Source organism: Zingiber officinale, chromosome 9B, assembly GCF_018446385.1.
Source record: "Zingiber officinale cultivar Zhangliang chromosome 9B, Zo_v1.1, whole genome shotgun sequence".
NCBI classification, from domain to species: domain Eukaryota; kingdom Viridiplantae; phylum Streptophyta; class Magnoliopsida; order Zingiberales; family Zingiberaceae; genus Zingiber; species Zingiber officinale.
In genome coordinates this window covers 33,465,840-33,537,731 of record NC_056003.1, presented here as the reverse complement: position 1 = coordinate 33,537,731, position 71,892 = coordinate 33,465,840, and the positions used below count along the sequence as shown (strand labels likewise).

Here is a 71,892-nt window from a genome sequence, read left to right as displayed (position 1 = left end):
AAAGAGGACATATTTATAGCCCAAATCTATGTAGATGATATAATTTTTGGCTCAACTAATTTAAAAATTTTAGAAGAATTTACAAACTTAATGGAACAAGAATTTGAAATGAGTTTAGTAGGAAAATTAACTTACCTTTTAGGATTGCAAATCAAACAAACAAATGAGGGAAATTATATTTATCAACAAAAATATACCAAAGAATTACTTAAAAAATTTGGGATGGGAAATACTAAAGAAATAAAAATACCCATGGCAGTTAACACTATTCTAGATGACGACCCAAATGGAAAACCAATTGACTTAAAATACTATAGGAGTGTCATAGGTAGCCTATTGTACTTAACTGCAAGTCAACCTGATATTTTATTTGCAGTGAGTATGTGTGTTAGATACCAAACCTGCGCTAAAGAATCTCATTTTACTCAAGTTAAAATAATCTTTAAATACCTTAAAGGAACAACAAATGTAGGAATTTGGTATCCTAGAACTAATAATTTTGAATTAATAGGGTATTCTAACTCAGATTATGCTGGATGCAAATTAGACCGCAAGAGCATAAGTGGTGGATGTCAACTACTAGGTCCATTACTTGTCAGTTGGTTTAGTAGAAAGTAACACTGTATTACTTTGTCTACAACTGAGTCAGAATATTTAGCCATAAGAGAATGTGTTTCCCAACTATTATGGATGATGCACACTTTAAAAGACTTTAACTTAAACCTTACAAATGTAAAAGTATTAATTGTCAATATTAGCTCAATTAACTTAATAAAAAATTCTGTGCATCATTCCAGAACCAAACACATTGAAATTAGGTACCACTTTATCAGGGATCATGTCACTAAATGAGACATTGAACTCAAATACATTGAGTCCAAATCTAATTTAGCTGACATATTTACCAAACTCCTCCCTGAAAGTGAGATTAGCAATCTACTTAGAAAATTAGGAATGTGTTTAATAGACTATGACTCTTAAATTACAGAAATTGTTTTCAAAAATAGTGCTTTCAAATTCTAGGATAAAATTTTTATTTAAAATCTTCCATTTCTAGAATTTTAAATCAGTTTTAGCCTTAGACTAGAACAACTTCTTAGAAAGCATGTTCCCCTAGGGCTAGTACTTGAGCATCTCACTAACACCCTAGGACTCCTTGTTTGTGATTGCCGAACATAGAAAGGGGTGAGATACATAGGTAAATTGCCTGGACTTAAGATGCTTATTTCAGTGCATCAACATAAGTCTGGGCATTAAATACCAAACAGATATTAATCAGGTTAAGTCATTCAGTTTAGTCAAACACTAACTGAATATAATTAGACTTAACTTGACTAACCAAGTGAAAGCTGTTATCCTCTAATAGTCAGTAAGTAGCTAACTAGTTAGACAGATTTTGTAATGTTAGGTTTAGGGGGAGGATTAATTATTTTTATACCTATTTTAAAATTAATTTTTGAAAAATATCTCCTTTTAAATATCTCCTTTTGAGAGTTAGAAAATTGGATTGTTTAAACCTATGTTTGAATATTGGCTTTATTTTCAAACTCTAAACTTTCCAAACTTAATTTTGAAATTCATACTTTTTAAACTTAGTTTTGAAAAATAAACTTTATCCGGATTTGTAACTTATATTTTTCATTTTGAAAATTATATTCTACTTAGTTTTAGAAACATATTTTTGGAAATTTATTTAAAACAAAATTGGGTTTGAAAATAGATTTTACTTAGTTGGATTTTACAAACTAAGTCTTGAGAAATAAAATCTTATTAGTTTTGAAAACTTGACTTGAAAATTGGACTTAACCCTAATATTTTTTGTAAAAAATGCTATATTTGAAAATTATGTTTTCAAATTGCAAAACTCTTTTCGAAAGATTAACTTACAAATTTTAAAGATAACTATCTTTAAGTCATATTCATTGCATTTTTATATATATATAATTTGTTCTGTGATGATTTTTTTTATGAATGTCAAAGGGGGAGGGTTAGGTAGTTTAAGTTAGTTAAACAACAAAATTTAAAATAAAGCTAACTTAACAACCTTTTTAACAACCTTATAAATGATTGTTTTTTCTTGCATATTTTTCACTAACTTAACCAGGTTGTCATTGCATCAAAAAGAGGGAGATTGTTGGTGCGATTAGCACTAACAGTCTAACTCAAGTTTTGATGAATGACAAAATAGGTTAAGTTAGTCTCATTGTTATCTAACACTCTGACCGAGTGTGCAGGAGAAGCCCAGACAGGTCGACAGGCTAACCTGATGTCTGGCACGAAGCCCAACTAGGTCGACGGGCCAACCGGATAGCTGACACAAAGTCCAAACGGGTTGATGGGCTGACCGGACGTTTGGCACAAAGTCCAGCTAGGTTGACGGGCTGATTGGATAGCTGGCACGAAGCCCAGACGGGTCGAAGGACTGACCGGATGTCTGGCAGGTAAGTGAAGGTAAGTCACTGAAGGAGAGTTATTGTGAGGACGCGTTCCTGGGAAGGGAACATTAGGCGTCAATCCGACTTAGATGCATTTCGGATATCTAAGTTGAGATCATGACTAGATTCCGGTCTCGAGGAGACGGGATCTAATTACTATCCTGTTTTGATCATAAACTATGCTAACATTATGTTTTGAATGATATTTTGCATTTGTACTTTGGACTAACATTTTCTTGCAGGGAAATGAAGTTGCTAGAAAATGGAGTCCGGGCGCCCGGAATGCAAGTTTTATCCACAACGTCACTTCGCCACGTGGAGCACCCTGGTTGGCTTTGCTACATCATATTCAGGGCACCCGAAAGGATCCAGGCACCCCAAACCTCCTATATAGAGAGGGTAAAGGCTGGAGCTAAAAACAACGAAACAACTCACGCTCTTTTGCGCTTCTGCGACGTTGCGAAGGCTCTCCGACAAAGCTCTGTTTTTCTGTCTTTTTATCTATTGTCGGTATTTTCTTTCTAGCATTTCTGTACCTAACTTTTTGTAATCAAATATTCGAATTGCTAGTGGATTGCCCAACGAAAGCACTCAACGAGTGCGAGTCTTGGAGTAGGAGTCGACAAAGGCTCCTAACCAAGTAAAAAAATGACTCTTGTTAGCGTTGCTTTATGCTTTTGCCTTTACTTTTTCACTGTGCGCTCTACGTTTTTTTTATCGCTATTCACCCCCCCCCCCTCCAGCGAATCTTTGATCCAACACAATGGTTTTGTCCTCTCCGAATTGCAGGTTGGTGAACTGGTTACGAAGTAAATCCCGTCTCGCGAGCTTGGCTTCGGATGTCCCTTCATGTAGCTCAAGGAACTTCTCCCAAAGTTCCTTTGCTGAGTTGTAAGTGTTGATCCGGTTGACGTCTTGTGGTGGAAGGACGCTGAGCAGATGAAACTCTGCTTTGTTGTTTGCCACGTAGTCGGCTTGTTCCTTTTTCATCCACTGGTATTCCTCCTTACCTTTGGGTGCTACAAAACTGAACTTCATTATTAAAATTAATTCAAAGTTGGTTTTAAAAAATATCTGCATTCGCTTTTTCCAGCTAGCGAATTTCTCTTCGAACTTCGGTGGGTATATGCTTGGTCCGACCATTGATTCGGTGCTTCGATCGGCGGTTAGTCCTCTTGAAGCATCCTTGCTCGGATACCACTTGTTGGGTCGCGTTGGCCGGCTAGAAGGGGGGTTGAATAGCCCTAAAAAAATATAAACACAAAATACCCTTCTCGGACTTATAACTTAAATACTTGCATAAAATTGAAAGCAATAAACTAAAAGAAGAGGCTCACAGACTTGACTTGGTTACAACCGGGGAGGTTGTTAATCCAAAGAATGAATTGCACACTAAAAATATCTCCTTCAGACGGAGAAGCCTCTTACAACAGTGAAAGCGTAAAAAGAAAAGCTAAACTAGAAATGGAAGCTCACAAGTGTTGTATTGCTAATTCTTGTTATGTTGAAAAGCTTCTGAACCAAGGTTGTATTTATAGCCTTAGTCGGGGCACCTGAAGGGTTCTAGGCACCTGGAAGGGGGATACAATTTTATCCCCTTCGCAACAGATCGCGGTTAAATGCGATCCTGTCAAAATCAGGTTCTGGGCGCCCGGAATCGTTCCGAGCGCCCGGACCACTAAAGTCAACTTAGTTGACTTTTGGTCCGGGCCCTCTGCTCCGGTGCTGCTTGTCTCGATCAGAGTCTTCCGCTCCGGCTCTGCTCGCTTGGGTGATTTCAGCCAATCGAAATAAAGACTCACCGGAATCTAATTTTGGCCTTCTCGAGCAACCTTCTGCTCCAGCTTCTTGTCCCTCGGAAACGGCGCGCAATTCCTTCTCATCCGCCCGCGTACTCTTCCGCAGCACCTCATCTCTAGGACGCACCGAGCCCGTCGGCTCTCTCCTGTGCCGTCCTTCTCACTAGCTGTGTTTTTTGCTCGACTCCCTATGCTCCTAAGCTCCTACACACTTAGACACAAGGTTAAAACACCACAGGACATAACTTAACTTTGTTGATCACATCAAAACAACCTTGGGGTTCCAACATGTACAGTAACAAAAATCATTGGGCAATCATTTGTATCATGCCAATCTATACCACAAAGCTGACAATAGAAACTAGAAAATTTTACAACATTAAATTGATTAAACCATTTATTATGAGCACCCATTTTACTTTATTAGAGAAAGATAAGAAAATGCAACAAAAGAGAACAAAAAAAAGAAATCTAGATTAATCACAGTGCTATCCAACTAATATTGATTGGTATAGTTCTCAGTAATAGTGCCAAAAATTTGATGTGGTGGCAAATCCGCAAGTGCACGAAGATATCGCCAAGTAAGAAAGATATCCATCCTGTGAGGACTTGAACTAAGTACTAGTCATAATTGTAAAATAGGTTATCTAGATAATCCAAGGTTTGTGTGTGTCACTAGAACAACGAAGGAAGCTAGAGTTGAGAGAGAGAGAGAGATGTAGAGAAGATCTTAGAAATTAGAGCAAAAATCAGTGAGATCACAGAGAAAAGACAGTAAGATCTTAATGAAAAGGCAGAGATGATCACATAAAGAAGGCAGAGTGATCACAGAAGGAAGATAAAGATATATAAATTAGAAAGCAGACATATCGTAGAAAGAAGTAGTGGTGAAGGCAATTTTAGTACTTCGGTTTCACTCAAATGATTGTAAGCATCTGATATATATCTTGCTTCCTGTCCTATATGGGTATTTATGTAGGTAGATCATCCTATGGTATCCAATGTGAACTTTTACTTCTACAATGGAGTATTAACCCTAATCATTGTCTACTTTCAAAAAAATCGTAATTAGTAATTGTAACCTAGAGGGGGCCCTGTCACTAGATCTCATGGCAGCTAATTAACTACTTTTCCTACTGCGTACAACAAATTAAGTTTGATCCATTAAGATCTATGGCAACCTAACTTCCTCGCGACATATCGGGTTGCACTTTCATATCAGACTCTCTGCGTCTAAATTTTCTATGGGTCGGAGGGTCGGATTCTCCTTTCAGTTCATCCCCAAACCCTCATGGGATATGAATATCATGTTTTTGGCATCGAGATCATGCTAATACGATAGATCCGGACAAAAAATATACATTTCATCAAATAAAAAATATACAAACATATAAATTAATCGAAAAATGTTCATATAACAAAAAGGCTAATCCCTACATCCTAAAATCATGATAACTACTCCATAACAAAAGAATTACAATCTAAAGACACTAATGAAAGCATTCACATATATCAAAACATAGAATAGAGATAAGAAATGTTTAGGGAGGATTCTCGGTATTTTTGGAGTGGTTCCCTTGCACTGGAGGTAGATGGATCGCTAAAGTGGATGAATATGATGCCTCTAGATTTTCCCCAAGAGGGGAAACCTCTCTCCCAAGGAGGGGGACGAAGTCCCCTCGTCTAAGCCTCTGAACCCAATGGGCGGATCCCCTTTTATAGGGGTTGGAATCAGAGATTCAGATCTATGAGGAATGACCTATGTCATTGGGTACGACCCGTGCCGCTGGGCACAGGTCGTGGCGAGGATACAGAGTCGAGCATGACCTGTGCCACTAGGCACAGATCATGGCGAGGCTACAAAGTAGAGCATAACCCCTGCCACTGGGCACGGGCCATCAATGTCGCGATCGCTGAGCAGGGCACAACCTGTACTATTGGGCATAAGTGACCGTGGCAAGGCTACAGAGTTGGGCACGACCTGTGCCGTGTAGGACGGGCCCCCGTGTCCGACTGTGGGGTCTTCTCCTCTTACTTTTTAACTCCCAATTTTACTCCGATTCACATTTCTGTCAATCAAAATAAGCAAAGAGCACTTTTCTGACTAAAAGCAACAAAAAAACACACACGGAGATAAAAGTATGAAATATATGTATATAAAATGGAATAACATATGTGTCAAATTACGACAAAAACTTATATAAAATGTATACATCAGTACTATCCTATGATTGAATTTAAAAGAGAACAAAACAATTCGTATGACTCGGGACATAATATCTATTTACAATGATAATTTTTTCTTACCTATCTTTTAAGTTTTGTTTTTCTAATTAAAGATTCAACATCTACAATATAATAAAAAAAAATCAATCTTTTTTTTATTTAGATTTTTTTATTGACATTAAGTATTTAATTTATACCAACTAATTGATAACCGATACGATTTTATAAAAATTTTATATTGATTATCAGAATAAATTGAGAAATACTTATAATGAATAGTCCATCAATCTAATATTTTTAGATTAACTATTTATTAAAAAAAATTATTTAGAAAGACACCAGGTGCACCATTGGCCCCGGGCAATGTCGTTTATCATAGTCTTGTATAAAAGTTGAAAAATATAGAAACACTTCATCTTCAATTTGATTTGATGAAATACTCATGTCTTACCTTTATTAAATATTGTCCCACCTACGTATACTAAATTGATGCATTTTAAATAAAATTGACATGATAACTTTTTATCCATATATGGACGTTTAATCGAGGATGGTCATTTGTTTAATTCGCCCATCGAATAAATTTAAAAATATAAATGGCTCTTTGTCCAATAGTCAACCTGTCATATTTTTTTATTCCTAACTGAGACGAACGGCCTACTTATCTTTCCTCATGTTTGCACATTGTATATGTCGATAAAATTGATGCTCTCAAATGTATCAATTATGGAACGTAAAACTAGTGTACAATGAAATATAAATTTGAAATGACCATGTCTTTTATAATGTGAGATATTCATTAAAATGTTTGATATACATTTTAATATTTAAATATAACATTTTTGAAAACAAAATATACATTTTAAGAGATATTTTAACATTAATATATTTTTAAATAATAATAATAAAATATTATAAGACATTTGGAAAAATGATGCTCAAGTCTTTGGGCCTGAAGAGGCCCAGATCTGACACTGCAACTATAAAAGGGGTGCATCGGGTTCGGATTACCAATAACAGGGTTTCCTGCCTCTCCTCCCTCTTTCTCGTATTACAATTACTTGCGATCGGAAGGCGGCGAGGGCAGGGCTATGGCGGCAGTGATATCCCTGGACGGCGTCCGCGACAAGAATGTGATGCAGTTGAAGAAGCTCAACACTGTCCTCTTCCCCGTCCACTACAACGATAAATACTACGCCGACGCCATTGCTTCTGCGGATTTCACCAAGCTCGGTTCGTCCTTTCATTCTTCTCCTTTATTTTCTTCAACTCCTCAATAGGATTTCTTTCCTTTCACACAAATCTATCGCATGCTATGAAATTGAAGCGACGAAAGGGATCCCCTCTATCGATAATAAATAGAAAGTTCTGTATCAACACGCACCACTTGTAGCAGTAGGTTAGGGAAATCCGTCATCCTCTATTTCTATTTTTTTATTTATTATTTTATGTTAACATCAGATTGGTTAGAGAAGAGTCTAAGAAGTTCTTGCAAAGCATGTGAGAGTTGTTTATAGATTAAGAATTTAAGATGATGGCATAAATTGAAAGTGTGTGGGTTGGCAACTGAAAGAGTGAGAGTGGATTGGAGCAATAGTGATGCATAGGCTCAGATGCATGAAGGGTTTCCATTCCACTGCGCATCATGTTAGGACACGGAAAGTGTGATTCGTTGAAGTAAGTTGGATTTAATATATTAACATGACTTTACTGAGATAGGAGATAACTCACTATCAGAACCTTTAGGTTGTCTTGGAAGATGGAAATCATGCATAAGAGAGTACTGAATCAATGCTGATGATTGATTAGAAATTAAAATAGCATGGTTGCCCAATTAATCTCTAAGATGCTTGGAAGGTGAACACACAATATCAAATATACACACATGCATTCTGAATGGTTGGTTGGCGAAGAAATTTACTGATTGTCTCATGCAATGGTGCCATTTCTTCTTTAAGGTTTGATTATCTTGAAATTTATTATGTTTTATGGTAATGTATTTTGGCATGTGCATGTACTGTCTTGCAATATGCCATCTAAATTGAAATTTATTATGCTAATCATGATTTAACAGATCTTATTTACTTGTCACTGAGAGCCAATGGAAATATGGGGGAAGAAAAAAATCATGCTAACACGGTAACTATTCACCTAAAATTTGTGAAATTCCAACATATTTATAGAACATTTAGCTTGATGTATTTTTTTCTCAGAAATAGTATCAACAAGTACATTTTTGGACAAGTTTGGGTAAATTCTAATAACTTTTCAAATATCATTTACAGTGACCTGTGTTTAGAAATGACTGTACCTGCTTAATAAGGTGAAATGAGTTTCTCCTGATAGTAAGTGATGAGTTAATATCAAAGGATTCTCAATCAGAAAGAATAGATGTTTGAGTCTTGAATTATTTAATTTGTTTTGGCCTTGCTGATTTATCGGAAATGCATTCTATTTATAAATATGGATCTCTTTAGAATGGTTGTATCAGTTGGGATTTAATTCAAAAAGTTGATACACCATCTTTAGCTATGCATTTGCTATTAGTATACTTATAGTGCATAAATAGGAATGCCAGGTTAAATCTAGTTGAGATTCATGGGTAGGGATGTAATATGTGATTATTCATAAACAGGACATCACTTGTTGACTCTTGACACATTTTTAGTCATAAGGAGATCATGATGTCTTTAATATCTAGATCAAAATTTATAATACAAACATGGCCATTTTGGTAGGTCATGTCTAAAATAGTGTAAGTAATGTAAAAAAGAATTTCTCCAAATCATATTTGACTTGAATCTAAAAAATTGATGCATTTTCAATTGCTTGTTGACATGGACTAAGTAATGCAAATCGATTTGAATATTGGATCTTAGACATATAAGAGGTTTGAATGAAATTTCTTTACAAATATTTTATCTCATTGTAGCATGCTCTTCATGTCATACAAACCAAAATATCATGGTTTAGCCTGTTAAACACATAAACATAATGCAATATAAGCAAAAATAAAATATGTGCATATCCAGAATCAATGAGAACATACCACAGAATCTGTTTAAATGTGGTGGTAGTCTAATTCAACCAAATATCTAGCTACCTGTGTGAACCTCCACTTGCTAAACATTTTACTATCTTCACTATGAGGTACTGCAGTTCCAGAACTTGGTGGTTAGACTTAGAAACAGTAAAAATCCATCTGGTTTGGTGTTGGGTTCTAATATATGGGGAGTTAATTTGGTTAGGTCATATGGCCAGATTTTTTGCCTGGTATCTAACCCATTGCTGTGCTGTGTAGATGAAATTAAGCAAAAATATGATTGAGCTCTTAGGACTTCTCATCAAACCAATTTCTGTTCATTCTTTGTAGATGAAATTAAGCAAAAATATGATTGAGCTCCTAGGACTTCTCATCAAACCTATTTTCTGTTCACTAGTTCACAAACACATGATGTGCTTATAATTCTGTGATTCTGTAGCTTATTTCAGCGATATCTGTGTTGGTTCAATTGCTTGCCGACTTGAGAAAATTGGAGGAGCTATGTCTGTTTACATTATGACCCTGGGTGTTTTGGCACCATACCGTGGACTTGGGATTGGTAAGTCTCGATTGCATATCTAATATCTTATAGTACACAATTTTATTAAAAATGTTCATTGTATTTTCCATCTTTTATTTCATGTTGTGGATATCTCAGCCTTTTTTTTTCATCACTTGCTTTTGAAAGTTGCAAGCAAGTATTGTAGTGGCCCGGTGCCAATTGATAAATAATCATGTGGGAATCAACTATATGAATCTTGTTTTGCTATTGATTTTGATATAGGTTTGTATCATCTGTTGTATTCAAGGTCATTTAAATCTCTTGTAAATGTACAAGTATTAGGTGAAATATAGAGTGACTCTAATACAACATAGAATAAAATGGTATCAAAGTTGAAAATAGTAGTTACGAGTGTGAGTGAACGAGACATGAACCACTAAGGAATCTTGGTAGAATGAGAAAGTACAATAGAAAGTGAAGGAAAAGAACCGTTTATAAGAAATTATATATTTGTAAAAACGAGGAAAACTTAATAAAATATACAATAACTAAAAAAGAGGGTAAGAAAGTAGTGAATGAAGCAAAAAATGAAATTTTGAACGATTGTATCAAAAAATTAGATACAATATAAGGAGAAAGAGACATTATAGAATAGCTAAAGTGAGAGAAGATCTTATCAAAATAAAATGTATTAAAGATGAATGCAATAGAGTACTTGTAAATGATGGAGAAATAAAAGAGAGGTGGAAGCGGTATTTTTATCAACTTTTTAATGAAGGTTTACGTGACCAACTTAGGTAATTTAAGTAGGTCAAATGAGTATAGAAATTTAAATTTTTATCGTATAATTCAAACTTCAGAAATAGAACAAGCCTTAAATGAGATGCACAATGGAAAAGTCGGTAGACCAGATGATCTTCCGATAGAGGTATGAAAGTGTCTAGGAAATAAGGTATTGAATGAGATAAAATTATTTAACAGGATATTATAAACGAAAAAATTGTCTAATCAATGGAAGGTAAGTACTTTATCTCCCTTATATAAGAACAAAGAGACGTATAAAATTGTGCAAACTATAAGGGTATTAAACTAATGAGTCGTATTATGAAACTTTAAAAAAGAATAATAGGAAAAAGATTAAGAAAGGAGATAATGGTGACCGAAAATCAATTTGGGTTCATACTTTGGAAGGTTGACAATAGAATTTATACATCTTCTTGGACAACTAATTGGAAAATATCGGGAGCAAAACAAGATGTATTCATTGACTTAGAAAAAAAGAGAAATTATATGAAGAATTATAGAAAAATGTGGTGTTAGCGTAACATATATTGGACTAATTAAGGATATGTATGAGGATGTAACGACAGAGTAAAAATTTCAGGCGGAGTAACAGAAGCATTTCCAATAAAGATAGGGTTACATCAAAGATCATCTTTAAGTCCCTATCTTTTTACACTAATTATAGACGAACTCACTACATATATTCAAGGCACAGTACCGTGGTGCATGTTGTTTGTAGATGATATTGTTTTGGTAGATGAAACATGTGAAGAAGTAAATGCTAAACTAGAATCTTGACGGGAAATATTAGAATGGAAAGGTTTTAGTATTAGTAGAATAAAGATAGAATATATGGAATTTAAGTTTAGCAAAATTAGATGTAATGAGATAATTGTTAAGATAGGAAATGACGAGTTGAACTTTAAATATTTAGGATCATTTTTGTAAAACGATATAGGGATTGAGAGAGATGTCTTAGCTAAAATACAAGCGAGATGGTTGAAATGGAGAAGAACGTTATGTTTTATGTGATCGTAAGGTACCTCTAAAACTTAAAAAAAATTCTATAAAATTATAGTTAGACCTGTTATATTATATGGAACTGGGCTATTACTCAACCACATGAGTAGAAGATGAGAATTACAGAGATGAAAATGTTAAGAAGGATATGTGAACATACAAGGATGGACAAAATAAAAATGAGAGCATTAGAGAGAAAGTCGGAGTTACATCTGTTGAAGGAAAACTCCTAGAGACACATTTATGACAAATAAATGTTCCAATTAGGCGATGTAAAACTATAACAAACACACGCATTAAACTAGGAATAGGAACACCAAAAAAGACTTGGTTAGCAATGATGAAAAGATAAAACAAGATAAAATTTATTTTAGTATAGATGATGATATAGTAGGGGATAAAGTCCAATGATGAAAAGGATCCATATAGTTGACCTCACTTAGTGGAATAAGGTTTGATTGGTGTTGTTGTTGTCGTAGCTCTTCAGATGGTTTCCTTTTAGTTTACACATTTTCTAATCGATTCTACTTATTTAATTCCAGAATGTCTTTAAATATGTCAATTAAATTGTCGATCTCATCCATGGATATTTCTCTTGAATCTCTACCTTATGGAATCAATCAAAATTAAAGGAAGAATAGACAATTTGCACTTGACCCTTTCGTAGGCATTACGTTTATCATAGTGATTGATAATGTATCAACACTAGCACAAACTCATGGCATATTTTAAACTTGAACATAAAAATTGGAGCCTGAAATTGTCTAACAATTTCTAAAATATTCATAAGCTATTCATGTTGCAATTTTCAAGATAATTTGCCATGTTGATTTGCACTGCATCATGACCAAGGAGCAACTGCAGCTGCTTTGGTGTTTGTCATCACGATATGTATAACTCAGCAATAGCTTTAGCCTGCTGGTCATTATAGATCTGAATATGAAATTCATTGAAGCCCATTATATGACAAATATACCTTTGCATGTATCGGTTTTTTCAGTGTTTTCATGCATCTAAGTGACAAACGTGTACATGTAATATGTCTAAGGTCGAATGATTGTCCTGTCAGATATTACCTTTTATAGTGAAAGGAATGCTCCTAATATATGATTAGTGTGGAGGCTTGACCATTGCTCAACTTATTTCGTTTCTAAACAGGCACAACATTGTTGAAACACGTGCTCGATTTGTCGGAGAAGAAGAACAATATCTCAAAGATATACCTGCATGTTCAGACAAATAACGAAGATGCAATTGCCTTCTATAAGAAATTTGGATTTGAAATTGTAGATACTATATACAATTACTATGCGAACATCAGCCCACCAGATTGTTATGTGCTAAGTAAGGAAGTCCATGCTAAGAAATGATCCTTAACAACTCAGTTATTCTGGACAACAGGACATATCCGCATCTAGACTTATTGAGATACTCAGTTTTTAGGGTTGTCATTTATGGTAGCACCACTCATCTATGTAAGTGTGTTGTTTTGCAAATTGCAAACAGAATTTAATGAGTTTTGCTGGTCAAGCGCAACGGAATGATTGGTAATGAGTATTGCAACTTTCAGATCTGCTCTTGTGAGTCTGATTTGTAGAACATGATATTCCAGTGTAAAATTTTTTTGGTAAAATGTTCAAGTATTTAGGATGGTTCTTTCTGGTTGCTCTACTGATCTATATGTATTTATTGGTGGTAAAATACTTAAATAAGAGAAGCAGACATAATTTCAGTAGGGATGGATGAATATTTTAAAGATTGGTTTTTAAGTGTGCATAAGTTGTATTTTGAACCTAATTGATAGTGAACCAATAGGGTAGACTGTTTATCTACAAAATGATTATTGATGAGTTGTAGATTTCTCTCCCATTGCCTTCAAACTTTAGCTCACCTTATTTTTATATATTATTTTTTCTGTGTTTTGAACCTCTAAAATCTAAAATCATTAAATCAATAGTTTGCTGTTATGTCAACTTTGATTTGATTGTATCCTAATTATTTTTCAGTTTAAATTTATAGCAGTTGGACTTGAGCTGAAGCATTATTATCATTTGTTAATAAAAATAGTTCACAGTTTTGATTTTTTCGGTAATTTACCAAATTACGCACTTAAATATCTTAATTGACCAAAAGGCGTATGTTACTTTGGTTTTTACCAAAGGGCGCATTTTTTCAAGTGCACTTCCCTTTTTATCCTTCTGACAAATTAAACCTTTTTTGTTGTCGTTTTCCTTTTCTCTCTCTTCTCTTTCCTATTATCTCTTTCATCAACGAAATGTAAGATTTAATTATTTTTTTGATAACATTTTAATACATTTAGAGAAGTTAAAATAAACAATGGATAGCATAGTTAAACTCCTTGCAACATCAGGAATCCACAGGAATTGAAATGGGTGTAATCTGAGGTCTCTAGGTCCATCAGTGGGTTTCGGTCAAAATCCACTGATAGACCTAGAGACCTTAGATTACACTCATTTCAGTTCCTGTGGATTCCTGATGTTGCAAGGAGTTTAACTATGCTATCCATTGTTTATTTTGACTTTTAAAAGGTGTTAAAATAGCAGAAGAAAAAATCAGCAAAAAGGCTCCAAATCAGGCCCACGTTGGGCCTGATATGGAACCATATCAGGCCCAACGTGGGCCTGATATGATTCCATATCAGGCCTAACGTGGAGCCTTTTTGCTGATTTTTTCTTCTCCTATTTTAACACCTTATAAAAGTCAAAATAAACAATGAATAGCATAGTTAAACTCCTTGCAACATCAGGAATCCACAGGAACTGAAATGGGTGTAATCTGAGGTCTCTAGGTCCATCAGTGGGTTTCGGTCAAAATCCACTGATGGACCTAGAGAGCTCCGATTGCACCCATTTCAGTTTCTATGGATTCCTGGTGTTGCAAGGAGTTCAAATATGCTATCCATTGTTTATTTTGACTTTTAAAAGATGTTAAAATAGCAGAAGAAAAAATCAGCAAAAAGGCTCCACGTTAGGCCTGATATGGAACCATATCAGGCCCAATGTGGATCTGATATGATTTTTCCTTGAGCTTCATACAATGTAGAGAAATTAATTTGATGATAGAAAACCAAGAGTTCTGTTAGTCCTATGATTTAATTGTCTTTTTCTCAAGCATGTTGTGCAAATTGATTCTCTGTTCCTCTGAACATTGTTTTATCAGTATATTGCAATATCTGCTAATACCTTTGCCTTAATACTGCATCATATCTTCTGTATTCTCAACATTACCCTCATGATTCACATTACAGATCATCCTTGGCTGCAGAATGTCAATAAGGCACCCAATGTAAATCTTGGTGAAACTGTTCGAGCAAGACTCCAGCAATTTTCAGTGATGAATAAATTTAAAAAGAAAGCTCTTAGGGTGAGAATATTTTCTTTCATGATTTCTTTCTGTGTGAATGTTTGACATTTGTCCAGCTGATTATTCCAAGACACACCTAGTATTATTATGTTCATTCTAAAACTGTGTTAATGCAGGTGATAGCTGAACACTTGTCTGTGGAGGAGATTGCCGACATAAAGGAAATGTTTGAGAATATGGATATCAACAAAAAAGGGCAGATAAATTTTGATGAGTTAAAGTATGATTTGCGCAAGCTCGGACACCAGGTTGCTGATTCAGATGTCAAAGCATTATTGGAAGCAGTAAGTTATTGCTGAAGATGCAATCTTTTTTTTTAAAGTAAAAAAAAAATTGACTGTGGGTTATGGCAATCACACCATTTCCATTGGCATTACACAATTATGGGGTGACAAGGGAAAACAAACACAAAGAATTAGGCACAAATTCAAGCCACAACCCTACTAGATCCATCAAGAAATTCATCAAGAGTTGCTGACCAAACAAGATCCAAAGATAGACCTATCAGCAATATACTGATAAAACAATGTTTAGAGGAACAGAGAATCAATTTGCACAACATGCTTGAGAAAAAGACAATTAAATCATAGGACTAACAGAACTTTGATTTTCTATCATCAAATTAATTTCTCTACATTGTATGAAGCTCAAGGAAAAATCATATCAGGTCCACATTGGGCCTGATATGGTTCCATATCAGGCCTAACGTGGACCCTTTTTGCTGATTTTTTCTTCTGCTATTTTAACATCTTTTAAAAGTCAAAATAAACAATGGATAGCATATTTGAACTCCTTGCAACACCAGAAATCCATAGAAACTGAAATGGGTGCAATCGGAGTTCTCTAGGTCCATCAGTGGGTTTTGACCGAAACCCACTAATGGACCTAGAGACCTCAGATTACACCCATTTCAGTTCCTGTGGATTCCTGATGTTGCAAGGAGTTTAACTATGCTATTCATTGTTTATTTTGACTTTTATAAGGTGTTAAAATAGGAAAAGAAAAAATCAGCAAAAAGGCTCCACGTTAGGCCTGATATGGAATCATATCAGGCCCACGTTGGGCCTGATTTGGAGCCTTTTTGCTAATTTTTTCTTCTGCTATTTTAACACCTTTTAAAAGTCAAAATAAACAATGGATAGCATAGTTAAACTCTTTGCAACATCAGGAATCCACAGGAATTGAAATGGGTGTAATCTGAGGTCTCTAGGTCCATTAGTGGGTTTTGACCGAAACCCACTGATGGACCTAGAGACCTTAGATTACACCCATTTCAGTTCCTGTGGATTCCTGATGTTGCAAGGAGTTTAAATATGTTATCCATTGTTTATTTTGACTTTTAAAAGATGTTAAAATAGCAGAAGAAAAAATCAGCAAAAAGGCTCCACGTTATCAAAAAAATGTATTAAAATGTTATCAAAAAAATAACTAAATCTTACATTTTGTTGATGAAAGAGGTAATAGGAAAGAGAAGAGAGAGAAAAGGAAAACGACAAAAAAAAGGTTTAATTTGTCAGAAGGATAAAAAGGGAAGTGCACTTGAAAAAATGCGCCCTTTGGTAAAAACCAAAGTAACATACGCCTTTTGGTCAATTAAGATATTTAAGTGCGTGATTTGGTAAATTGCCGTGATATTTTCAATCAATATACGTGGTACTCCTACCGTTTTCTCAAAAATTTTGTGACCGACTAAAGGAAACAGGGTGAGCTTGATTAGGGCCCGAATAGAAGAAGTACAACTTTGACACCCAAGTAAAAATTAAAAAAAAATATGCCCCGAGTAAGGCAAGTTAGGGGAAATTCAGAGCACCTTAGTTTAATCCCTAGCTGGAGCATGCTGAAGCGCTTAATTTGGAGAAAAAAATTATGTTGATGGATCCCACGGCTGAAGTATCTGGTTCAGAATCCGGACGACTCTACAATGGTAGAAAGAATTGTAGAGATCGGCCTGCCAGCAGACTGCTGTAGTGAAGGATTTAAATCTCTTTTAGATGGGCTAATACGTGATTAACTTACACAATAATTAGATGTAATTAGATGATCTAATGTTTTATACATGAAAGGGAGATATTAGATGTGGACTCAATATATAGATCAATTAATTTATTTCATTAACAATAATGAGTTGTTAATGAGTTATGAGCTGTGAATGGTCCTATAGGATGGACTCGATTATATAAGGAAATAAGTCTCTTAATACAGGTATCTTGAATCTTGGATTTAATTGAGCGTCTTCATCTTTTTTCCTCTCTCTCCCATTGAGAAGGATTATGGATTACCGCAAACTCCTATAGAAGATTATTCTGTACTAGTAGAAATTTTGGTGACAAGTAAAATCAATGACTCTTGTGTTAGATTCAAATTAGCCCATTGTTAACTATTATTTTGATTTTTACTTTTAGCCTTAAGAATGGATAATAATAGCTAGATCTTGTAATTGTTTTTCGACGATTTAGAAAATATGAATCATTTTGTATTTGATTCCATTGTGGAGCCTCGGATTGATGCATATTCGTCGAATTTAGTATGGATAGATTAGGATTCAACTTATAGATTAAGTTTTTCTCATTATCTGTGAAGAACACAATTGATGGCGCGATTTTAGGGTTTTTTGAGCTAAAAATCATGTTAAAAAAATCAAGTTTTCAGCTACCAATCGATTGGTGAGATTGATAAGTGTGAATTTGGGTACAGAATGCTCCCAAGTCGATTAGGAAGATCGATTAGTGTATACCAATCTAATGCTATAAATACCAATCCATTGGGAAGCCCAGAATTATGAACAAAAAGAGTCATAATCGATTAGGCAGATCGATTGGTGTATACCAATCTAATGCAATAAGTACCAATCCATTGGGAAGCCCAGAATTATGAACAAAAAGAGTCATAATCGATTAGGCAGATCGATTGATGTTCACCAATTGATTACTATGAAGACTAATCGATTGTTGAACCTTAGTTGTGTACAAAATAGTCTAAAATTGATTGAGCAATTTGATTGGTTAACACCAATCGATTGTCATGAGTACCAATCGATTGTTATTCGCTAGATTGTCTACATAAGGTTTCTGAATGGATCGATTGGTGTTCATCAATCGATTGTTGTGAGGTGCCAATCGATTGGTGTGGATGAATTCACAAACAGAAATCTTCTAAATCAATCAGGGAACTCAACTGTTGTTGAGCAGTCAATTGCAAAAGGTGGGCAATCAATTGATGTGCTATGAACTTGGCACATAAGGCGTATCAATTGATTGTAGCTTGAAGGCAATTGATTGATAACAGTATCAATCAATTAGTAACTGATTAACTGTGTTCCTAGTAGTTTTCTTGTATCTTTCTTCGCACTTGTTACTTAGTCGAGCTAATACTATTGCCAAAGCGAGAACCATTGGGGAGGCTAAGGGTATTTGTGTAGATTGATGTAAATTCATGCTAAGATGGTTGACTCAAAGGAAAATTATTCTTTATGCCGGATATATATTTAAGAAAGTTCATAAATCTAGTTTGACATCTAAGTTATACGTGTAGTGTGTCGGCCCAAAAGAAGGCGCACTATGTGGTTGATTAGGAGTATTATGAGTGATAATTGGAAGCATAAGAAAACTAAGGAGGCTTATACATAAAGTTAATCATGCGCATGATATGTTAGTCTAAAGGAAGACGTATTGTGTGGCAGATGAAGGAAGCTATAAGTTATTTAGAGAATACCAGTAGCAAATTGCATTTTAGTTCAAAGAATGTAATGTTGCACTAGGTATTTCATTCAATACCCATAAAGTTCATGTTTGTTGCATTTTGTTACTGCATAACTATAAAGATGCATGCTTTGTCTAGAAAATTGAACTATGTTCTTTGCTTTTATTTATGTAGTGTTTTCAATATCTGCTAATTTAAACAAATTCCCATGCTTATTGGCACAAACTTTGGATAATGAAAAAAAAGCATATTACAGTTTTATTAGGCTGCATGGATCTAGATGTTGTATTTAGGTATGATCGCCCTACACCTTTAACTAGTGATTGCACCGTATATCAAAAGGTGATTTATGACAAATGGAAGTAATCAAATCGGATTAGTCTGATGATTATGAAACTATCAATTCTGGAATCCATTAGTAATTTAATTACTGAGCATGAGGATGCTGAAACCTTTATTAAGGAGTTAGCAAACCTATTCATCTCAAATGAAAAGGTTGAGACTACTATACTTTTCATAAAGTTAGTGTTCATATGGTATAATGGAAAGGGTAGTATTATGGAGTACATCATGGAGATGTCAAAAATGATTATAAGGCTTAAGATACTAAAGTTGGAAATGTTTGAAAACGTCAAAATTGGAAATGTTACAATTCACTCCTTTTAAGATAAGTTGCAACACTCAAAATGAAAAGTAGATACTGAATGAGATTATAGCTTAGTGTGCACATGAAGAAAAGAGATTAAGGCACAACACATCTCACATTGCTCATTTTGTATTCTCATCTTAGTATTCGAACAAGAAGAAGAGAAAGGATAAAAGTAAGAGTAAGGATAAACAACTTATAGTGACATGAGCTTTAGGGCATAAGGTGCAAAAATAACAAGATCAGGTCCCAATTTGTTTCTTTTGTAAAAAGAAAGGTCATCTAAAGAATGATTGCCCGAGATATGTCAACTAATGTGTCAAAAAAGGTAAACTCAACTGTGTCAATTCAGAAGTTAATTTAGCTACAATACCTCATGACACTTGGTGAATAAATAAGAGTGCAACTATTCGTATAAGTGTAACTATGTGGAGTTGCCTAAGGAGGTGAATGTCATTAATGCTGAAAGATTCATCTATACGAGAATTGACAAGAAGGCGAAAGTTCAACCAATATGTGTTTTTAGAGTTTGTTTAGGAAACAATGTACTTTTGAATTTGGAAAATATATTTGTAGTATTATCATTTAGACGAAACTTAATTTCTATTTTATGTTTGGGCAAATCTGGATACAATTGTTCATTTGGAAATGAAAATTTTAGTATTTTTTTTGAAATTCTAATTTGTGTGGTACTGGTTCATTGATTGATAAACTATATAGATTAGACAATAAAATCCATACGGATAATATTGTAATATATAGTATAGTGCAAAGTGTAGTTTGACGAGTGAGAATTCATCTATATCATGATGTAAGCGTTTAGGGCACATCTCTAAATAATGCCTAGAAAAGTTAATGCCACTAGAAATTCTTGATTCCTTCAATGTGTCAGATTTTACAATCTATATTGAGTGTAATCAAGGGAAAAAATGATTAACAAAAGTAATAAAGGTTAAGACAAAGTAATGAAGTCTCAGAGCTAATACATACGAATATATGTGGACCATCTTGGATCAAAATAGATGAGAGGGGGAGGTCAATCTCGTTCATTTAGAAACTTCTCTTTTATTTTGTTAAAGCCAAATCAACGTAAAGTTGCAGTAGAATAAAGAAAAGACAAACATACAAAAACACAAGTTTTTTTTTTTACATGGTTCGTAGACAAGTGACTACTACTCCAAGTCTCATGATCCTTGATCCCTTTACGATGGAGAATCCACTAAAGTTCTTCTCTCTAAAAACTTTCAGAGAAGAAACAAACTCGCATAAATGAAAGATGAGAATAGTAACAAGACTACTATCTCCCTAAGTGAATGCAAGTAAAGTAAGAATATACCGACAAAAATATGATAGAAGATAGTGGAGGTTGTCAAAGAGCCTCTTGACATCATAGTATCAAGACTTGCACAAACAGAGCAATAAGAGAAGTATGAGTCAAACAAAGAATTGATAATCAGCCTCAGTCCTTGAAGCTTTTTTGGTCACTTCCAGTCGATTGAAAATCAACCAATCAACTGATCCTTTATCAGGCGATTGGTTCTAATTCTTTCCTTGCTTGCTCGGATATGATTTGATCGATCCCATGGAATCTAGGCTTTTCAGTCGAATAAATCTCATCCAGTCGATGGTCCCCATGGGTTTCTTTAACCGTGATGATTCGATCATATTCGTATCCACTTTCCAAAAGTGGTTCGGTCGGCTGATCCTTCTAATCAGTCAACTGAACCATGATTTCCTTCTTTATAGTGATCTGAATATCTTTGTGCTTATCCACCTAGATTGATTGATTGAACTTCCCTGTTCGGTAGATCGAACCCCTCGATCAATGAAAAATTTACTTTGCTACAAAACAAAGTTAGCACAGTAATTATACAAATATTTATCTTACAAAATAGAGTTAGAAATATATAGTAATACATGAGTCTGACAGTTAGAACTGTCTTGATCTTGACTTAGAAACCATCATTAGTGTCTTCAGTCAGATCAACGCCTATGGTCTGTCCCAACTAGGACACAACCTCACTATTTTTTTTCAGAAGCACCACTCTATTCTAGGAACTTACCTCAACTTACCTGCCAAACATCTAGTCCTCCATACCTATTTGAACTTTATCTGCTCAACATCTAATCGGCCTGTCAGGGTCCTGATTTGATATTTGGTTCTCTCTGATATATCAAATCCATCTTGCCAAATCTCAGGTCTACTGACCCATTTGGACTAACTGCCTGGTGTCAATGATCTGTCGAGACTTCTATTGCCTAGTATTTGGTCCAACTAATTTACTAGGACTTTCCATATATAGCAACCTGAATACTAAACTTTGAACCTTTAATAATATCAAAATATATGTTCGATTTTGATGCTCCCTATTCCAATAATTTTTTCATTTTTTTATATTTGACAATTTGGTTCAAAATTAAGTTATAAATAATCGCTTCCTAAAAACTCCCCTTAACATTTTTGAGGGTTTTAAGAATACTAAAAAAATTTAACACTTAACTTTTAATCTCACTTCTCCCCTTTGACACACATACAGAAAATGGGATGATAGCATAATTTCAAAAATAATTTTGAAATGCATTAAGGTTAATAAAGCATTTTTCAAAATAAAAATCATGCATAATGAAGATTTTTGCACTTAAAAATATTTGGAAGAACCAAAATTCTTTAAAAATATTCTAAGCATAATATTTTTCAATTTCCAAATAGATGGTTTCAAAAATATGATAAGTATTCAAAGAGATAAACAGCTATTTTTTAAAAAAGAATTTTCAAAGTAAACTTACACTATGCTTTAAAAATATTTTTCAAGGTAAGAACAATTTTTGAAAACATTTTTCAAGGTAAGAATAATTCTTAAAAATATTTTCTAAGTAATATAGCATGTAAAACTATTCAAAATGTATTTTTGAAAATGTTTAAAAAGGAATTTTCAAAAATAAATTTTAAAGGAAAAGATTTTTTAAAAATATATGCTCCCCTTAACTTGACATTCTTTTTTAACAAGTATTTAACTTTAAGCACAATGATCGGAAAGTAAATTATTCTAAAAGTCTAAGCATGATATGATAATCAATTAAATATACCAAGCACACATGTATATATCATAAGCAAGTTAAACTCAAATACATAAAACTAAAGCACCAAGTGCCTAATAGTCATATAGGCAAACATAACTAGAAGTCAAATAAAATATCAGCTAAGTCAAAACATCATAAAGCTAATAGTCAAAAATAGATAATAGTAAAGCCTAAGAAAGCAACTCGAGATCTAATCGGACGAATTAAGGTGGGAGCTACTGGCTGATGCGCCAAGCCCGGAGAAAATCAAAGATATCTCAGTGCTCCTATCGCATCTTAAGTTGTGTCTATCGTAACTCTCACTGATCCTACGCAAGTGAATCAAGACATCTGTCGATCAAATCTAGACGTTCATGAATACTCCGAGAGCCTACCTTAAGTGTGAGCGTCTGGCTTGAAAGGTGATGCATGAGTATGCTTTGGTGAATTTAACACTAGATATGGAATAAGATGGAAATCTTCTCCAGAAGGTATTTCTATGCTTATTGGCTTGGACTCCTTGGCCTCTTCGGACTCTTGGTTACATGCACCTCTTTTATGTCGCTCTGTGAAAGCTAAGGTCTAGCTATCAATTTTTATCTCAGGCAGGGATAACTGTCTAATGCCCATTTTATTTTATGTTGAGACAAAGACTTAACATTACCATCAACAGCAGTGTTTATGTCATGATGAAAGAATGGAAGTGATAATGTGATAATAGGTCATGTGGACTGTTTCAGATGAGTTGTATCCAGAATACTGAATAATAGTTTTGAAGACTCATAGATTAATATCAACGTTAAGATGATCTTTAAGGTTAAAAAAAAAAATAGATTCGCTATCTTAACGATCTCTTAGTATCGCTCCATGGATATAGAGGAAGGTAAATATAGGTACGTAGTTGTTAAACGTATAATGGGGTAAATCCTAGGTCATCAGTGTAAGATCGAAGCGCACATGAAAGGGGGAGGTAAATCATGTGATTTTTTAAAAACTATCTTTTTCAAAATTAAAGAAGTACCCAACGGAATTAAAATCAACTAAAACAAGAAAAGCATAGTACGCGAGAAGTTATTTGGTTCGGAATCTTTGACAACTCCTACTCCAAGACTCATGATCCTTCGGACCATATCGACGGAAAATCCACTATAATCGTCTTTTGGAACCGTCGAAAGAGGGAATCGAGTATAATAGAAAAACGAGAATAAGTGTAACAAGCTATACTTCCCTTTATGCAGTAATTAAGTACAAAAATAAACTTTTGTTATCTGATACTTTTGAAGATGATCGGATTGAACTCGGTGTCGGTCGGTTTCTCAGTAGTAGTAGGGTGTAACAGCTTCGCAGCACAGCAAGAGGACGAAGTTGAAATAGCCGGAAGCTCAAAAGATCGCGTGTAGATGTCATGAATGAATTATCTCGGATCACTGATCGAATAGTTCTTTTATAAACTATTGGAGGCACCTATAAAGTTACTGGAGGCGCCTTCAACCCTCAAAAATTTATCCCAAGAAAGCAGCTTCTTATCGTCACCGAGGTCTTCTGCGTTATCCGACCGAAGGTGCCTTCAAGGCTCTTCGAGGCGCCTTCAGCGCCAAGCTTCAAGGCGCCTTCCTTCATATAGAAGGCACCTCCGCACCCTCCTGCATGGAGTCTGCGACCAAGCCTCTGAGGCACCTCCAGCAGCACAGGAGGCGCCTTGAACACTATTCACTTGAGGTTTTTTATTCTTTTTTCTCTTACAAAATATGTTAGTTCAACAAGAAAAATATCTGACTTGTAAAACATAGTTAGTATAATTATAAAATAGTAGTATTAATTAGACCTGTCTTCCCAAGACCAAGATCTAGTCACAGTCTCAATTTAGGTTTTCAAAATGGACCTAAATTGATCTGCGCCTAAAGTCCCTAATTGGGACTCATCCTCACTAAAACTCTCTCCTCTAGTGACTTACCTTACTTACCATGCAGAATGACTTGACTTTCTTATGGTCCACCAAATCTTCCCGCCAGTTGTCAGGTCCGCAAACCCAACTGGACTTCGGCCAGCTGTCAGGTCTTATGGATCCAGCCAGATTTTCTGTCAAATATTGGGTCACTCCTTGACCTATCTAGACTTCTACACCAGTTATCAGGCCTTCAGACCTAGTTGGATTTCAGCCTAATGTCAGACCAGTCAAGTCCTACATAGTTGGTAGAAAGGTTAGATCACAACACATCTAATTTAAATTCACTTATCATTCATCAAAACTTAGGTTTGACTATTGGTACCAACTGTAGCAACAATCTCTCTCTTTTTGATGCAATGACAACCTGGGTTAAAGTTAGCAAAATAATGCAACAAGAAATAGAAAAAATGATTTAATATAAATCATTTTCAGGATTAAGTTTATTGGGACACTCCAAGAGCTAGAAGGGGGGGAGGTGAATAGCTCGTCTCGCTTCATTGATGATGATTTACAACAGAAAACACGAAGCGAAGCCCTACCAATGTTAACACAAGGATTTACTTAGTATCCACTTCAGGAAGAGGTGACTAATCCAAGGATCTACACTCGAGTATACTCTTCACTAGAAAATACTCCTTCTCGGAATAATCTGGAGGTGGAGAAATCTTGTATAAGCTCACATACAACAAGAAGAAAAGGAGAAGCTAATACAAATGAAATCTTACAAGATTTACAATAATAAACCCTAGCTTGCTCTCTTCTTGTTTGGAAGCATCTCCTGATGTTTGGAAATGCAATAACACTTTGCTCCAATAACCTTCAAGAACCGACGGTGAGTGTTGGAGAAGAATCGTGTGTAGAGTGTTGTTGCGCTTGAACCTCGCCAACGACTTTATTCTTTGTGATCTAGGGTTCCCAATCGAATGGTCTTACTCCCAATTGATTGTCACGTCAGATCTAAATGATCCCAACTATCCAAAGCTTACAACCTGTGCAACAGTCATATCCCAATCTATCGGCTGATCGATTGGGGTAGTTAGATCTATCAACTGATCGATCCAGATGTCTTCTGTTCTCTTGCAGAAGATCCCGGAATTGATTGACCAATTGATTCTGCCCGCTTCGCACCATCACTAGAAAACTAGCTCTAATCGATCAATTGATCGATTGGAGTATCCCAATCTATCGATTGGGGAACACACTGTGCTCTTGCGATCCCCCCAATCGATCACTTGATCGATTGAGCTCCTCACATCAAAAAGCACTGCCCAATCGATCCACTGATGATTCAACTCTAGCTCAATTGATCACCCGATCAATTGACCAACACAAACTTGCTCAACTCAAATCTAGGTTTCTCACGTCCAATATTCAATCAACTGTGACTTGTTGGAACTCCTCATTGCCAAGCATCGGGTCTACCTTGACTTGCTGGGACTTAGTCACCAAGTGTCCGGTCAACCCTTTGACGCACTTGGACTTTCTTCCTCATGTCAAGTGTCTGGTCAACCTTGACTCACTTGGACTTATTGTCTTATGCCAAGTGTCCGATCCTCCATGACCCACTTGTACTTCCAAACACCAAATGTCTGGTCAACCTTGACCCACCTGATTTCTACATGCTTGGCTTCACTCACCAGGGCTTTTCACCACCTGGTTTCACTCACCAGGATTTCCCTCTGCCTAGCTTTATTCGCTTGGGCTTTTCACCTGGCTTCACTCACCAGGACTTTTCTCACTATCTAGCTTCACTCACTAAGGCTTTCCAACTATCTGGCTCTACTCACCAAGACTTCTCTCACTGCCTATTTTCACTCTCTAGGGCTTTTCACATGGCTTCACTCACCAGGACTTTTCTCACTGCCTAGCTTCACTCACTAGAACTTTCCAACTATCTAGTTTCACTCACCAGGACTTTCCAGTTGCTTGGTTTCACTCACCAAGACTTTTCAATCTGCATAGATTCACTCACTAGGACTGTCCACACCAAGTGTCTGATCAACACTGACCCATTTAGATTTTCTTCGTCTTCCAACCTTTTTATTGGTCTTGCCCTTGCCTAACCTCTAGTTAGGACTTCCCAGTCAAGTATTCGATCAACCTTGACCCACTTGACTCTTCTGATCAACCTTTGACCGTCAATATCCCATATCGACAATTACGCCTATAATCTCTATACATTATCAAATATCAAAAATCAACCATCAAGACCCAAGTTTGATCCAACTCAAGCTTAGTCAATTTTGACTCAAGGAAAATTGCACCAACAATGTCCTCATTTTTTATGTCTGATAATACATTTAAGTTAGGCTTATACTAACCTTAACTTCTTCTTCATGCCAAAGCATGAATGAGGGTTTCCTTCATTCTCCCCCCTAATAAGAAGGTTTTCTAACTTAAACCCTACATTCTCCCCCTTTAGCACACATCAAAAACTCTCCTCCTGAACAGCTATCCGCATGTTGTTCACAACTTCACTTGTTATTCATAACATCACAATGAAGGTCTGATACCCTTCATTTGTCTCCAAATGCTCATCCTGGAGCATACACTCATCATCAATGTTCATCCTAAAACATTCACAATAATAAATGTTTCCCACCTTCCATTATTTCGTTGTTTGAAAGAAAACTTAAATCATGTCTTTAAGGAGTAGCTCCTCCTCAAAACATGTTCTAATCTTCTGTCATTGCACCAACAATGACTTTGAATTCCTAAACCTTTAGGAAATCCAAATTTTGAAATTTTGAGGTTCAAAATTCAACTTTGAAACTAAACCTCATCCTAAACTTCAAGTTATTATTCTTTAACCATTCCTTGTTTTCATCAAGAAAAATCACCCTTAAATATTCATAAATGAATTTCTTAGGGTTACGGATGGTTATCATGACTAAACATTGCTTAATGGATTGAAATCAGACCATTTCAACCAAAATTAGCTTTTCCAATTGATTGAAGTTAGAATTCAATCGATCAAAGTCATTTAATCGATCAAAGTCATTTAATCGATCAATTGATCGATTCCGCGAGCTTCTATTTGTGAAAAAAACACTTGAATCAATCAACTGATCGATCAGGTCAGGCTAATCGATCACCTGATCGATTTTGAGAGCTTCTGCTCTCAGAAAACTAGTTCAATCGATCAACTGATCGATTAAACATGCTCAATCAATCAGCTAATAGATGGAGTTTCTGATATTTCTTAAATTAACTTTTAGCCAAATTTTAGAAATTCCTAAATAATCCTACATTTATCGAAAATTCATGAAATCTTACGCAAACATTATTTATACCATATACTATTATGGAAAAATAGTTTTCTAAGAAAATAATTCATATTTTCAAAGATTGATACGAAATGTGAAGCCATTGAAAACTTTAATATTTTGCTTTAGTTTGTGTCTAACTATATAATGGTGATTCCTATCAAAAAATAGTCTTCACCAAGATTTTCCAAAAGCATTTTGAAGTGATTTTGAAAATTAATTTCCAACCATGTTCCTTAGGCTAAATGCATATGACTTATACATTAGCTTTTCCAATGATTAGATAATACATAATTATTTATCTTGATGAAATTGAAACTTAAAAAGATATACTTAATCAACATCTTGAGTTTTGTTCATCCTCCTAACATACCATTTGTATTTAATATGTACTAAAACACATACAAGTCAACTTATGGTCTTTGTAAAATGTAAATATTGATTTTACCGTAATCTAAGGGATCATGTATATTTATCTAGGCATTTAAATTGTGATCGTCTACCTACGATGTCATTTGATAACTAATGTCATTGTCCTTAATTATAAGGATTTAAAGTAATGCATGATGATTTATGACATACATCAATGATGAATAATTTTCAAAAGAAAATATACTATAACTACATGATGTATGTATAGCATGACATGTGATATCTTCATAAAAATATGAATGCATAATATGATGTCATGCAATATAATGGGCAAGCAAACATGGCAATTTAGCATAAAGAATATACCTAGATTTTCATCTAAGTTTTTCTATCCTTAAACCATTTGCTAAGCTAAAAATATTCCTAGATTAATATCAAAATCCTAACTTGGCATTTCTTTTGCCCTATCCTTATTATGTTAATTTAATTAAGTTTAAATCTTCAAATTTTGACATGTTTTACTCTTCCAAAGAGTAGCCATTTAAACTTTCATTTTCAAGGTGTAAGACTACTGATCCTGTCCGAATGCCGAATCAACGGACGCTGGGCACGTGGCGCTCCTCGGCTGCTGACGTGAATCTTCGACTAGTTGCACGAACCTCCGGCGAACCTGCACAGAAGCCGGGCCGGGAAGGGGTTCCCGGCGGCGACCCTCCGACGCTCAAGTCAGGCAAGCAAGTAGTGAAAAAAGTGGCTCCAAAGGTGTCTCACGCGTACCTCCGGCGAAGTATGAGGCTCTTTATATAGAGCGGTGAAAGAGCTCCTACACGTCCACCGAGGCGCCTACGTGTCCGCAGCCCATACCTCGGTATGTGTCTGTCAGAAAGCTTACTTGACGCCATACTGCTACAGTCCAAGTACGTCTTCGATGGGATAACAGAACACCTCGTTGTCAGACTTGGAGCATGGCCTAGCCATAGGACTTGACAGCTGTCATAAGATGTTCTTGTCCCTCTCTACCGATCACAGGCCAGGGCGTCCGGCAAGCCGGCTGGACGGGGAGTCCATCCGGCCAGCCCTCATCTTAAGCGCTGGCCGGACGGCACTCACATCCCGTCCGGCCTGCCGTTGGCATCGATATGCTGGGGATATTTTCGGTAGGGTGCCATGTAGGGAATGTTTAGCAGTGTTACCTTCTCTTAAGCCTTCCGCTCGGCTCTTTGCTACTGTTCAATTGAGCGTCGGAACTCCGACTTCTGTCGGGGCGACTTTTGCCATTGGCTATTCACCGGTCGGCCGGCCGGGAGGTTGGCCCCTCCTTCTCCGATCGGCCACCTGGCCTTTTGACTCCCGCGTGGCATTGACCCCTCAGAATGGGGGTCCCTTGTTCTAACCGCTGGATCACTTGTCTCCCCCTCAAGTCTAGTCGAGGGAGGCGAAGTCCGACTGACTGGACTGCCGATCTGACTGGATAACGGCCGCTATACTAGTCCGCTCGGCGGTGTCTTGCTCGTGCCTTGTATTCCCTTGAAATTCCTATCAAATCTTTTCCCTGACTGCCAATCACGTGCGCCGCGCACGGTAAGGTGCGCTCATTAAATGCGACCTGTGTCCTGTTGACACGTGGTGACCCTGCTCTTGTCAGCGTATGGCGGTGGCGTTACCTCCAATGGGACAGCAGCCGTTTGAAATGAATGGCTGGATGATGACCTCGTTCTTCGTGACCTGAATTGGACGGCGACGGTTGTTCGACGCTAACGTTATAAATCTCGCGGCCAATTCTCTCCGTCGCCTTCTTGTTTCATCGACTTCGCCCTCACGCTGCTCTATCTGCTCCGGCGATCCTCATTCCCTGCCTGTTTGGTGCGCTCGCCATCTTCTTCCTTTCCTCGATCTTTCTAACACTCGTAAGCCCTCCTTTTCAGCTCCTCACCTTCTGTATTGCTTGCTTTTTCATTCTGTTGGCATTTTCCTTTAGTTTTTCTGTCAATATCTCTCCTGTTTCAGCCATGGCGAGTACTTCTACGCCTACAGTCGGCGCTCCTGGTCTCTGGTATACGACTATGGAGAGCCGATTCGATGAAGAAGATGCACTGCGTCTTATTCGAACGTATGAAGTTCCGGCCGACCACGAAATAGTTGTAGCCACTCCTTCCGATCGGCCTAATGATCCGCCGCCCGGCACCATTTGCTTCTTCCGTGATCAATTTTTGGCCCAGCTGCGCTTTCCTCCACATCCGTTCATTGTCAACATATGCAACCACTTTCGCCTCCCGCTCGGCCAATTAGTCCCGAACTCGATTAGGTTGCTGAGCGGGTGATAATCCTTTTCAAATTGAACGATATCCCCTTGGACCCCCAAATCTTCCACTATTTCTTCTACCCAAAATAATCCGAGTGGGGGACCTTCATATTTCAATCTAGGTCAGGTTTCATTCTATTTACCAACATGCTGAGCTCCAATAAGCATTGGAAGGAGCATTTCTTTTATATGCGTCTCCCCGAGCAGCCGGCCTTCCGAACAAAGTGGCAGACGGCGGTGCCGACTCAACCGGGTCTTGGCAAATTCAAGAGTCATTCGGCGTATCTTCATGCGGCCAACCAGCTGGTCGGCCAACGTTACGATATCGACAAGTTGCTCCTTCCTGGAGTAATGTATATATTCGGCTTGTCTCCCATTCAAGCCGATCTGCCTTACAGCATGAGTAAGCAATTCTTATCTCCCCCTTTTCTTTTGTTCTAACTGATTTATTCTTTGTTTCTGCAGCTGAAGTTATGTGGCGTGCTAAGGCAACCGAAAAGCTCAAGTTGAAAGCCGCCCATATTGAGGCGGTGAAGGACAAGGAAGCAGCCGAACGGGGGCTGGTCCTGACCGGCAATACAACTGAAGGGAGCGAGGGAACTCAAGTTGCTCCCGAGGCTTCGGCCGCCCGCGTCTCCACTGACGAGGCCGCGGCCCATATCACATCTGTCCAGGCCGAGGAGGAGGGCCGATCGGCTGACGAGGCACCTTTGGTGACTCGTAAACGCCGTCGGCTAGAGCGAGCCGATCAACAACCTCCATCAGGGGAGCAGCTTTCCGAGCGGAGCGATGATGCTCATGTGGTTTCTGAGGCGATCTCCTCGGAGCACACTCCGACTCAACTTGACTTGCCGCCGACCATCGCTGAGGCTCAACCTTCCACCTCTCAGACTCTACGTCGTCTTAGGCGACTGGGCGACCGTCCGGTCCCGATCGGCGAGCCCTCTGGCCATGCTGCTGCGTCTCAAGATGACTCGAGCGGCCCGAGGGTGATTAAAACTGTCCTCAGATTTCCCTCGGAGGAATACTTACTAGCCGCCGATCGGCCATCAGTTCCCGAACAGCAAATCACCCTCACCGGTCCGCTTGCCAAAGTTTGGGAGGACGTGCGCGTACGCGTCGCGCTTATGTCCCCCAGTCAGCTAGGGGACAGTAACCTGCAGCAGGCGACCGGGGTATGCCTTTCTGCTTTACTGATATTTTCTATTTTAGTTTTTAACTTAACTGCCTTCATTCGCAGAGTTGGGTAGAGCAGATCGCAGTCAGCAATCGACTGGCTGAGCTGGAGGAAGAATTGAAAAAACTTAAACTTTCGGAGGCAAACCAAGGGCAATCCACGGCTGCTTTGGAGAAGAGCAAAAAGCTTTTGGAAACCGAACGGAGACGTGCTTCCGATCTGGCGAGCGAGGTCGCTCGGCTTGAAGCTGTGGTCAAACAACGGGATAAAGAAATCAAGACGGCGACCACTCGGAAGCGCAAGGCCATCGACGACATGGACCTAATGAAGGTGGAGATCAGAGGGCTAGAGCAACGCGTCAAGGATCTGGATGCCCTTCTGGCCACCGAGAAGGAGAGCCGTTCGGCCGATCGGCTTAAATTTGAAGGGGATTTAAAGGATCTCCAGACTGCCCACGATGCTTCCCGAGTCGCGCTCAAAGAGTATCGGGATGGGGAGTCGGCTCGCTTAGACGAAGTGAGGAGGGCATTTGTCCTCTCGGATGACTTCGGAGAGAAATTCACCGACAAGATTTCCCTCACTTTCGAAGAGGCGATTAAGGCGGCGGAGGATTACTTGAAGACTAAAGGCCACCTTCCCGCCGAGCTGACCATCCCCCTAGAGGATCTAGCTACCGTGATGGGCGCCATTCCAGATGCACTTTTTGATTTTGACGCGTGAGGCGTGTTTTTTATCAACCTTTTTGTATCACCGTTCGACAAAACTTATTTTTGTCGTAATTCCTTTTGTTTGCCCAGCGTTTGACGTAAATAGATCATCTTTCCGTTCCTCCAACTTTTGTTTTGGCAAGAAATTTTTCTTTCGTCATGTTTAATGTGTTCTTTAAAACTCCTCCGCTCGGCTTCATATTCTAACACGGACTCAAGCCGATTGTCTTCAAAAAACGTCTCCATGCGACTACGTAGCCGCTCGGCGCGCGAACATCACCCGTTCACATGCTCACCTCTTTACTTCCTATTAACCATCTATTGCTTTGCACCTTACCTCAGAGGGGTTTTCCATTTATTTTTGCTAAGCGAGCCGCTCGGCCGTATGTTGGCCTTAAAGAACAGGCTCTGTCGTCGGTCGGCTCTTACCGTCGAAATGTATCACATGAATGCTATCCGCTCGGACGTTTATAGACGCTGGATCGTCTCTCGATATTTAACGTCGGAGCTCGACGGCCTACCGCTCGGACGTTTATAGATGCCGGCTCGTCTCTCGATATTTAACGTCGGAGCTCGACGGCCTTCCGCTCGGACGTTTATAGACGCCGGCTCGTCTCTCGATATTTAACGTCGGAGCTCGACGGCCTTCCGCTCGGACGTTTATAGACGCCGGCTCATCTCTCGATATTTAACGTCGGAGCTTGATGGCCTTCCGCTCGGACGTTTATAGACGCCGGCTCATCTCTCGATATTTAACGTCGGAGCTCGACGGCCTTCCGCTCAGACGTTTATAGATGCCGGCTCGTCTCTCGATATTTAACGTCGGAGCTCGACGGCCTATTAAGGCTAATTTTTATTATATACTCCCGAACGGCATGGGGTCTTCGTCATTGAGCCTCCGACTTGGCTAACATATTCCCGGCCGAACGGCTCGGGATCTTTGACCTTGATCTTGCTTCGAATAATATACACCCCACCCGAACGGTACGGGGTCTTTGCCATCGAGCCTTCGACTCGTGTAATTTATATGTCATGCCGAACGGCACGGGGTCTTTGCCTTCGAGCATTTGGCTCGCATAATTATACGCCCGGCCGAACGGCACGGGGTCTTCACGCAGTAGGTCGTTCGGCGGATAATGCTCAATGCGTTTTTATCTTTTTGCTTCCTGCATTACAAGGACATAGGCGACTAGCATATACACAAAAATGAGTTACATCGGTGCACCTCTCACCCAGCTCGATAAGGCTGGAGATGATTCGCGCTCCATGGCCGATCCAGCTGCCGTCCGTCTTCGTCCTCCAAATAGTAAGCGCCCGAGCGGAGCTTTTCAATAACCTTGAAGGGGCCCGCCCAGGGAGCTTCCATCTTGCCGACGTCGCCGACCGGCTTGACTTTCTTCCAGACAAGGTCGCCGACCTGGAACGATCTGGGGATTACGCGGCGGTTGTAGTTTTGCTTCATCCGCTGCCGATATGCCATCAGCCGAACGGATGCCTTGGCTCGCTCCTCGTCGACCAAATCCAACTCCATGTTCCTCCGTTCGGCGTTGTCATCATCATAGCTCTGGATCCGGACGGACTCGACGCCGACCTCAACAGGAATGACCGCTTCACCGCCGTACACCAAGTGGAAAGGCGTGACGCCCGTCCCTTCCTTTGGAGTCGTTCGGATGGCCCATAAGACGCCCGACACTTCATCCACCCAACTTCCTCCCAAATGGTCGAGCCGAGCACGCAAAATACGAAGAATTTCCCGATTAGCCACTTCAGCTTGACCATTGCTTTGGGGGTATGCTACGGACGTGAAGTGTTGCTCGATGACATAGCTTTGGCACCAATCTTCGAGCAACTTTCCTATGAATTGCCGCCCATTGTCGGAAATCAGTCGGCGAGGGATGCCAAACCGACAGATGATGTGCTGCCATATGAACTTTTTGACCATTTGTTCAGTGATCCTGGCTAGCGGCTCAGCCTCCACCCACTTGGAAAAATAATCGACCGCCACTAGTAGAAATTTCCGCTGTCCGGTCGCCATAGGAAATGGACCAACGATATCCATTCCCCACTGATCGAACGGACATGAAACTGTTGATGCCTTCATTTCCTCTGTCGGTCTGTGGTAGGAGTTATGGTACTTCTGGCACGAAAGGCACGTCGACACGGTCCGAGCGGCGTTTGCTTGTAAGGTTGGCCAGAAGTACCCGGCCAACAGGATCTTCTTAGCCAGCGATCGTCCGCCCGGATGCCCTCCGCATGATCCTTGATGTACTTCTTGGAGGATGTAAGCCGAGTCCTCCGAGCTCACGCACTTCAACAGCGGGCGTGAGAAAGCCTTCTTGTAAAGCTGATCGCCGATGAGTGTGAACCGACCGGCTCTCCTCCTTAGCAGCTGGGCTTCATTCTGATCGGACGGTGTGGCGCCCGAGCGCAGAAACTTCGTGATGGGTGTCCTCCAGTCGCTCAGAAACGTAAGGCCTTCCATACGGTCGACGTGCGCCACCAACAATATTTGTTCAATTGGCTGCTGAATGGCGATCGGCGTTATTGAGCTTGCGAGTTTGGCTAACTCATCGGCCGCTTGATTTTCTGCTCTAGGTATCTTCTGGACAATGACTTCTATAAAATTGGCTTTAAGCCTCTCAAAGGCTTCAGCGTAGAGCTTGAGCCGAACACTGTTGATCTCGAAGGTACCAGAGAGCTGCTGAGCGGCCAACTGGGAATCCGAATGAAGCGTTACCCGACCGGCACCCACATGCCGTGCTGCCTGCAAGCCGGCTATGAGGGTCTCATACTCTGCTTCGTTGTTTGTAGCTTTATAATCCAGTCGGATGGATAAGTGCATCTTTTCTTCTTGAGGGGAGAGCAACAGTATTCCAATCCCGCTTCCGAGCCGAGTGGATGATCCGTCCACAAATATTTTCCACATAGCTTCTGGCTCTGAATTCTGCACCTCGGTCACAAAATCTGTCAAGGACTGCGCCTTGATTGCCGAGCGGGGTTGGTACTGGATGTCAAATTCACTTAACTCTGTCGTCCATTTGATGAGCCGCCCGGACGCTTCTGGATTTAGTAATACACGTCCGAGCGGGCTATTGGTTTTAACAATGATGGTATGCGCCAGGAAGTATGGACGAAGGCGCCGAGTGGCGAGGACCAGAGCGAAAGCCAGCTTCTCGAGCCCAGTGTAGCGAGATTCAGCATCTTTTAAAATATGACTAAGGAAATACACAGGCTCTTCTCCGCTCGCCCTCACTAGTGCCGAGCCAATTGCTTGCTCGGTTGAAGACAAGTACATATAAAGTGGCTCACCCGCAGTCGGTTTGGCTAATACCGGGAGAGAGCTCAGATATGCCTTCAAATCTTCAAACGTCCGATCACATTCTTCGTCCCAATGAAACTTATTGGCCTTGCGCAAGATTTTGAAAAAAGGAAGGCTCCGGTCGGCGGTTTTGGAGATGAATCTGGACAGAGCAGTTATCCGACTGGTCAAACGCTGCACTTCCCTTGTATTTCTTGGAGGCGGCATGTCTTGTAGAGCTTTCACCTTGCTGGGATTTGCTTCGATGCCCCGCTCGGTCACTATGTATCCCAAGAAACACCCTCCTTTTGCTCCGAACAGGCACTTCTGGGGATTTAGCTTGACTCCATATTTGCGTAGCGTTCGGAAGATTTCCTCCATGTCTTTGAGGAGATCGGCCGCTCGGACGGACTTGATGAGAATGTCGTCCACGTACACTTCCAGATTTCGCCCGATCTGCTCTCTGAATACTTTATTCATCAGGCGCTGATATGTGGCTCCCGCATTCTTCAATCCGAACGGCATCACATTATAGCAATAGGTGTCGTCGGCCGTCACGAAGCTGACTTTTTCTTGATCTTCACGGGCGAGCGGCACTTGGTGATAGCCTTGGTAAGCGTCGAGCATACAGATTAATTCGCAGCCGACCGTAGAGTCCACCAGCTGATCTATCCTGGGCAGAGGATAAAAGTCTTTCGGGCAATCTTTGTTGAGATCCCGAAAATCTATGCATACTCTCCACTTGTTGCCCGGCTTTGAGACTAATACTACGTTCGCCAGCCAGCTGGGGAACTGTACCTCGCGTATATGGCTGGCTTCCAGAAGCTTCTCCACCTCCGCCCGGATGATGGCGTTCTGCTCGGCGCTGAAATCTCTTTTTCTCTGCTTTACCGGTCACGTGGAGCTCATGCTGCGCAATAATTGGTGAAATTCCGGGCAGCTCATGTGTCGACCAGACGAAGACATCATGGTTTCTTCTGAGGCATTGGATCACCTCCTCTTTCTGATTTGCCTCTAGATCGGACGCGATGAATGTCGTGGCCTCCGATCGGGTCGGGTGTATTTGCACTTCCTCTTTTTCTTCGTAAACTAAAGAGGGAGGCTTTTCAGTTATAGCATTCACCTCGATCCGTGGCGACTTCCGAGCGGAATTTGCTTCTGCTCGGACCATTTCGACGTAACATCGCCGAGCTGCCAGTTGATCTCCCCGTACTTCTCCCACTTTGTCTTCGACGGGGAACTTGATCTTCTGGTGGAAGGTAGAGACGGCCGCCTGGAACTCGCTGAGCGCCGGTCGTCCCAAAATGACGTTGTATGATGAGGGAGAGTCGACCACCACGAAGTTTGCTGTACGCGTCCTTCTGAGCGGCTCTTCTCCCAGTGAAATAGCCATCCGAATTTGTCCGACCGGCAGGACTTCATTGCCCGTAAACCCGTAAAGGGGGGTTGTCATAGGCAGCAGCTCGGCACGGTCAACTTGTAGTTGATCGAACGCCTTTTTGAATATTATGTTGACCGAGCTTCCTGTGTCAATAAAAACGTGGTGAATAGTGTAGTTGGCTATTACCGCTTTGATGAGCAGAGCGTCGTCGTGGGGCACTTCAACTCCTTTCAAGTCCCCAGGCCCAAAACTGATTTCGGGTCTACTCGCTCGCTCTCTACTGCAGCCGACTGGATGGATCTGGAGCTGCCGGACGCTTGCCTTTCTTGCTCAGTTGGAGTCTCCTCCGGTCGGCCCACCAGCTATGATGTTGATTTCGCCTCGGGAAGTATTGCTTCTATTTTCTTCTTCCCGAGCGGATGGTCGGGATTGTTCTCTTGACATTCGGCGATTCTCCAGCCTCGGAGAGCGATGCCGATCGGCAGTCTGTTGTTGTCGCCTGTCGGCCTGCGTCCGATCGGCTTCATGAGTTCTCTGTCGTCTGTCGACTGAGGGAGACCGTCGGCCGCCATTCCGGGGAACGGGATGAGCCACGAAGGGAGGACTTCGACAATCCCTTGTGTTGTGTGTATCCGTCCGGTGGAAGTGGGCCGGGCGGCAGCTACTTCTTGCACGTGAGACCTGGCATGGGGGGAGCGGATTGCTTCGGCCCTCGGTCCTCTGGGCGGCTGATGAGCGGCGTGCTGTTTCCGCTCAGCATGAGGAGCCCGCTCGGTTGGAGTTTCTTTTTTCCTAGCCGCTTGCGCTTCCTCCACGTTGATGTATTCGTTGGCCCGGTGTAGCATGTGATCATAGTCTCGGAGCGGCTTCCGAATGAGCGATCGGAAGAAATCCCCATCCACGAGGCCTTGTGTGAAGGCATTCATCATGGTCTCCGAGGTGGCAGTTGGAATATCCATTGCCACCTTGTTGAACCGCTGGATGTAAGCTCGGAGTGATTCACGGGCTTCTTGTTTGATGGTGAACAGACTAACGCTGGTTTTTTGATAGCGCCGACTGCTTACGAAGTGGTGGAGGAAGGCCGTCCGGAAGTCCTTGAAGCTTTTGATGGATCCGTCCGACAGCCTCCGAAACCAACGTTGAGCCGATCCGGATAGGGTGATGAGGAAAACCCGACACTTCACCCCATCTGTATATTGATGCAGGGTTGTCGTGTTATCAAACTTGCCCAAATGATCGTCCGGATCGGTGGTTCCATTGTATTCGCCGATCGTCGGAGGCACGTAGTGCTTGGGCAGAGGGTCTCGTAGAATAGCCTCTGAAAATTGGCGGTTAATCCGCTCGGGCGATGAGTCCGCTCGAGGGGCTTTTCCTTTTCTGTCATCTCGTCTCGGCATTTCATCCGAAGAAGATCCCCGATCTCTATGAGCTGCTGCGGCTTCGGGGGTGCGGAATAGGGCCCGATGAAATGCAACGGTAGCCTGTGGTGCTTCCGCTCGGCCACCAGATGCTGACGTTGGTTGCTGCTCCGGCCGCTCGGTTGTTGCTTTCTGTTTTTGCTCCACAAGCTTGGCGGCCCTCAACTCGATCAGAGTGTCGAGTTCCTCCGTTGAAAGCGTCACCGTGTGTTGTCGTCCAGCCTCGTCCATTGTTTCCGTTCGGATACAGGAGCGTTCCCACAGACGGCGCCAATTTGATCCTGTCCGAATGCCGAATCAACGGACGCTGGGCACGTGGCGCTCCTCGGCTGCTGACATGGATCTTCGACTAGTTGCACGAACCTCCGACGAACCTGCACAGAAGCCGAGCCGGGAAGGGGTTCCCGGCGGCGACCCTCCGACGCTCAAGTCAGGCAAGCAAGTAGTGAAAAAAGTGGCTCCAAAGGTGTCTCACGCGTACCTCCGGCGAAGTATGAGGCTCTTTATATAGAGCGGTGAAAGAGCTCCTACACGTCCACTGAGGCGCCTACGTGTCCGCAGCCCATACCTCGGTATGTGTCTGTCAGAAAGCTTCCCTGATACCATACTGCTACAGTCCAAGTACGTCTTCGATGGGACAACAGAACACCTCGTTGTCAGACTTGGAGCATGGCCTAGCCATAGGACTTGACAGCTGTCATAAGATGTTCTTGTCCCTCTCTACCGATCACAGGCCAGGGCGTCCGGCAAGCCGGCTGGACGGGGAGTCCATTCGGCCAGCCCTCATCTTAAGCGTTGGCCGGACGGCACTCACATCCCGTCCGGCCTGCCGTTGGCATCGATATGCTGGGGATATTTTCAGTAGGGTGCCATGTAGGGGCTGTTTAGCAGTGTTACCTTCTCTTAAGCCTTCCGCTCGGCTCTTTGCTACTGTTCAATTGAGCGTCGGAACTCCGACTTCTGTCGGGGCGACTTTTGCCATTGGCTATTCACCGGTCGGCCGGCCGGGAGGTCGGCCCCTCCTTCTCCGATCGGCCACCTGGCCTTTTGACTCCCGCGTGGCATTGACCCCTCAGAATGGGGGTCCCTTGTTCTAACCGCCAGATCAACTACCTTGAAAATACCCCCAAAGTGTCAACTTTACCAAGGTTGGGTTAACTACCCTTTCAATTTAAGTTGACACTCTCTAAACCCATCTGGGGTGTAGAGAACACACTCCTAGGAATCTAAAATATATTGGTGCTCCTTAGGTGCTCTAGTTACTCACTAGGGATAACTTTCCTTGTTACCTTCCTAATGACCTTCCTAGGCTTCTTAGAAGCCTTGGTCATGTTTGACTCATCTAGGTCAACTCTAGGGATAACTTCCCTTGTGACCTTTTTAATGACTTTCTGAGCCTTCTTAAAAGTTTTCAGAGTTAACATTTTTAAAGTGCTCTTTACCAGAGGAATCAAAATCAGCTATTGATGTACTAGATTATTGAAAAAGATGGATGGTTGTTTTCCAAATGCTCATGTTGCTTACAAAATCTTGCTGACAATACCAGTTACAATAGCAAGTGCAGAAAGAAGTTTCTCAAAGTTGAAGCTCATCAAAACTTTTCTTCAATCGACCATGTCACAAGAAAGATTGAATGTGCTAGCTATGTTATCAATTGAAAAAGAAATTATTGAACAACTTGATTATATAGATGATTAATATTTTTGCCGCCAAAACTATAAAGCGAGTTGTCTTTAATTGACCATTTTCAATATGTTTGTCATTACTATTTAGTTATAATTGAAATATTCATACTATTGTATATTGTATTGTATTGTATTATATTATATATTGTCTTTAAATTGGTTAATTTAATTCAAAAAAATCACTATAAAGTAGCATGATTAATATAGGGGCCCTGTTTTCTAAGTTAGACTCATACAAAAAAAACTAGTAGGATTGGCCATGCCTTGCTCTACCAGTACAAGTGCACGTTACAAAACAGAGTCTGAATCTGAAGCCGGAGCCGAATCAAAAATAGAGTCTGAAAGAAGTCATGGATCCGTATTCGTTTTCAAAGGGCCAAATAATATTGTGAGTTCTCTTATTGCTGATACTCAAGTCGATGATTTATAAAATTTAATTTCATACCTATTAAGGAAGTTGGCTAAATCTAATATCCAGATCAAGCCATTCCAAAAGGAGGTAACATCCCCTAAGGAAATGACTAACCCAAGCTCCTTGACAGAATTTTTTCAGACTAGAACTTCAACTCAAGTCCAATAACTTGAGGAAGAAAATTCCAGCATGAAAAATCAAGGAACTAAAGGATATATTAGAACAGTTACGATTTGGGGCGGCTATTCACACCCCCCTCTCTAGCCGCGATCATCGATCCTAACAAGTGGTATCAGAGCGAGGTCGCTCTTCGCCCGATTAACACCCGAGGGAGCACAAGCTAGAGATGGATCGACTTGGAGAAGACATCACCATTCCACCCTTCTACGATCGCGACAACTTCACGTTTTGGAAGGTAAGAATGAGGTATTTTCTTATGACTAACCTTGAAAATTGGAGTTGTGTTCAATTAGGTTTCAATCCTCCGATGGACAAGAAAGGAGAAACCCTAGAGAAGGAGTGGACCAAGGAACAAGTCCACCAATCCCTAGTCAACGATGAGGTATTAAAAATTTTTGAATTTTCTTTACCTAATGATGTTTTGTGTAGGATAGGTGGATATAACAATGCCAAGGAGTTGTGGAACAATTTGACAAAGTTCCATGAGGGGAACTCCACTTCAAGCCATGAAGAGGAGTCAAGTGAGCCAAGGAGTTCACTTCATGAAGGAATGGATTTAGAAGTTGAGGGTCACTCAACATCTAAAGAAGAAGAGGAGGAGAGTTCTTCTTCAAGAATGGAGCAAGAGGAAGAAGCTTCTACCTCCGGAAGGGATGAAGAAGAAAGTCTTCATCCATCCTCAACCCTAGGTAACTCAAGCATTTCAATTTCAAATAAATTACACATAATGTGCTTTGAGTGTAGGGAGTATGGACACTACAAGATTAAGTGTCCAAAGAGGATTATAAAGCCTCCACCGGCGCCAAAGGTCAAGAAAGCCGGAGTCCCGATACGCAAAGGCAAAGAGCACGTGGTGTGCTTTCAATGCAATCAAAGGGGACACTATAGGAGCCAATGTCCGAGGGGGAGGCAATCTCATAAGGACAAGAGACCGAGCACATCGATAGGGGGAGCTAAGGCAAACCCTAAGGTAATCTCTAAGGCACATTATTGCAATACTAGTAAGATGCATGCTAGTGGTTTGATTGCAATTGACAATAATGATAAGCATGATAATTATAGAAATCGATACACATGCTTAGGTGCCAAACATGTGAGCCTAGATAAGGATAACACTAGGAAAGCCAACCCTAGGACTAACTCATCTAAGGCTAAGGATAACCTAGGTAGAAATCCCAAAACAACTAGACATATGCCTAGGAGTACCTCAAAGAACAATGACAAATTAAAACTTGAGGTATTAGAAAAGGAGAATCAAGTCTTGAGGTCAAGACATGACACTTTAGAAAAGACCCTTAAAAATTTGGAGAAGTCAACTCTAGGGTCTAAGGGTCAACAACCAAAGACAAAGGACAAGAGAGGTTTGGGTCACAAACCGAAGTCCCAAATGGTCAAGCCCACTTATCACAATGTTCCATTCGATTATGGAACAAAATCTAGGGCTAGGAAGACCATCACCAAGGTCACAAGGGGAGTCACCCCTAGAGTTGATCTTGATGAGTCCCAAATGACCAAGGCTTCAAAGCCTAGGAGGGTCATTAGAAGGGTTGCTAGGGAAGTCATCCCTAGTGAATACTTAGTGAACCCAATGAGCTCAAATAGGTATTGGGTTCCTAGGAGCGTGATTTCATCACGCTAGATGAGTTAGGGTGTGCCAACATTACTTGAATAGGTAGTTAACCTAATCATGGCAAAAGGTGGCACTTTAGGAATTTTCAAGGTGCAATCAAGCCTTGAAAATGAAATTAAAAATTATTCCTAAGGTGATTAGGATGTGCCAACCACATTTGAGGAATTTTCTAGAGTCAATCTAGTTGGCACATAGTGATCTAAAAGTCTTGAGGATATGATTTTAGGTCTACTACACTTAGGAATATAGAATTTATGGCAAAATGATCAAAATTATCAAAAATGACAACTAAGGCTAGAATTAGGTATTTTCTATACCTTGACATGTTATTTGCCATATATTGTTTGTCATATGTCATGTCATGACATCATATTTAATCTATGATCATTTAAAATGTCATGATAATGCTTAGGTTAGTTTAAATGTCATGTTTTATTTAAGTTTCACACTTTATGCCATGACATCATGACATTGGCACATGTTTCATTTATGATATCATTTTATGTCATGTCATCATTTCTTGCATTTATAATCAATGAAATTGATTTAAGGTTAGAAACACAATTTGATATGGAGATCAAATTGATGTTTAGAAAATGCATGAGACCTTAGCCTAAGATAACCTAAATTCATATCTCATATCAAAATTGACTTGGATGTGTTTTTGATACACCTTAGATGTGTGTGAGATATTAGGATAATGAGTTAGGAACAAGGTGCATAGTTCTTGTACCTAGATGAGCCTAATTCAAAATTGGGGATCATAGGGAAAGCTTATGTACAAGTCATGTACATTTAGCCCAAAGATTGTGGTCCTAAATTAAATGGTTTAAAATCATTTCAAAATTGATTTGAAAAACCTTGATGAAGCTTTTCTAGTGATAGCATTCATCATTGAGCAAGTTGATACAAAGTTGAGTTAAACTTGAACTATTTCAAAGTTTTTCGAACTTTGTATCAAGTTTTGAAAATGGAAGTTATTTTCATAGAAAACTATTTTTCCATGATAGTATGTCGTATGAGGAATGTATCCTCAAAATTTCATAATTTTTGGAATTTTCTGTAATTTTCTAGAGGTTTCTGAATTTCGTGGAGAGAAATCAGAACTTATCAGACCTTTATCAGGTTTGTGGACCGATCAGAAGGGTTTCTGATCGGTCCAGGGGAGCCTGGATCGGTCACTGTGACCGATCCAGAGGGAGCCTGATCGGTCTGGTGACCGATCAGGGCGTGCCAAATTGCTGAGATTCGACTGGTTGTCTGAAATTTCAGCTCGGGAGTTGGTATTTTGAAGGTTTGAAACTCTCCAAGACATTGTTAGTGCAATGGTCAAGGGGGAGTTGACCTTTAGGGGGAGTTTTACCTATTAGTCAAGGGGGAGTTGACTTTTAGGGGGAGTTGACTTTTAGGGGGAGTTTTTACTCTTAAAGACTTGAGTGATATGGGATAATCACTAAGTTAATTGTTGACCTTAGTATCAAGGGGGAAATTAAGGGTTTCAATGAAAGGTATGGGACCTTCATTAGAAAGAAACTCTTGACCTTGATTCACTCTTTTTGATGTGTGTCAAAAAGGGGAAGAGTGTAGGTTTGAGGAGAATAGAGAATGTTCAGGGAAGAACATTGGAAAACCTAAGTTAGGTTATCGGGTTAACCTAACTTGATTATGGGTTTGATTATGAGTTTTGTCAAACATCAAAAAGGGGGAGATTGTTGGTGCAACCTTAGGTCAAGGTTGACCTGGTTGACCAGACTCGAGTTGACTTGACTCGAGTTGTGTTTTGATGTTTGACGAGTTATGTTTGACAATGTTTGACGTGAATAGAAAAGTTGTATCTTGATGTTTTACAAGGATACAAACTTGGGAGATTGTGGGTGCAACCCGTGGTCAAGGTTGACCTGGTTGACCCGAGGTGAGTTGACCTGACTCGGAAAAGTCCAAGCAGGGAGCTTGGCACGGGAAAAGTCCAAGCAGGGAGCTTGGCACGGGAAAAGTCCAAGTATGGAGACTTGGCACGGAGAAGTCCAAGTATGGAAGCTTGGCACATGGGAAGTCGGAGAGGGCTCGGTAGCTCGTTCTCCGGACTGTGGTCAGAGAGGGCTCGGGAGCTCGTTCTCTGGACCGGATGGAAGTCGGAGAGGGCTCGGTTGCTCGTTCTCCGAACTGTGGTCAGAGAGGGCTCGGTAGCTTGTTCTCTGGACCGGATGTGGAAAGTCCTGGTGAGTGAAGCCATGCAGACAGATAAGTCCTGGTGAGTGAAGCCAGGCAGTTGTGAAAACCCTAGTGAGTGAAGCTAGGTGAAAGTCCTGGTGAGTGAAGCTAGGTGAAGTCCTAACTGGGATGTTAGGCAGTTCTGAAAGTCCTGGTGAGTGAAGCCAGGCGGTGGGAAAGTCCTGGTGAGTGAGGCCAGGCAGTTAGAAAGTCCTGGTGAGTGAAGCCGGGCAGATTGGAAATCCTGGTGAGTGAAGCCAGGTGAAAACCCTAGTGAGTGAAGCTAGGTGAAAGTCCTGGTGAGTGAAGCCGGGCAAGGAAAAATCCAGATGGATCAAGGATGATCAGACATCTGGTGTTGAGAAGGTCAAGTAGGTCAAGGGAGTGACTGGATACTTGACACGAAGAGAAAAGTCCAAGTGGGTCAAAGGGATTGACCGGACACTTGGTGGGGAGTCTTAGCAGGTCAAGGGAGTGACCGGATGCTAAGCATGATGTACCAACAGGTCAAGGTTGACCGGATGTTGGTTTGGAAGGCTTGGGACTTGGTTTGGGAAAAACCAAGCTCTGGATCGGTCACCAGGTAGATCGGCTGATCGGTCTGGTGACCGATCAGTAACCAAACAGAATGCTTCTGTGGATTATCTGATCGGTCTGAAGACCGATCAGGAAGCAAACAGAAGAGAAGAAGGAGAAAGGCTGATCGGTCCCCAGGACCGATCAGGGTCTTCCTGGACCGATCAGGACATAGCCTGATCGGTCCAGGCTTAGCCTGATCGGTCCCCAAGACCGATCAGAGAAGGTCTGGACCGATCAGGAGTGTGCCTGATCGGTCCAGGCCCTAGCCGTTGCGACACAACGGCTAGTTTATGTGCTTCTTCTTCGCAGGATATATAAAAGGAGATCGAGGGCTTCTACATATATAGTTCTTCTACTTCCTCCTCTCGGTCTTCTTCTTGCTGCTGCAAGTTCTTCTGCGAGCTTTGCTGAGCTCTTCGTTACTGAAGCTTTTGGTGAGCTTCCACTCGGCTGGGACCAACTGATCAGTTGCTGTTGCTGTTGTGGTTGGATCCGAGAAGCTGCTGCTTCATCCAGTCGACGAGAAGGCAAGATTGTTTGTTTTTACATTCATATTGTTGCTTCTTCTTGTGTATTCTTGTACTCCTACTCTTGCTGGTGCAAGAAAGATTGTGGCGAGGTTTCTCCACCCAGAAGGAGTATATATATTAGCCGGTTCTCCGGGGACTCATCCACCGACGGATTGATAGGTTTCGTCCACCTTACGGACACGCCGAGGAGTAGGAGTATATCTCCGAACCTCGTTACATCGACGCGTGTTGAGGTTTGATCTTCTTGTCTTTGTTTCTTTGTTTTATTTTCCGCTGCGCTAACCTTGATTTGTAGAAAGAAACGAACGATTTGGGGCGGCTATTCACACCCCCCTCTCTAGCCGCGATCATCGATCCTAACACAGTTCACCTTGGGTTCCAAGAATCTTGATCTAATTCATAGAAAACAAAGAGTCATATAAAGTCGATCAGGACTTGGGTATAAGGCTAAACATAAATTCAGATATTACTTGTCTCTTGTAAATCAATCAAATAGAAACTTAGTCCAAGTATGAGCCCCCAAGTCTAACCTGATTAATCAAGATGGACTTGATCAATATTGGATCCCCAAGGATCAAATCCACTACCTTGATAAACCTTATCGAGGCTATGATCTAGGGGAGCCAATAGAAAGATCATTTTTATTATTAGATAGACTTGCTTGATGTTTGCTTTACTGCTTTTTTTATATATGCTTAGATTAGGATAGATAAGGACTTAGACTTGATTGACACTTGTTTATTTAGACCAAGGATTCTCAGAAAAAAGATTAAATTTTAATTTCTTTAAAAGGCTTTGTCTAGAAATGATTGTTGTTTCAATATCCAAGAAGGTCTAGTGCCTCACCATAGTCTGAAAGTTAATTATTAAAAAAAATTTAATTGACTAACTGTTAAATCTTAGTCTAACTAAAATGTAAATCAATCCTTAGATTTAAATTTAAATTAAAGATTAAATTAACCATCTCATAAAATTCTTAATGTTCCCTGCTTGATAATCTAAATAGGATGAGATGGATTTAGGTTCTAATTGAGAATTAGTTTAACCTAACTCAAAACAATCAAATTCAAAATTAATTTTAAAATCTTAGTAAATTTCAAATGTTAATTAATTACAAAACCTTAATTGATTTTAAAACATTAATTAATTTCAAAACTTTAATTAATTCATCTTCAAATTTTCATTCAGTCCTAAATATATTTCAAATTTAATTTTTAAGACAAAAATTTAAGTTTAATCTTAACTATTTTTAAAATTTAATATTTTTGAAATCCAAATTTAAATTCAAACTTAAATATTTTAAAATTTAAAATTCAATATTTTTAAAATCCAAATTTCAATTCAAACTTAAATATTTTAAAATTTAAAATTCAATATTTTTAAAATCTAAATTTAAATTCAAACTTAAATATTTTAAAATTCAAATTTTAATATTTTTAAAATCATAATTTAAATTCAAACTCAAAATTCAATATTTTTGAAATCCTAATTTAAATTCAAACTTAAAATTTAAAATGTAAAATTCAATATTTTTGAAATCCTTTTAAAATTCAAACTTACATATTTTAAAATTCAAAATTCAATATTTTTGAAATCCAAATTTAAATCCAAATTTTAATATTTTTGAAATCCTAATTTAAATTCAAACTCAAAATTCAATATTTTTGAAATCATTTTTAAATTCAAACTTAAATATTTTAAAATTCAAAGTTTAATATTTTTGAAACCCAAATTTAAATTCAAATTTAAAATTCAAAATTCAATATTTTTGAAATCCTAATTTAAATTCAAACTCAAAATTCAATATTTTTGAAATCCTAATTTAAATTCAAACTTAAATATTTTAAAATTTAAAATTCAATATTTTTGAAATCCTTTTTTAAATTCAAACTTAAATATTTTAAAATTTAAAATTTAATATTTTTAAAATCCAAATTTAAATTCAAACTTAAAACTCAAAATTTAATATTTTTGAAATCCAAATTTATATTCAAACTTAAAATTAAAAATTTCAATATTTTTAAAATCCTAGTTTAAATTCAAACTTAAATATTTTAAAATTCAATATTTAATATTTTAAAATCTAAAATTTAAATTCAAACTTAAATATTTTTCAAAGCAGAGATAAAATCAACTTCATATTAACTTAACTCTATATCACACAAACTCATAAGCTGAACATGTTTGATAACATAAAAAAAGGGTGAGATGAAAAATCTGGAAAATAAATAATTACCTTTATATTATTAAATTTATGTTTTTCACGCTTGGACTCTATGATCATAGTTATTAATCAAGACATTTATTAAATTATTTAAGCTCACTATCCCCTACAAATTACATAAACTTTTTAAAAGAGAGAGAGAAATCGGGAGTTAAATTTGTAAAATATTTAAAATTCAATATTTTTGAAATCCTTTTTAAATTCAAACTTACATATTTTAAAATTCAAAATTCAATATTTTTGAAATCCAAATTTAAATTCAAATTTTAATATTTTTGAAATCCTAATTTAAATTCAAACTCAAAGTTCAATATTTTTGAAATCCTTTTTAAATTCAAACTTAAATATTTTAAAATTCAAAGTTTAATATTTTTGAAACCCAAATTTAAATTCAAATTTAAAATTCAAAATTCAATATTTTTGAAATCCTAATTTAAATTCAAACTTAAATATTTTAAAATTTAAAATTCAATATTTTTGAAATCCTTTTTTAAATTCAAACTTAAATATTTTAAAATTTAAAATTTAATATTTTTAAAATCCAAATTTAAATTCAAACTTAAAATTCAAAATTTAATATTTTTGAAATCCAAATTTATATTCAAACTTAAAATTAAAAATTTCAATATTTTTAAAATCCTAGTTTAAATTCAAACTTAAATATTTTAAAATTCAATATTTAATATTTTAAAATCTAAAATTTAAATTCAAACTTAAATATTTTAAAATTCAATATTTAATATTTTAAAATCTAAAATTTAAATTCAAACTTAAATATTTTTCAAAGCAGAGATAAAATCAACTTCAAATTAACTTAACTCCATATCACACAAACTCATAAGCTGAACATGTTTGATAACATAAAAAAAGGGTGAGATGAAAAATCAGGAAAATAAATAATTACCTTTATATTATTAAATTTATGTTTTTCATGCTTGGACTCTAGGATCATAGTTATTAATCAAGGCATTTATTAAATTATTTAAGCTCACTATCCCCTACAAATTACATAAACTTTTTAAAAGAGAGAGAGAAATAGGGAGTTAAATTTGTAAAATATTTAAAATTCAATATTTTTGAAATCCTTTTTAAATTCAAACTTACATATTTTAAAATTCAAAATTCAATATTTTTGAAATCCAAATTTAAATTCGAATTTTAATATTTTTGAAATCCTAATTTAAATTCAAACTCAAAGTTCAATATTTTTGAAATCCTTTTTAAATTCAAACTTAAATATTTTAAAATTCAAAGTTTAATATTTTTGAAACCCAAATTAAATTCAAATTTAAAATTCAAAATTCAATATTTTTGAAATCCTAATTTAAATTCAAACTTAAATATTTCAAAATTTAAAATTCAATATTTTTGAAATCCTTTTTTAAATTCAAACTTAAATATTTTAAAATTTAATATTTAATATTTTTAAAATCCAAATTTAAATTCAAACTTAAAATTCAAAATTTAATATTTTTGAAATCCAAATTTATATTCAAACTTAAAATTAAAAATTTCAATATTTTTAAAATCCTAGTTTAAATTCAAACTTAAATATTTTAAAATTCAATATTTAATATTTTAAAATCTAAAATTTAAATTCAAACTTAAATATTTTTCAAAGCAGAGATAAAATCAACTTCAAATTAACTTAACTTCATATCACACAAACTCGTAAGCTGAACATGTTTGATAACATAAAAAAAGGGTGAGATGAAAAATCAGGAAAATAAATAATTACCTTTATATTATTAAATTTATGTTTTTCATGCTTGGACTCTAGGATCATAGTTATTAATCAAGGCATTTATTAAATTATTTAAGCTCACTATCCCCTACAAATTACTTAAACTTTTTAAAAGAGAGAGAGAAATAGGGAGTTAAATTTTTAAAATATTTAAAATTCAATATTTTTGAAATCCTTTTTAAATTCAAACTTACATATTTTAAAATTCAAAATTCAATAATTTTGAAATCCAAATTTAAATTCAAATTTTAATATTTTTGAAATCCTAATTAAAATTCAAACTCAAAGTTCAATATTTTTGAAATCCTTTTTAAATTAAAACTTAAATATTTTAAAATTCAAAGTTTAACATTTTTGAAACCCAAATTTAAATTCAAATTTAAAATTCAAAAATTTTGAAATCCTAATTTAAATTCAAACTCAAAATTCAATATTTTTGAAATCCTAATTTAAATTCAAACTTAAATATTTTAAAATTTAAAATTCAATATTTTTAAAATTCAAATTTAAATTCAAACTTAAAATTCAAAATTTAATATTTTTGAAATCCAAATTTATATTCCAGCTTAAAATTAAAAATTTTAATATTTTTAAAATCCTAGTTTAAATTCAAACTTAAATATTTTAAAATTAAAAATTTAATATTTTAAAATCTAAAATTCAAATTTAAACTTAAATATTTTTCAAAGTAGAGATAAAATCAACTTCAAATTAACTTAACTCCATCTCACACAAACTTATAAGCTGAACATGTTTGATAACATAAAAAAAGGGTGAGATGAAAAATCAGTAAAATAAATAATTACCTTTATATTATTAAATTTATGTTTTCCATGCTTGGATACTAGGATCATAGTTATTAATCAAGGCATTTATTAAATTATTTAAGCTTACTATTCCCTACAAATTACTTAAACTTTTTAAAAGAGAGAGAGAAATAGGGAGTTAAATTGTTTTAAGTTTTCTTGTGGGGTGCTATTTCAAAAGAAAATTTATAAGTTAAAATCAAATACTTCTTCAAGAGTTTATATGAAAATAGTTTTCAAAGCTAAGTATTTAGTAAGTTTTTTTCCTAAGAAAATCTTTTCAAAGCTAAGTATTTAGCTAATTTTTTTTTAAAAAAAAAATCTTTTCAAAACTAAGTATTTAGCTAATTTTTTTTTTAAAAAAATCTTTTCAAAACTAAGTATTTAGCTAAAATTTTTTTAAGAGAAAATTTTTTCAAAGCTAAGGATTTAGCTAAGTTCTTTTAAAGAGAAAATCTTTTCAAAGCTAAGTATTTTTCAAAGGTATCCCTTTCAAAGCTAAGTATTTTTTTAAAGACATTCTTTTCAAAGCTAAATATCAAGTAAGTTTTTATGAGAAACTCTTTGAAAGCTAAATATATTTTTCTAAAAAGAAAAGCAAAGTGCTACTTTTAGAGGGAGCTTAAAGGAAAAGATTAAAAAGTTAACTTCTCAAATTTAAAGTTTTTTTAACTTTTCTTTCTACTTAGTGAGTAACATTTTATTTTTTACCTTGAAAAATGCTACTTGTAATTTACATATTATTTATTCTACTTTATCCTTTTAAATGCTTTTTGTTTTTACTTAACTTTGAACTATGTTGTCATAATCAAAAAGGGAAGATTGTTGATGCAGTGAGCACCAGACGATCAAATTTGTGTTTTGATAATGACAAAGAGTTTAAAGTTAAGGTTACTTATGATCTAATAAGCTAAACTAAGTGTGCAGGAAAGTCCTAAGTGATATTAGGTAAAGGAAAGTCCTAGCTGTGGTTAGATAGGGGCAAAGTCCTAACTGCGGTTAGGCGACGAAGTCCTAGTCCAAAGGACTAGGCGAACTCTTAGTAGGACGAGGACGTTAGGCGAAATTCTAGGATTTTTTATTCTAGGTGGAAGTCCTGGGGATACGGACACCAGGCGGGAGACTGGATGGGCCAGGGATAGGGCGTCCAGTGGAAAAGACCTGAAGCCTCGGATGCTAAGCAGAAGTCCAGACGGTCTGGAGGACCGATCTGGCTAAAGGTAATCTCTCCTGTGAGGAGTAGGTGAGGATGTGTTCCCCGAAGAGGGAACAATAGGCATCGGTCCGACCTAAAGTTTCAATGAAACTCAAAGTCAGGATCAGATAGTTTGAAGACTGTCAAAACTTATATTTCATTATATATTATTGCCTGTACTAACCTTGTTTTGCAGGAATATGAAGTAGCAAGCTTCCGCTTTGGCAAGGTGGCTGGGAAGCTTCCGCTCTGGCGAGGTGCCTGGGCAGGCGCCTTTGCGGTTCCAGCGCCCAGAACACCGAATTTTATCTCGTCACCAAGCTGAAACACGTTGATTGGATGGACCTACGTCACGGTCCAGGAGCCCGGAAGGGATCTAGGAGACCGGAACAGCATATAAAAGCAGCATTCGACCAGCACCTGACATACAACATTCCAGCAACTTTCGCTTCTTCGTGTTGCTGTGAAAATGCTTTCTCGATGCTCAAAAGCTGCCCCGAGGCCCCCGACGACCACCGCACTGAAGATTTAAATTTCTGAATCATTGGTATTCTTTAATTTTTTTCTAATTACTTGTAATCATTGTACTTGTACTCTTTATGATTAATTAGTGATTGTACAACGAAAGCACTCTCACGTGCAAACCTTGAAGTAGGAGTCGTCATAGGCTCCAAACTAAGTAAATCCTAGTATTTATGCTTGTTTGTTGTGTCTTTATTTCCGCTGCATTTACTCTCTCCGATTGTTTTTTAAACGAACGTGAAAGCCACGAGCGCTATTTACCCCCTTCCCCTTCTCTAGCATAACGATTCTACAAAAAAGCCTTTTGATTTGGACATCTTGAATCTTGGATTCAATTGAGTTTCTTCATCTTCCTCCTCCCTTCCCATTGAGAATGATCACCCACTTCCCCACTTCTATAGAAGATCATTCCACACTTATAGAAATTTTGACAAGTAAGATCAATAGTTCTTGCGATGAATTCAAATTATCCCATTAATAGTTGTTGTTTCAATTTTTAATTTTAGCCTTAGAATAGATGATAACTAGATCTTGTAATCGTATCGCTATTGTGATTTGTGTGGAACTTTGGGATTTATCTTAATGGCTAATAGAAAAAAAAATTAAAAACTAAATTTATCATCTCCAGAATTAATTAATTTAAAGAATTGAATACATGAATTACTTGGAAAAAAAAAAAAAGAAATAGCTAGGGAAATGATAAATATGGTTAAACTCTCGCTTCTTCCAATCTGTATCATTATTATTATTCCTTTTTTGGTATATTCTTCTCCTTATCTAGTTTTTAGGACAAAAAGCATCAATTTTGGTAGAATCTTTTGATAAAAATCATTGATGATCTAAAAAAAAATAACATAAATCTGAATTTTTTAAAAGGATGTTAATGACTTTTAGATGAAAATATTTAAGTTTTTTTCAGTGGTTTGAAAAACCAGTTAGTTGTTGAACCAATAATTATCAAATTACACGCTCGTAAGTTTATCGTTGACAAAAGCAAAGGTCAATTTTGTCAGAGGAAATGAAATTTTTTCTCTTTATTTTTTAATCTTGAGTGAAAAGAAAATAAAAACCAGCGGTGGCCACGCAAATGTGCACGTTGACTTCTCCCTCTCCCTCCATTGCCCCACCCACCCACTTGGAACTTTTCCATGGCCAACTTGCAAATGAATTTGAGGCCGACCTCGCTCTAAAATTCGTGGCAACGAATTAGCATTAGCTTTTCAGGTCTCTCAGTTGATGGATCCATGTAGAAATTACATGTCCTTTTCCATCTGCATGAGTTGAGAAATTAAAAGACAAAGCCCCTTAAAAGAAACAAAGAAAGAACGAAAGAGAGAGAGAGGCGAAAGAGAAGAGGATGCTTAATTGCACTTTTTGAACCACCCCTCACGGGACTTCCTTGATTCCCTTTAAATTCTTCCAATACTTCTTCTCGAGGGAAATCCCTCGAGCAAACCAAACTTTTTTTGATCGATCGAATTCACTCATGCATGTCTAAACAGCATGAGCCATGCCCATGCATCTTTTCACAGTTGGATCATGGCTACCTAGCTCAAGGAATTAATATTAAACAAATTAAATGGCTCTTATTCTCTTTCCCTCTCCCTTCCAAATCTATTTGGATTCCCTCTCCCCTCCCATGGCGTGAGTAGTCCTTCCTCATCATGTTCAATTATTTTCAACCCACGTCGAGGATGGCTATGAACTCCATGCGCCATCGAATCCCAAGGGGGAGGACTACGACGAAAATGATGATGATGATACCGTTGGGATCCTTTTCTTTCAGTTAGCTAGCTAGCTAGCTAGCTATATCTATATAGCTGCTGACTCTTCGTACTAGATGGGCTTCTGCTTTCCGGCGGTAATCTTGAGGCTGAGGCTCGGAAAGAGGAGTCATGGCGGCTCTAGTATCACCCTCCCTTCATCCTCTTCGTCTCCTCCCCTTCCTTCCTCGTCCTCGTCCTACTCTCGGTGGTTATTAGCAAGGAGGAAACCGTTGCCGCCGCCGACAGAAATGGAGGTGATGGAGAAGAGGAGGTGGGACAGCTTAGAGTCTTGGTCCATGCTCTTGGACCTGCAGGGTAATGGATCAGATCAAGGCAATGACAATAATAATGATGATTGGGAGGGCGTCGGTCAGAGGGAGGAGTGGATGGCTGATCTCTCGCAGCTCTTCATCGGCAACAAGTTCGCTTCAGGATCCAACAGCAGGATTTACAGAGGAATCTATAAACAAAGAGCAGTCGCCATAAAGATGGTCAGGATTCCAGAGCAGGACCAGCAGAAGAAGACGATCCTAGAGAAGCAATTCAACTCCGAGGTCTCCTTCCTCTCCAGGCTATATCATCTAAACATCGTTCAGGTGATTGTTATTTATTTATTTATTTATTTATTTATTTATTATTATTATTATTATTAATGGAGTTGATGATGCTTGCAGTTCATAGCAGCTTGTAAGAAGCCGCCAGTGTACTGCATCATCACAGAGTACATGTCCCAGGGAACTCTGAGGATGTACCTCCACAAGAAGGAGCCCTACTCGTTGTCGACGGAGACCATCTTGAGGTTGGCCCTGGACATATCGAGGGGGATGCAGTACCTCCACTCTCGAGGCGTCATTCACCGCGATCTCAAGTCGCACAACTTGCTCCTCAACGACGAGATGAGGGTGAAGGTGGCCGACTTCGGCACCTCCTGCCTGGAGACGCAATGCAAGGAGTCCAAGGGGAACATGGGGACGTACAGGTGGATGGCTCCCGAGATGATCAAGGAGAAGCCCTATACGAAGAAAGTAGACGTTTACAGCTTCGGAATCGTGCTGTGGGAGCTCACCACTGCTCTCGTTCCCTACCAGGGCATGACCCCCGTCCAAGCTGCCTACGCTGCTTCCGAGAAGGTAATAATAATAATCCATCAAATTAATCGATGTCATATCAATTAATTCAGTTTCTTCCGATTTGTAGAATCTCAGACCACCACTCTCGACGACAAGCTCTCCGGTGCTCAACGGTCTCATCAAGAGATGTTGGTCTGCGAACCCATCGAAAAGGCCGGACTTCAATTACATCGTCTCGATTTTAGAGAAGTACGATGAGTGCCTCAAGGAGGGTCTTCCGATTATGGTGGTGCATCAGGAGCTGAGATTTGGGGCTTCACTCTTCGAGCTCTTGAAAGGCTGCATGGCCACCACCACTTCATCGATTCCAGTTCAAGCCTGAAAACATTTGTTAATTCTAGTTTTTCACTAATTAATTTCTGAAATATAATTATTCAACATCTAGGTCGGTCTGTTGTGCAATTAACATCAATGAGGAATTAATAAACAGATCCTTTGTAACCCCCTTCGATATCAATTGTTTTTGTCTGTGCTTTAATATGACAAAGGTTAAAGAGACAAGGAATATGTATGATGAACAAAAACAACAAACCTTGCTTCTTCATAACAAGACCAAAAAGCATATAGACAAAGAAAGATGCTGTTAAATCTCAACAGGCTTTGGAATTCAAAAATTCAAACATACTAACACAATTTGTTACTATTGTCTATATTTTCATAAAAAAAAAAAATTGCGAGAACAAAAAAGCACAACAGCAGGGTTCTACCCTTTTCGAGGAGAAGCCGTGCTGCTTAGCAGAGAAGCATGGCAGTGAGGAGAGATCCCATCTGTCTGAAAAAAGATGGCGAGAAGCACGAATGCAGAAAAACTGACTCAGTGAGGATTGGAGCCCATGGGTGCAGCGGGATTATAAGTTAGCAGAACCACACCTCAAACAAAAACAGACAGGATAATGCATTCGTTAATGACCTTCAGCAAACAAAAACTTAGCATATTAAAGCAGCAAGTAATTAGGCGTTAGTCTGCCACTACAACATTGTATTCGATATCCAGAATAGAGATGAAACCATGATTAACGAAACTAGAAAAAAGTAACAACTGCGAGTACCAGCAAAGCTGAGGAGAGTTCCAACTTATATGCGAAGAATTGATTGAAAGCTCTATTTTTCCACACTCAACCCCCTTTAAGCCAACTAATTACCAGTCAAAGGTAGTCCAAGCAAACCCTATTGTAACAGCAATTCCTAAAATTCATGATGCATTTCAGCTCCTGCTCTGGCTCCTGCTCCTGCTCCTGCTTCTGCTCTGTTGTCCATCCCTGCAAAAATTATAAGGATCAACATGCAGCTACAATATCATGTCATATGCACAATTCAGTGAGAAAAATCATGTACCCATTGGCATGAGGAGGATCTTCACGAGTATATGCTGGCGAACGACTGTAGTTCTTCTCAGGACGAGGCGAATAGCTACGCTTTCTATCCCTACCGGGGCTTCTGAAGAAGGTGATAGATGCCACAGTATAAAAGGCAACAGTACAAGGTGCCAATTCTTTTGCACAAAAAAAAAGGTGCAGTTTTATGTACCTATTGGCATGGGGGGAATCTTCCCGACGGTATGCAGGCGACCTACTTCGAGGTGAATAGCTGCGACGACGAGGAGACCTCCTCCCTTGTGGGCTGCGACTCCTGCAGTCAAAAGAAAGGTTTTACACGTCAGCATCATACAACCAAAGCCCACGTGTCCATTAGAGTAGAGATATAAAAACAAATTGACATAGTATAGAATATGTGAAATGTGTATAGATTGATATAAATTAAACAGTGTAACCCGAGGATAAAGGACTAGAATAAGATTGAAAATAGAAAGTAAAATAAAGCTAGTTGCACTAAATCTTGATTGTCCCAACTGCACATTGCATAAGAAAACATCATACCCACGGCCATAGCTAGGGCTCCTGCGATAGCGAGGTGGGCTAGGACTTCTGCGCCTTCCGCTTCCTAAACCACCTGACCCAATGCGTAATCTACACTCTCGGGCAAAATGACCAGGTTCACCGCATTCATAGCAGTTCGAATCCCCACCACCAGCTCGTCCACGCCCACCACCACTGCCACCTCGTCCACGTCCACCACCACCACCTTTAGAGTTGTGAGAAAGCTCCACACGCCACCCATGTTTTCCTATTATATAGCAAAAAAAGGTTTATGTTACACAATAGCTCAGAAAATAGAATGATAATTAACGAAAAAGCTCAGCTCTTGTCACTTACATAGAGACAAAGTACTGAATATAAAATGAAAACGAACTAGTTCACTATATTACCAAAGCATTATTCTCTTGACAAATTTTCAAGCAATAGAGAAATTTTGAAATATACGTAAGATTAGCACATATACAAATACACAGTGTTGAGTGAATGGTCATGGAAAAATTGCAAACATAGGAGGCTCTTTTTTCTGCCCTCTTCCTGTTGTAGCAGATGCCCAAGGTTTAAGGTAACAGTGACTTGCTTATTCTTCGGCCGCTAGTAGACTCAGTAAAGTGTAATATTTCATCATGGGGCAGCAATTCGTCATCCATAGAGCGTGCAATTCAAAAGAACACAGCAGAACCAATTTCTGCAAAAGTATTCCGAAGATCACCTTTGTGTCATTCATCACCGACTAAATTCCACCTTTGCTTTATTCAGCACCAACTAAATTCCACAGGGAGTAGAATATTTACCTTCCTACAAAGCTATTTCAAGATGGTGCCACCATCTAGGACCATTTCTTGGTAGAGTTCAATCTAAACCTCCAATAGATGTGTTTACGTTCCTGGTCTCCAATTATTTATCCTGTGAGGTTTATTTAAGCCCCAACATAGGTTACCATCAAACACTTTAGTTTCTAGAGTAAAACAATTCCTTAACTATTATTTTATATTCCTCACTTAAAAATTCTACATATTGTTTGCAAATCCCTGAGACTGGGTGATGCAAAGAAGAAAAAGTGGGATTTCAATAAGCACTTCAATAATCAACTCATAACATGGTAATGCCTTCCAACGTCATGCACATCCTCACTAATTGACCTATTCTGACCACATTAATCAAACAATAATAGATCTCAAAATGTCTAGATGTTGAAATCTGCCAATATTTTAAAGATAGATCAGCCACTATTATAGCCAGAACCATTCTCCTCACCAGTAAGACTATGACTCCGTCAGATAACAAAAGCCAAGTAGACCATTCACATTTGTGCAGTTGTCCCATTGGATGAATCAGTGTATTGGGTAGTATTCAATAAATAATATTACAGAATTGCCAGTCAAAATATCAGTTGGAATATGCCTTTAAAAAATCAACAAGCTATTCATGAAATCTTGAAATGTTCTAATATTGTAGTTCTTTTAGAGTATTGGACCATCTGCAGATTAGGTGACCTTTCAAATGGAAGACAACAATTCATACATGGAACTCAATTAGTGATACAACTATAATATTCCTGGAGGTTACTCGTAAGTATACGTGCAAATATTGCTTGAATTTTCTCCTAATAAAGTAACAGATCCATTTAGTGTAGGTACACAGGTGAGTTTTGATATAATCAACCGAGTTAAGTTAGGTTCCGCTATTTGTTATCTTGTGTCTAAGTGTGCAAGGACTTAGGAACACAAGAAGTCAAGCGGAAGATGCAACGAGCAAGAAGAATGGCATTGGAAGCAAATCGACAGACTCGGTGCATCCGAGAGACGAGCTATGGAAGAGTAGACTGGCGGACAAGAAGTCACGCACGGCGCTTCCAAGGGACGAGAAGCCGAGGAGAAAGATTGCTTGAGGAGAAGACTGGAGTTGGGTTCGGGTGAGCTCAATTATGGACGGTCGGTGAATCACCCAAGGTCAACTCTGAGTTGATCGTATCCAAGCGCTCAAACCAGGTTCAAGCACCCGGACTAGGTCCAAGCACCTAAAATGTACCGCCACGTCAGCGAGCCATGGTCAAAGAGCATCAGCACGGAGTCCAACTCCAGGTGTCTGGACCAAGTCCAAACACTCGAAGACCGATAAGTCGTTGATGAAGAGTCGTTGCGAAGTGGATTGAGTCAACCACGTCCAAGCGCTCGGACAAGGTCTAAGTGCTCAGAAACTGACATGTCAGCAAACGATTAGCTGTGACTTGTGGGCTATAAATAGAGCTCTGGTCTTCGAAGTTCATAAGAACACACTCTGTACTAGAATTGTTTTTATGTTTTAAAGTCTACAATTTGAACGATTGTAAGACGCTACTCCGCAGTTCTTTTAGTGGAGTGTTCATCGTCTTGGATTAGTAACCTCCTCGATTTCAAACCAAGTAAATGCGTGTTTATTTTATTTGTTATAATTAACTATGTGACCTTGCTAAGATCGATAGCAAGAGTATTTTTAATTCTAACTTGTAGGCTATTTATCCCCCCCCCCCCCCCCTCCTCTTTCTAGCCGGCCTAGCGGAATCATCAATTGGTATCAGAGCAAGATAAGCTTTAGAAGGACTAACCGCCGACTCAAGCAATAGAAGATGATCTAATCAAGCATCTATCCACCAACGTTCGAGGGGGAGTTCGCATTTTGGTAATGTCGTATAGAGGTATTCTTTAAAATAAATTTTAATATTTTATTAACAATGAAATAAGGTTTTAAAACACCAAAGAATAAGAACGGAGAAGAATTCGAAGAACACCTCTAGACCAAAAAACAATACGACGAGTTTATGGCAAACGGTAAGGCCGAGTTTCACCTTATAAGCGTACTACCGATTGAAGAACTCGACCGAATCGGCACGTACAAATCCGCCAAAGCTCTCCGGGATAAGCTCTAGAAGAAGAAGAATTCGACTCTTCGATGGATATCAATGCGTCTTAAGAAGAGTCAGAGACCGAGGAGATTGTCAGAACATCACTAATAGACGAGTATCTACCTGAAGACGACAAAAATACTTCGAAAGAGAGCAACAATGAAAGGGGTGTGTCTACCGACAAGTACTCTGAGACGGCAAGTGAGGTACGCAACCTTCCTTCCGATCAATTATATGAATGTATTAAAATGCTAAGGAGATCTTTATGCAAACTAAGAACCAAGTACATTGAATTGAAAAAGGTCAACATTGAGTTGAAAAATAAAATCAAAAATGCATTTGATGATATGAAAAAGGAAAATGAAAAATTTTAAAATCAACTAGAAAGATTCAAAAATGACCCAGCATGCTCAAGTTCGAATTTCTCATAAATATCATATTTTAGAAATAAAGGAGGATTTAGTTGGTATGTAAGGAATAATAGAGATCAAATTGCAAAAGTGCCTGGAAATAATATTCCAAGAAACTATTTAATTAATCGGTAGGTATGAATTTATTTTGAGTTACTAAATAATGCTTAGTTGTTAAATTAATTTTTATATGCATGCTCAAATTTAATTTGGTTTAATTTTAATATTGTTTGGTAATATTAATTATTTTGTATACCTACCCTTCATGTTTTCTGTTAAAATTTTTTATGTGAAAACTGAAGATATTATCTACTAACAGAAAAAAATTTTCAAAATTTTTTAACCGTTATATTATCTTTTAAAAATTTTTCTTTTGAAAAATAAATTTTAACAATTAAAAATATTTTAAAATTTGATTTTTGAAAAAAAAATATAATGCATTATGTTCTCAGTTAGACTAAACATTTTCAATATTTTTTTGACAATTATATAATTTTATTATGATTTTTTTATTAAAAAAGTAATTTAAATATTTAAACTTTTTCAGAGATTAAATTTGAAAAAACTGATTTTTTGGCTGAAGCCCATTATATTTTGAATGTTTAGAAAAATCAACAAGATTTTTAGAAGTCAAAATCTAATTTTAAGCATTTAAACTCAAAAATAACCTTTCTGTTCAAAAAATATTTATCCTAGTCAAAATAAAATTTTATTTTTCGTGAAAATTTTTATCTTGATCCAATTGTTTGTGTTTGACCATGACAAAAAGTTTCAACATTTTTCAAAACTTAAAAATAATTTTCAAATTATTTTTGTAAAAATAGAGAATTAATTGGAAAAATTACTTCCTTTTGAAAATTAATATAACTGGAAATTCTATTTAAACCCCCTAGAAAAAGTTCTAATATTTTTCTAACTTTTTACGTATTTTCCCTAATATTTGTTTTTTGATGTGATCAAAGGGGGAAAATTTAAGGAATAAGTTAAGGGGGAAGTATAAAATTTAATATTCGTTAATTGAATTGATTGCAATTTTTTCTTGTAATAATTGCAAAGTTATTTGATTAAATTACTTTATTATCTGTTTTAACCCTAACTTAACTTGGATTGATGCACATCAAAAAGGGAGTGATTGAAAGTACCCCGAGTGAGTTTTGATGTGATCAACCGAGTTAAATTAGGCTCTGCGGTTTGATGTCTTGTGTTTAAGCATGTAGGGACTTAGGAACACAAGAAGTCAAGCGAAAGACGTAGCACACGAGAAAGATGACACGAGAAACGAGTCAACGGGCTCAGTGCATCTGAGGGACGAATTGTGGAAGAGTACACCAATGGACGAGGACACGTGTGACGCTTCTGAGGGACAAGAAGTCGGGGAAGAAGACTGCTCTTGGGGAAGGCTAGAGTTGGGTTCAGGTGAGATCAACTATGGACGTCCGGAGAATCACCCAAGGTCAACTCTGAGTTGATCATGTCTAGGCGCCCGGACTAGGTCCGGGTGCTTGGAATGTACTGTCACGTCAACAAACCATTGTCGAAGAGGATTAGCACAGAGTCCACGATAGCAAACTCTAGGAGCCCGAACGAGACCAGCACCAAAAAATTGATAAGTCATTGATGAAGAGCCGTTGCGGAGTAGATTGAGTTGACTACATTAATGCGCCCAAACAGGGTACAGGAGCCCAGAAAGTGCCACGTCGGCAAACGGCTAGTTGCGATCAGTGGGCATAAATAGAGCCCTGGTCTTCAAAGTTCATAAGAATACACTCTGTACTAAAATTGTTTGTATGCTTTAAAGTATGCGCTTTCAACAATTGTAAGAGGCTACTCCACATTCGTTCAAGGAGCTCTTTTAGTGGAGCGTTCATCGTCTTGGATTAGCAACCTTCCTGGTTACAAACCAAATAAATCCGTGTGACTCTTATTTCTTTTATGCATTTATTTTATTTGTTATAATTAACTGTGTGACCTTGCTAAGATCAATAGCAAGAGTATTTTTAATTCTAACTTGTAGGCTATTAACCCCCCCCCCTACCCCCTCTCTAGCCGTCCTAGCGGGACCATCATTTAATAATAGGACAGGATGGAAAAAGTACTATTATGTGTATATTAATTTGCAAGAGTTTATAAATACATCAAATAAAAACAATAAAAAGGAGGCAAATCTTACCATCTATATCACGGATTGCATCCATTGCATCTCTTCGATCATCAAATTCAACAAAGCCATAACCAGGTGGCCTTCGAGCAACCCAAACGCTGCACATGTAGAAACATTTTCAGTTTTGATAACATCATATTACATTACCTTTTGACCCTAAAAGGTAACAACAATAACATTGTGAACTAGCACATGAATGGAAAAAAAGGACAGACATTTTACCTATACTCTTCTACATGAACTGGATGGATAATCTAGATACCTAATACATATCATCCATATGCACAAGTTTGAAACAGCGTGCAAAGCATAGTCAACAGTGATCAACAAGTTCATTCTTCAGCATAGATAGGTAAAGATAAAAATAAAATAAAATAAAATAAATATCCACATAATAAATAGAACATTTGTCTAAACATCTGCGTTTATGAACTTGCAATATTGTTTTTTAACCAAAAAAAAAGCAATCCAACTGACTTCACTATTTAATATCGTCTTTATTCATTTTTCCATGTTTTCCTGAAGATTTCATGTACCATTTCCCAATTACGAACTTGAGTTTTATGCCTACTCATTGAAGTTGATGTGTAATTTAACATTGCATTCGAAGGAACACTCAACACAACTAACTGTAAAACAATTCCACAAACAAGACAATCATGAAACTGCACCAAAAATAAAAACTAACTATTATAGATGCTGACTATAAGGTACTGGCAAGAAAGAGATGTGTATTTCATCAAAAAAAATACCTTCGAAGAACACCAAACGTTCTGAATTCATCTTCCAGGTCCCTTTCTGAGACTCGTGAGTCCAAATTCCCAACATAAACTCGTGACATTTTGTATCTGGTTGTCAGCCTGATTAATTTAAGGTTACAAGTGTGAGATAAAAAATGTCACAGACCAAGTATATGAACATGCCCATCAGTAAAACTTTGTATGCCTGTAAAATTTAGTGATTAAAATTCAATGCAGGTTTACAAAATGGGTAGAATTCCAAGGTGTTATGAAGTTTGAAATAAGTGCCCCAACATCTGAAATTTAGCAAGAGTGCCTTATTTTAGGGAATAACAATTGTCACTTACGTGCAATGAACTCAAATAATCCTGCAATAAATAAAAGTTGTCAATTGAATGCAGTGAACTTAAATAATTCAAATGCATTAAGTATTATCAATAGACATGGCCAAGGAAAATATCTGCCTAAAGGATAAATTAAAGACAAGACATTTGAGACGACACGAAGCCTGACATTACAGCATCATTAAGCAATGAGCAACATCAAATCAAGGTCAATACAAAGCGGTCACAGAATCAACAATACTCTTTTGAATTGGTTTCCTACATGTACAGAACAATCACTCGATGTACAAATCAGATTGCACACCTCATTATTTGTTATCATGATGTAGTTAAGTTAATCACCAACACTAGCCACCTGGATTAACATGTCTTATAATTGTCAAATTGATCAACCAGCCATTTCTTATTTCACTCTGACGTCAGAACAAATATGCTCTTAAGTCTCCTCATTTCTATCAGCTCCCAAATTTAAAAAGCAAATCCAAAGTGGCATAATGATCTGTTGTTATTATAAAATACTCATTCACCTCACGCTTCTCAAAATTTCTCTTTCAAAAAAGGAACTTGTTGATACAAATCAAGTAATCAACAATTTGTATGACATACGTATCTGTAAGTTCACTCTTCCGAAACTCCATTTACGGACAAACAACCAATGAAACCTAAGTTTGGAAGTACAACATTCTACCTTGCTGAGAGCGTAATCACAACCCGCTTATGCAACTTAGATGAACATTATCCCTCTTAATAACCGCCACGGATAGATTATGCGGAGGTTAAAAAAAAATGAATGGACGAATTCTCAAGAGGGAATCAACGAAGCAACGCTTTTAATTCAAGGCCAATAAAACTCGAAAAATAAGATAAATCAAAGGATAGCAAAAAGAAGTAGAGGCGAAAGAACCGGATTTACCTGGTTCGCCTTTGGAAGCGCCGCTGAGATGATCTCCGGCACTGGGTTTAGGGTTCTACGCGAGCAACAGACAACCGCAGCGGCGAGTAATGCCAGAGATCTAATCGGCTCCGTCACGAGGATATAACGAGATCCAAACTGTTCGATTGCTAGACCGCCTCCGAAGATGGGCCTCTGGTCCATCTAATAATAATTAGGGCATCAAAAGGCCCTTTATTAGAATTCGGGCTCCCTTTAAAAAAATATATTTATTTATTAAAGCGTCACACCCATAAACCCCGGAAAAATAACACAGTGATCTTTAAATGCTATGGCTGGGTGTAGCCACTATGAGCTATAAATGCTATGGCTACCATACGTGTTTACTTTGTTCAAAAAATATTTAGATTATAACCACTATAATTTTATCATAGTTACACTACATATGCAATCTATTCTTATAATATTTATATTATAACAGATATAATATCATAGTTATTATGATGCATTCATATATAACTTGTTCAAAAATATTTATATTATAGTAGTTAGTATTATCAAACTAGTCAACTCGTGGCTGGGTGGTTGGACTCATTAAAAATATGTCATATGATTAGACGGTGCGAGTCGATCTTTCATCTTAGCGGGTTAGAAAATCTCCAACCCAATCCAAGATGAAGTTAGGTGAGTAGCCCATGAATCCGTGAAATATTTTTACGTTTTGGTTCATAAAAATGAATAGTTCGTATCGAAGAGTTATGTTTTTCTAATATTTCAGGGTTTGTGAATAGTAAAAAGTAAATTGTAATTGTGAACCGTAAATAATAATTGTGAACCGTAATTGTACAGTAATTAAATAATAATTGTGAATAGTAAAACGTGACAGTGATTTTAAATAGTGATTGTTAAATCTAGGATATTTTCTTCATTTTAGCTTCAATTTTTAGTTATGTCCAATAGTTCAAGCTTTACCCCAACTTTTATGGGTCTTATAACTAGTTTTTAGTAGCTCTTGCTACCAAACTTAGTCAGCACAGGTTTTATAAACTTAAACCACAAGATAGTTTCTAATTTTTGAAGATAAAGAGACGAAAATAGAGCCTTTATTAAGTACCATAGAAATTTTACAAGAAAACATACAAATTAGGAATTTGAAAATATAACTAATTACTGACTTACATTAGGAAATTACAAGGACACGTACATTAGGAAATTACAAGGACATTATAAGAGATACTTGTAGGAAAACTAAAAACACACTTGTACTCTTGCATTCTTGCACACTTGCACACTTCTTGGATGCTTTCAACGGTTAGAGAAGAAAAGTATTTATAGAAGAAGAGGGCGAGTTTGCTTCGAGGTGAAGAAACGATGTGGCGTTTGCTTTAGGAAGAGTTAGAGGGGGGACATTTTTAGTGGAGATGAGGTGTCAGAAAGATAGAGAAGAAAGTGGGATAGTGGAGAATAAAATTACAACCAATGAATAAAAGTGTCCATTACTGGGAAAAGTTGTCGGTGGAAAATAATGCTTCATGTCGTCATGGCTTACGTTTTTGATGGAATGATGTCATTACTTAGGGTTCCAGCATATTATCCAGGTTATGTTCTCCAATGAAGTCTAGTGACAGGGTTCTGGAACTGGTGGGCTGGGCCTATATATCATCTTTGTTTTTAACCGCTAAATAGGCTATAGCACATTTGGTTGAGGTGGCTATTTTCTTTCCTATCCATTTTACATTTTTCTTCTTGTAGTGTTGATACAAAGTCTTATGTTGAGTAGAAAAGTTGAAAGGGAAAAATTGTGTATCCATATTTGTGGGATTGTAGATCTTCTCTATATATGTCTCACTAGCTAGAAGATATTCTGAGAGGTTATAATCTTGATCCCAAAACTAATTGTTTCTCTGGACTGAAGCTCGTCAGTGTTTTAGTTGATCAGCAAGGTCAATAGGTGCCTCCCATTCTAAATCTAGTTCAAAAGAATATTCTGATATGTCTAGCTGGAGTCTATTCATTTCATGAATATCTATTTTAATCAGGTATCTAGCTAGTTCAATTTTTAAATATATCCATTCTGGAGGAGAACTGTTAAAGATACAAATGACAAATGTTTCTTCTTCAAGAGCTTGGGCCAAGATATCACTTAATTTCTTAGAAAAGGTTTTTACAAAGTCCAAATCATGAACTCAAAATTTATGTAGAAGTCTATAGTCCATTAAAGTAAAGGAGGTAATTAATTTTCCCATAAATTTATGAGGAATGTATTTTTCATAATCAATATTAGCTCTTCTAAAAAAAGTAAAGCAACTGGCATAGACAACCATAATTCATGGTCTAGTCACATGTTTTGGAAAATTTTTTGCACTTAAGTTTATAGCTGAACTCGACTTCATAGACTATGGTCATACCTTCTGGTGGACTTGCATGTAGGATTTTGAGTAATTCGCATAAGTCCAGAAACATTTGAAATGTTGATTTTTCTGTCAAACTATGAACATATGTATTAATATCTTCAGGAAAGTTGTTGGGAAAGTCTAATAGTATAGATTCTAAAGTTCGTTAGGCTGAAGTACTGGCCGCTTTGGCCTTAAGTTGTGCTAACGTCAAGTAATTGGGCCTATGGATTAGGCCTGAAGGTTGTTTGCCCATTGTTATAGGCTCAGGTTCAACAACAACTTAAGCATATGTTTTATCTGTCTGAATAGTTGTCATTGGAATTCTTTCCTGTGTTTAGTAAAGTACTAATGAAATAGTTAGGGCCTAGGCTAGCCTTGGCAGAAGTGCAAGCTTCTTCAAAAGAGTGAAAGTCTTTGTAAGAGGGATGTTCATATCCTTGTATTGCTAGGTGGACTTCATCCCAATCATGGTAGACTCTCGCTTGTGTTTCGGAAAAGACTACATAACAAGAGAATTTCTTACCCATAGGTCTTTGTATTATTGTCAAGAAGTAATTAGATAATGCATTGACACAGTAATTTTGTAATTGAAACTTGCTGGTATTGTAGGGATGTTCCAAATGTTGTCAAGTAGATAGTTTTATACATGGTCATGTTTTTCTCTTGATGGAAAGTGGAATTAGTCCTTGTATTGTGTGAATTATTGTAAGTTTTGGTTGCCAAACCTTAGGGATGTAAATGAACCAAACGGTTCACGAGCTATTCGGCTCGATTCGGTAAAAAACTCGTTCGAGTTCGTTTGTTTAGCTTATCGAGCCGAGCTTGAGCTCGATTTTGAGTTCGACAGTTTTATCAAGCCGAGCTTAAGCTTAAGGATATTCAGCTCGTAAGCTCAAGAACATGTTCATTTATAGGCTCGCGAGCTCAGGCTCGAGCTCAGCTCGTTTAAAGACCTCTAGAACATGTTCATTTATATGCTCATGAACTCGAGCTCGGCTCGTTTAAAGGGCTCGAGAACATGTTTGTTTATAAGCTTGTGAACTCGGGCTCGAGCTCGGCTCGATTAAAGGGCTCACGAACATATTCAATGTTGTGTTGAGTTTAAAAGTTTAATATAATAGTTTGGGATGTTCAATGATGTGTTGAGTTTATATTATTTTAGTTGTTAGATTTGTTGAATATTTATTCAAATGAGCTTTCGAGCTCGCTTAACAAGCCTATAAAACAAGACTTAAAACGAGCCTTAAAATGAGCCCAAAAACAAGTTCTAAAATGGGCTCGAACTCGCTTAACGAGTTAGGCTTGTTAACTATGATAATCGAGCTAATAACAAACCAAATTTGAACTGTTCGTAATCTTAGTAATTCAAAAATGAGCCAAGCTCGAGCCTTGTGATAAAAGTTCGATTCGAGCTTGAGTTGAGCTCTAGCCCGAATATAACTTAAACGATCTGAGCTCGAGCTTAATACTGTTCGGCTCGGTTCGGCTCATTTACATCCCTGCCAAACCTCATCGTTTTTGTGGAAAAAGTTCATACCTTTCTTTTTTCTATCTATAATCATGAAACATTTAGTGAAGTTTAATGTAAAAGTTTATATAAAGTATCTGCTAGGGAATTGTTTATTACCTTGATATGTTCCCAATTGATTTTTAATCCTTTATTTATAATTGTATCTGTAAATTTAAGCCATCTTTTGGTATTTAGTGTTTTTCTTAATCCTTTTGTTTGTTGGTTGTATTTTACAATTGCTTCGCAGTCTATTCTGATGATAATTTCTTACTTATTGCAAATGAAAATTTTGAATGAATCAAGGTGATAAATTATTGCTAAGAGTTCATAATCTAAGGAAGTTAAGTATCCTTTCTCTCTATATATATTTTCCTGAAACATATCTACATAAAGCTTCTGTGATTTTAGGATCATACTTTGAGATTTTTATAAATAATACTCCTTTCTATCCTAATTCACATTCATCTGTTTCTATCACCAAACAATCAGTGTCTAGTGGAAGTGTTAATACTGAAATATTTTTAACGATTTATTTGATTTGTCTTACTAGTTTGATATCTTATTAGTTAAAATATTTCTGTCTTGTATTTGACATCTTATTGTATAGTGGTCCACTAATTTTTTTCATGTCTTTTAGATGCTATCAGGCATAATTTAGAAGTCCTAAAAAATCTTTGAGTATCTCTGTGTCTTCCATTTTGTCAGGGAAAATCAAGATTTTGGAAGTAATGTGAGATTGAAGTGAAATGTTTCCTTGTCTGATTTCTGCCCTTAGAAATTGAATATGTTTAGTGGCTAGTTTCATCTTTTTAAGGGATACTATGAGGCCATGTTTCTAAATAGGTTAAAGATCATATGGAGATGAATGTAATGTTCATCTTTTGTTTTTAAGAAAACTAAGAAGTCATCAATATACACACACATAAATAAATAAATATCTCTAAATATATCATTCATTTTCCTTTGGAAGATTTGAGGTGTTACCTTAAGTCCAAATGACATGACTAACCATTTAAAATGTCCTTCTGGACATAAAAAGATCATCCATTCTATAGAATCAAGATGCATCTTAACTTGCCAAAATCCTGATTTCATATCGAATTTTGAGTTGTATTTTGTTTAGAAGTTGGTCTTCATCAGGTATCTTATATCCGTCTTCCTGCAGTTATCATTAAGTCTTTTGTAGTTAAAACCATCCTAGATTGTCCATATTTTTGTTCATATCTTTTATTTACTATAAAAGCTAGACTTTTATGCCTAGAAGTAGATCTTTGGATTACTCCAAGAGCTAGTAATTGTTTGATATGCATTGTGCATTCTTCTACTTCCCAATTGGTGTATCTTAAGCCTTGGGCTTTTATGGTAAGGTATGGGTTTATTATTGCTAATTTACATTAGATCTTATCTCGTTCTCAATATTTGGTAGGATTCTCACCTATGATTTCTAATTTTTCTAATCGAGATATTAAAGTATCTAGGTCTGGTTGTGTCTTTATTAATTTCAGTAAATATGTGGGAGAGAGTAAATCTTTTGAAAGGTCTAAATCCGAGTTACTAGGATCTTCTATGAGAGTTTCCATTTTATAAAGGCTTGTACAACCAAGTATTATTAGTTTTCTTGTAATTCATGATATGCTAATGCACATGATAGTTCTTGCGTTAATAAATAGGAACCTTTAAAGGAGGTCTTATCTATACAGCGGCATGTATCATTATCAGTAATAGGGGTGGATGTTGAAGGTATATGATGGTGTGAATAGGTGTGGGCCTTTGGGCTGTAAGGGTATCACCACGTTTCCTGATGGCAGAAGGGTAGTCAGAAACAATTAGAGAGACAATATAAGTAGAGAGAAAAATAGCATAGTATTTTGTAATGAATAATGCTCGATCTTGAGCAATGAGAAAACTAAGTCCCAAAATTAAGTAAAGATTTAGTTGTGGAAGGGGTCGAATCCAAAGTTTGGGTAGAGTGAGTGGGGGGCCAAATTTATTACAGTTTGTATAGAACCTCAGGTGAGTATTGGTAACAAACTTGTGATAGGATAATTGTTGACCATCAAATTGGATACTAACCAGTGGGTTAGTGGCTATTTTAATGAGTTCTGGAGGTATGATTGAAAGTATAGTAGTTTCATCAATTGTTGAAGTAGTGGCTCCATTGTCAAGAAATGCATGTAGTGTAAATTCATGTCCGTGTATGTTGACTAGACAATGAACTCTAATTTCAGTAGTTCGTCCAGTATTGCAGATACTGGGAGTTTTTATTGTAGGACCGTTGGGTCGGCTAGAAGGGTTGGTAAATAACCTGTCAATTAAAAATAGACAACCCTTCCTCGAACGATTACGCTAACACTTGTAAAATGAATTAAGCAGATAAATAGAAGCATAAAAGAAAAGACGAGGCACCAGATGTTTACTTGGTTACAACCGATGTGGTTGTTAATCCAAGGAAGATTAAGCTCAAAAACTCCTTCAGGCGGAGAAGCCTCTTACAGCGTTTAGGCACAGAAAACAGAAGCTTAACTACAACTAAAGCATACAAGTGTTTGGAAATAGAATGATCGTGATTGTTGAAAAGCTTCTGGACCAAGGCTATATTTATAGACTTGGTCGGGGCGCCTGGAAGGGTTCCGGGCGCCCTGGGGGGGATAAAATTTATCCTCCAACGTCCAGAACGCGAAAGACGCTTTCTAGTCAAACTTCAGGTTCCGGGCGCCCCGGGCTGTTCCGGGCGCCCCGGGCTGTTCCGAGCGCCCCGGACTGTTCCGGGCGCCCCGGGCTGCTCCGGGCGCCCCGGAGCAAAAGTCAACTCTGGTTGACTTTTACGTTCGGGACCTCTGCTCCGTTTCAGTCCCGCCTCGGTCCGGGTCTTCCGCTCCGGATCCGCTTACTTGGGTGTGTTGGTTGCTACTCGGAAAGCCTATAGGTTCCACTGTACAAAAATTTTGTACAAAGGTCTGAACCTTTTCCTAGCTACCATGTGTTCTTTTAAATTAAATTTTGGATCGCCTGCGGAACTTAACACGTTTGATCCAAAACTTAATCTATTTGTTCTTTTAGGTTTTGACTTGGATCTCCTGCGGAACATAACACGTTCGACCCAAGTCTTCTTAAGTTATTAATTCCATTAAATATTAATTTCCATAAAAGGTTCCCAGTACTGACGTGGCGAGGCACATGGCCTTCTTGGATATGGGAGCAACCACCACCGACTAGACAAAACCTTTAATAGAAAGCTAATATTTAATTTCCTAAAATAACTTTAGGTTAACCAAAGAGAACAATCAAATCACAAGGAAAAGAAAGAAACAAAAGAACACAACTTCGAAAAAACATATTCGAAATTCTAGAGCGTAAGCCTCTTGTATTTGGTATTATTTCCATAAATAACTAGCATGATGCAGAAATAGAAATTACTAGTTATACCTTGTAGAAAAACCTCTTGATCTTCTAGTATTCCTCTTCTAACCTCGGACGTTGTGTGGGCAACGATCTACCGAGATGAGAAACCACCAACCACCTTCTTCTCCTCCAAGCAAGGTTCGGCCATAAAGGAAGAACTTTACCAAAGAAGAAAATCAAAATACTAACCAAGCTCCAA

At 37.9% G+C, this 71,892-nt stretch overlaps 4 protein-coding genes across 5 annotated transcripts; 3 read left to right on the top strand and 1 right to left on the bottom strand.

The window, feature by feature from the left end:
• The first annotated feature begins 7,478 nt into the window (after positions 1–7,478).
• Positions 7,479–13,464, top strand: LOC122025716 (probable N-acetyltransferase san). Its single transcript, XM_042584568.1, has 3 exons — positions 7,479–7,693; positions 9,943–10,062; positions 12,967–13,464. The coding sequence occupies exons 1-3, from the start codon at positions 7,552–7,554 to the stop codon at positions 13,176–13,178; spliced, it is 474 nt and encodes a 157-aa protein (XP_042440502.1). The 5' UTR covers positions 7,479–7,551; the 3' UTR covers positions 13,179–13,464.
• A 1,581-nt stretch (positions 13,465–15,045) lies between these two features.
• On the top strand, positions 15,046–15,506 carry LOC122025409 (calcium-dependent protein kinase 20-like). Its single transcript, XM_042584211.1, has 2 exons — positions 15,046–15,192; positions 15,309–15,506. The coding sequence occupies exons 1-2, from the start codon at positions 15,061–15,063 to the stop codon at positions 15,489–15,491; spliced, it is 315 nt and encodes a 104-aa protein (XP_042440145.1). The 5' UTR covers positions 15,046–15,060; the 3' UTR covers positions 15,492–15,506.
• Positions 15,507–53,646: 38,140 nt separating this feature from the next.
• On the top strand, positions 53,647–55,518 carry LOC122024558 (serine/threonine/tyrosine-protein kinase HT1-like). Its single transcript, XM_042583214.1, has 3 exons — positions 53,647–54,546; positions 54,625–55,080; positions 55,148–55,518. Exons 1-3 carry the CDS (start codon positions 54,025–54,027, stop codon positions 55,400–55,402), a joined length of 1,233 nt encoding a protein of 410 aa, XP_042439148.1. The 5' UTR covers positions 53,647–54,024; the 3' UTR covers positions 55,403–55,518.
• A 473-nt stretch (positions 55,519–55,991) lies between these two features.
• LOC122024559 (serine/arginine-rich splicing factor RSZ21A-like) lies at positions 55,992–64,562 on the bottom strand. Of its 2 annotated transcripts, XM_042583215.1 has the most exons (8): positions 64,407–64,541; positions 63,497–63,517; positions 63,162–63,269; positions 62,419–62,507; positions 56,958–57,204; positions 56,608–56,709; positions 56,416–56,517; positions 55,992–56,339 (listed from the first exon to the last, which is right to left on the bottom strand). In XM_042583215.1, exons 3-8 carry the CDS (start codon positions 63,248–63,250, stop codon positions 56,285–56,287), a joined length of 684 nt encoding a protein of 227 aa, XP_042439149.1. In that variant the 5' UTR covers positions 63,251–63,269; positions 63,497–63,517; positions 64,407–64,541; the 3' UTR covers positions 55,992–56,284. The 2 variants fall into 2 exon arrangements, with proteins under 2 accessions (XP_042439149.1, XP_042439151.1); XM_042583217.1 differs by lacking the exon at positions 63,497–63,517 and having other exon boundaries at positions 64,407–64,562.
• Between the last annotated feature and the right edge of the window lie 7,330 nt (positions 64,563–71,892).

Excerpts from the sequence above, each read along its gene's own strand:
- LOC122025716 (XM_042584568.1), top strand. The coding sequence starts at position 7,552 with ATGGCGGCAGTGATATCCCTGGACGGCGTCCGCGACAAGAATGTGATG. Across the intron at positions 7,694-9,942 it reads TGCGGATTTCACCAAGCTCG|CTTATTTCAGCGATATCTGT; the intron begins GTTCGTCCTTTC and ends GTGATTCTGTAG. Across the intron at positions 10,063-12,966 it reads ATACCGTGGACTTGGGATTG|GCACAACATTGTTGAAACAC; the intron begins GTAAGTCTCGAT and ends GTTTCTAAACAG.
- LOC122025409 (XM_042584211.1), top strand. The coding sequence starts at position 15,061 with ATGATTCACATTACAGATCATCCTTGGCTGCAGAATGTCAATAAGGCA. Across the intron at positions 15,193-15,308 it reads TTAAAAAGAAAGCTCTTAGG|GTGATAGCTGAACACTTGTC; the intron begins GTGAGAATATTT and ends GTGTTAATGCAG.
- LOC122024559 (XM_042583217.1), bottom strand. The coding sequence starts at position 63,250 with ATGTCACGAGTTTATGTTGGGAATTTGGACTCACGAGTCTCAGAAAGG. Across the intron at positions 62,508-63,161 it reads ACGTTTGGTGTTCTTCGAAG|CGTTTGGGTTGCTCGAAGGC; the intron begins GTATTTTTTTTG and ends CTACATGTGCAG. Across the intron at positions 56,518-56,607 it reads GATTCCCCCCATGCCAATAG|AAGCCCCGGTAGGGATAGAA; the intron begins GTACATAAAACT and ends CACCTTCTTCAG.
- LOC122024558 (XM_042583214.1), top strand. The coding sequence starts at position 54,025 with ATGGGCTTCTGCTTTCCGGCGGTAATCTTGAGGCTGAGGCTCGGAAAG. Across the intron at positions 54,547-54,624 it reads ATCATCTAAACATCGTTCAG|TTCATAGCAGCTTGTAAGAA; the intron begins GTGATTGTTATT and ends TGATGCTTGCAG. Across the intron at positions 55,081-55,147 it reads CCTACGCTGCTTCCGAGAAG|AATCTCAGACCACCACTCTC; the intron begins GTAATAATAATA and ends TCCGATTTGTAG.